This window comes from Pseudorasbora parva, chromosome 24 (genome assembly GCF_024679245.1).
Source record: "Pseudorasbora parva isolate DD20220531a chromosome 24, ASM2467924v1, whole genome shotgun sequence".
Lineage (NCBI taxonomy): Eukaryota > Metazoa > Chordata > Actinopteri > Cypriniformes > Gobionidae > Pseudorasbora > Pseudorasbora parva.
The window spans coordinates 15981520-16048950 of record NC_090195.1 but is presented as its reverse complement, the minus strand read 5'-3'; the positions used below and the strand labels follow the sequence as shown (position 1 = coordinate 16048950).

The following is a 67431-nucleotide window of genomic DNA, read 5'->3' as shown; positions in this document are numbered from 1 at the left end:
CCACTCGGATTGAGCCCTGTCTATGGTGAGTTTCCAGACCAAACATCTTGATGTGGGTCTGGCTTGTCATGCTATATATCAGTAAGTCTCAAGCGATGTCAGTAATTATGTCAATGGTTCTGAAGTATACTTTCATTATCGGGTGAAAATGATGGTGGCATTCAGAGGTAAACTAATTCTAAAAGATTACTATATTTTGTTAAACATAGCATCAAAATTGAATAAAAACTTAACAAAAACGAACATGTATGCTTTATCACAGCTTAATCAATCTGGGTCTGCTCTGATTTTAATCTCTTATTTGAGTCTTCTGGCACAATTTTACAATATAGTTACAGCCAAAACAGTTCATTTGTATGGATATAATAGTGTGTTGTGTCTGCGCGTGTGGGAGTGCGTGTTTAAGTGGGTGTTGTATTCTTGTGTAACCCCTTCCTAGCTGTTCGTTTTTTTCATTGAGGCTGAATTATTGATTATTTCACATTGAATGTCACATCTATGTTTCACATTTCACATTGTGCTTTGTGCACCTTCTTTTTTTGCACAGTGGCTGATTTGTAGTTTGTACCACCAAAAGATTCTCAGAGTTTTTGTATTTCTCCATGATTTTTTTGTGTTCACATATAGCTAATGTGACAAAAGTCATTAAGTGTCATCCGATTTAAAAAAAAAAAAAAAAAAACATTTTTTTTGACCGAAGAGGCCGAAAGTGTTAAAAAAAACTTGGGAAAAACACAAATCGGTTTTGAATCAGTAGAGCAGCATCCTTACTGTGAAAAGATGACTTGCGATAAATCTGTAAGAAGTCAATGCGAGCGGGCAGGTGGTCCCATTCCTGTTTATGACCTCATAGGTCAGTGTCCATCTGCTTGAGTTTCATCTATTTAACCTATGAGAAGTGACATTGGTACATTTTGAAAAGTTCACTTACTGTACACCCAGGTATGGTTATGCACAGTGTGACAAATGATCACTAGAGGCTATCATAAAAACATTAATAAAATATAATTAATGTACAGCTACAAGAAAATCTCGTCACAAATGGAAGCAGTGTGAACACACAAGGCCAAAAGAAACACATTATTGCTCACACATACACACCCTTGATGTACCTGTACGGATTAAGTGGACACGTGAGAGAGTTCAGAAAACACCTGTTCAACTCCTTGAATCAAAGCCGTGCTCTCTTCATACCCAGGTGGCCACAAACAGACACCCAAAGTGGGGAGTGTCCTAAAAATAACAGCATGTCCCTCTCACTAGCTATTCAAGTCAGATTTCAAGGAAGGGGTTCGGATGAAAGATAAAGTCATTCATAGAGAGCACAAAACTGGGTGTTAACTACAGTAATTGCTGACAAAAACGCAATCAGGCTGAGAAGAGTGTGTATGTATTTATTTATGTGCATCTGTTACTAAGTAAACAACTCCCCTAACCAGTTACGTAATGAGAACTGATGAGGCAAAGTTCGGCTAACTGCCCGAGTCAGCAAGCACGTCTGAAAAGAACCTGCAACAGATTAATCATGTATCGTTTTCAACTCAGAGACTGCCCCTCTCTCAACGAATCATTTATTAGGTATCACATTTTAAATAATAGCTATAATTCATTTTAAGATTAACTTTTTTTTAAAGTTCATTAATTTATAGCTGCCATTATTGAAAATAAAGTAGGTAAAGCCTACATTATTTATGAACCATTAATTGAAACTGATTATATGATAGATAATTAATACATGAGAATATTTGCCGATTTCCTACATTACTATGCTAGTTTTTTAGCAGACCACTTTAAGCTACATACAGTTTGTTTTTGTTTTTTTTGCAATAATAAATTAACTGACTGTACATTGTTAGTACATAAAGAATATGCTCTATTAAAAATGTATTGAATTAATCATCTTGTGAACATTCATTATCACTAGAAATTAAATAACCTGTTAAACATGAAAGTACTATGCAATTATTTAAGACATTCTCCTTATATAGAACCTTATTTGGCACAAAAAGTCTTTAAAATACACTAAGGTTCCTTTTTTTCTTAGAGTGTACTTTTCAACTCTGAGACTGTTCCCTTTCATGCACACACACGGACTCGTATAACACAATCATATATACACACACTCTTCATTTGAATGTGACCGGAGCTGACAGCTGTGTGTACTCTCTACTCTGACTTGTGTGGCTCTCAGTGCAGAGCGATCTTTGACCTTAAACACACGTCACACTTTACGGCACTCTAATGCTCTCATACAACCTGCATATGACCCCACTTACAACAATGTTGTCCACTTAACCCACTGAACTGTTTTAAAGTACTGGAGAGAGTGACATGGCCAGGTCTGGTCAAATCTATTCTTGGCTTTACTAAAAATGTTATAGTGGACACTTTTTATACTTTAGTTTTAAGCACAATCTCTCTTTCTCTCTCTCTCTCTCTCTCTCTCTCTCTCTGTCTCTCTCTGGGTGGGTGGGGTATATTAGGCAGCAAGTGAACATTTTGTCCTCAAAGTTGATGTGTTAGAAGCAGGAAAATGGGCAAAAGTAAGGATTTAAGCGAGTTTAACAAGGGCCAAATTCTGATGGCTAGATGACTGGGTCACCCATCTCTAAAACTGCAGCTCTTGTGGGGTGTTCCTGGTCTGCAGTGGTCAGTATCTATCAAAAGTGGTACAAGGAAGGAACAGTGGTGAACCGGTGACAGGGTCAAGGGCAGCCAAGGCTCATTGATGCACATCGGGAGCGAAAGCTGGCCTGTGTAGTCCGATCAAACAGACAAGCTACTAAATTGCTCAAGAAGTTAATTCTGTTGGTTCTGATAGAAAAGTGTCAGAATACACAGTGCATCGCAATTTGTTGTGTATGGGGCTGCATAGCCGTAGACTTGTCAGGGCACTCATGCTGACCCCTGTCCTTCACCGAAATCGGCAACAGTGAGCACCAGAACTGGACCACGGAGCAATGGAAGAAGGTGGCCTGGTCTGATGAATCGCATTTTCTTTTACAACATGTGGATGATCGGGTGCGTGTGTGTAGCGTACCTGGAGAAAACATGGCACCAGGATACACAGGAAGAGGGCAAGCCGGCAGAGGCAGTGTGATCCTTTGGGCAATGACTTCTGGGAAACCCAAAGTCCGTGGATGTTACTTTGACATTAACCACCCTATGCATTGTTTCAGACCATGTACACCCTTTCATGGAAACGGTATTCCCTGGTGGCTGTGGTCTCTTTCAGCAGGAAAATTTGCACTGCCACAATGCAAAAATTGTTCAGGAATGGTTTGAGGAGCAGAGCAACGAGTTTGAGGTGTTGACTTGGCCTTCAAATTCCCAAATCATACAAACACGTCAGATGGAGGCCCCACCTCACAACTTACAGTACTTAAAGGATCTTCTGCTAATATATTATATATAAATTACAACTAACTTATAAGGTAGATCCTTTTTCAATGATAATCTGATACTTTAAAGAATATATGATAGAGAATGAATATACAAGAATACATGAAAGAATATATGCTAATTTATTAGTGGAATCTTTAAGATTACTACAAATAATCTATTAAAATAAAGTTTTAAATTTAAAATATTTATTAAAATATATTTTAGGATTTATTTAGCAATAACAACATTACTGTACATTGTCCATTACTTAATTACTATAAAGAAATATAGTCTGCTAAGGTAGCTTGGATGCCAGCCGATCTCAGCCCCGCCCACAACATTTGAGCTCGAGTGGTTTGGTCTGGACTCGATCCATAGAGGAGTAATTATCCCCGAACAGAAACTGTTCGGACCAATGAAATCATCAGGGCGGGCTTTAGACGATGAAGGACAGATGATAAACAGTAACATAATCATCTATGTCATCAAAAGCGCTTGGATTATATTTATTCAAATCCTAAACGGAGAGCTTGTTCGTGTATGCATTCACCTTCACAATTTCTCTCTGAAATGATGATCTTGTTGGTAAGTACTCTGTGTATCCTTAAATTCTTTTTTTACAACACCGGCAGAGATCGTTTATTCCAGCGCGCATGCAGACAGGGTTGCCAAGTTTTTACAACAAAACATGCCAACTACTAGCCCTAAACTATAGCTTCTCTGGGGGGGTTCTCCGGGAAAAAAAATGGCGTTTGGTGGGTAAAATGTGTTATTTTGGCAAGAATGCCTGCTAAAATTCGCACTCATGGGTCAATATATCACATAATAGTCGCTTCAACAAGCGGACGTGGAAAACAACTCAAGGAAAAAACATGTGGACTTGGCAACACACTGCAGTTGAGCTCTGTTGACATTTGACAACTAACGTAATGCGTCGCTTCATTGCTCTGATTGGTTGTAGGTCTATCCAATTGATCTCTTTCCTGCTCTGGTTGAAACACGCCCCATAATCACAGCCCAATGGAGGAGTCTCAGACTCATATTCTGACTAGAATTGAGTATGACCACATCAGGCTACTGCTAATGTGCTGTAAGCAAATATAAATATTAGATGAAAAACTAGTGTTAGTTTAAAAATGAATAACAAATACAGCAAACGAAAAATACATGGAAAAAAATGAATAAAAATGATATTTACTGTAAAAATACATACAATTACTACGAGTTAAACTCAAATTAAAATGAAAATGAAAACTGAAAACAAACCAAAATTAAGCCAATTCAAAATTGGAAAACTATATTAAACAATACTCAAATATAGAATATAAACAATACTCACTGCCATAAAGTCATATATTTGTATACTGCATAAACTAACAACAAACTTTCATGGAGCACTTGCAGCCTAAATTAGCATAAATATGCCAAACCCACAAACAATCTTCTGTTATTGTTTCAAAACAATCTCTATTGTTTAATTACTATCAAATATGCTCCCACCAAACAGCTCAGTTGCTATGACATCACCTTAAACAATTACAACGCCACGATTCCAGTCCAGTCTATAAATGTGGAAAAAATGGAAAATCTATTGCTCCCACTGCTAGCCCAGGATGACTCAGGATCTTACACGCCAACTTTTACAGAACTGATTGATAATTGATGAATGGCACGATTCATAAAATCCCACTCTAATGACATCAATGCAGGTGAAAAAAGGGGGCGGGGCTTGCAGGCTGGCTGGGTCATGTAACAGCTGAGTCATTCTCCAGCAGCGCACTGTGAGTGAACACACAATGCTGAGGTGGGTGTACAGATGACTCACTGTGAGAGCAGGAGACGAGTGATACATGAAAGACTGTTTAACTTTACCACTGAGTTACAGTAAAAAAAACTAAACGATGAGTTCATATACAGTAACACAAATCGACATGGTGTATTAAGCGCAGAAAGTTATGAGAGACTGTCTGAAAAGAAAGGCTGTAAAGTGTACATGCCTGGAAAGTAATATCCAGTAATACACAGCCTCTTAAATCAGCTCAGGTCAGTGTGGTCTAATGAAGAGTAATAATCTGAGAGTGGCTGCCCAGAGGCTAGATGAAACATCTTGATATTGTGATTTCCCATCAGTCTACTGTAAAACTGGGAGGAGTTTCAAGCATTTCAGTTCAGTACCACCCATGTATTTCTTTTTTTTTCTTTTTTTGCCGGATTACTGGAACTGGATAAAATAACCCACAGCGGAACAAAACAACAGCTTTACCTTAACTACGTGAACTTTTAGAACAAGTTGAATCACACACGTGTGCCAAAACACACTTTGAGTGATTATTCCGCTGCTGTTTTGACACACGGTCAGGAGAGAGATGTGATGAAGTCATGTGTGTTTACGTAAAGTCACATTAAACAGATCCACGCCTATACATCACAGCATTGTAGATCTTCAACTTAACCATTGCAGAGTTTAATCATGGCTTAGAATATTAAAAAAATGTTGTGTGATATAATAGGTTTATATTGTCAACTTGCTAGTTAACAAAGTAGATTTCTATACTTGATGGGATTGAAGACTAATAAGGGCCTTAAAAAATAATCAGGCTTTAAAAAAAAACCTTGTGTTAGCATGGAGGATTGTCCATTCTGAGACAAATATTTAAGCCTACTGAAAAAGAAAAAATAAGAAATTTGATTTGGCATCATGACAAATAATGGCTGTTTTTGTACACTATTTAACTTTATTTAGTTTTGTTTGTTCAAAATGTAAATAATGATACATCAATCCTTCCAAAATGTGTTTTTATCTTACTCTGATTTACTATGGTAAGCCTATTATGTGCTTATATTTTGGACCTGACTGGATGGATTTAGCTGGAAATTTCATGCACATCCCTTGCCCGTGTGTGTATCTTCATATCCATAAATAGAGAAAAGTTGCTACGGCTATTTTGGCGCATCACAACGAGTGAGAAATGTTGACAAATCTAAATCTTAATCTCCAAACTCTGGGGAAACACACACAAACAAAGTGAGTATGGCGAGGTGAACGAGCGAGGGACATGGGAGGAGCGAGCGAGACCGGGGATGTGATTGCAAAAGAGCGTCACCAGCGGCACCTTGAGTTTTGTTTATGCTTTGTTATGTGTGTGTGGACAGTCGTCCGTGAGGGGCTGCCCGCGTTCGTTTTGTTTATTATTTCATTAAAGTCTTTGTTGAATGTTTGCCGGTTCCCACCTCCTTCCATCCCATTTCAACAAACTTTATTACATTGGTGCCGAAACCCGGGAGGAAGGAGATACACGCTGTCGAAGAGCCCTCGCTGCTGAGGGGGATCGCGGTGCTGAGGAGTTCAGGCAGTGCGAATGAGGAAAGACTGCGAGTGGCTGCCCGAGACGGTGGTGCTGGAGCGAGTGAAGACCGGTGGGACGGAGAGCTCGCTGCCGTGCCCCTGGGTCGAGGTGGGGTGGTGGCCGTCCTGGAGGGAGCGGAGGAGTTGCCGGCGTTAGCCGTGGGACGGAGCCTGCTGCCGTCCGCCGTAATGGGGAGGAGCAGGGAATGCGGAGCTCGCTGCCGGCTCCCTCAAGCAGAGGAGCCACCGCCGGACGCCAGGGGGGCAGAGAAGGATCGGGCCGTCCACCGGGTGTCCTGCACCATCGCATAGCACTGCGAGGAAGAGCCTCTCGGCTGGTGAGGACCGAGCAGCAGTGTGACCAGGAACCGGAACAGAATTTTTTTTTTTTTTTTCATCTCTCCACTCTCTCGTCCTGTCGTTCAGTCTCCCGCTTCTTTTGTCTCATCTGCCCATACCCCAGACGCGTTAGACACGGAGATGGGAGTATGTGGCGAGGTGAACGAGCGAAAGACATGGGAGGAGCGAGCGAGACCGGGGACGTGATTGCGAAAGAGCGTCACCTGTGAGCCACACTGGTCTCGAGTCCTCTTATGAGGGAGCTTGGAGGCATTTAAGAACGAGCGACACCAGTCAAGGACGAGAGAGGACCAGGCCTGGACTTTACGTTGAGTTTAGTTTATGTTTTGTTGTGTGTGTGTGCGGACAGTCGTCCGTGAGGGGCTGCCTGCGTTACTTTTGTTTTGTTTATTATTTGATTAAAGTCTTTTTTGAACATTCGCCGGTTCCTGCCTCCTTCCTTCCCATTTCTATGAAATTTATTACAGTCTGCTTGCAAAAAGAGAACCCCACAGAGCTCGTAATAAAACGAGAATCAACATTGGCTTGGCTTTTTGGAGATGCCAAGCACAGAGTAATTTGAAATCTTTTAAAAGTAATGCGGAGATGCCATTTTTATTATATGAGTAAGGTAATTTTTGAACCAATATGTAGCTCTCTAACAGAGTTCAATGCAAAGCATTATCTATTGTGATGGTTCATTTCATATTATTCAGCATATTCTGAAAGAGTAAAGAATCTCTGTATCAAAACAGGAAAAAAATAAGTAGAAACAAGCGATAAAAGCATTGCTTATGCACATTGTATTCTTTGACAAAAACAAGATTTTTTTGACTTTTTGTTTGAAATTTTGCTTTTTTTATGAAACACACCCACATTCAAGTTTTGATTAAAAATTTGTATATGTTTATATGTAAAAACTTAGAGGGTATGACCATTGCAAGTCTTGTTTCTTTACACTGCGCTTTAAAAACATGGTGAATAGTCTACTATAGTGACTACTTAAAGGGGTACTTCAGCGCTGGTAAGATGAATATGTATTTAAACTTGGTCATTAATCTAGTAGAAATGTGCAATTATTTTTGAATTTGGTGCTTTCTAGACTGAGAAAATACAGAAAATGTATTTTTGTCTCATGGGGATGAAAGACAACAATTCCTAGAATGCTTCGCTGCCCTACGAGGCCACTCCCAAAGCCCCAGCTACTGAATCACTGATCACTTTCCCACCGCGTTCATCTTAATAAAATCTGTTCAGTTAGAGAACAGCCGCTACAATTAAAAACTGAACATGTCTGTTCAATATAATGTGATTTAGCCACTGAGGGAATGTCACAGCATAAACGCAGCAGTAGTCAGATTACATTTAGCCGTGATGAATGAGCTGACTGAGCTCTCGCGATGAGAGCTGAGGTAAACACGACTGCGCTCGCGGCATATACATTCACAGCCCATGTTCAGTCTGGCATGTTTTCAGTTCATGCCTTTGGAAGCTTAACGTTTAATAGGAATTAATTTGAGAAGTTAAAACACTTAAATTGCTCAGCATAGCTCCATTTACATGAATGCCAGCTGCGAGCTGAGCTGTGAGTGCGATCTTCCACCCCTCCATCTGCGGGTTGAAAACGTGTGGAAATAGCTCCCTCTGACAGCTGTAGTCTATTACTGGAGCTAAGTCTTGTCCCCTTAGTTCAAATAAGAGGAAATCTAAATCATTCAGCATACCAAAACATTTTGGACAATTTCATGCTCCCAACTTTATGGGAAACAGTACACAAAGCAAGATCCATAAAGACATGGATGAGTGAGTTTGGTGTGGATAAACTTGACTGGTTTCAGTCCTGACCTCAACCCGATAGAACACCTTTGGGATGAATTAGAGTGGAGAATGCAAGCCAGGCCTTCTCGTCCAACATCAAGTCTTTTATGATGTATATGATTTATGATACATTCTGGTAACAAGAATATTAGGGGATATATGGTGTTAAAAAATAAAACAATAAAACAAAATATTGTCATGAAAATAATGTTGCAATGGCAAATACAGAAGCAGGTTTCATTTTCTTGATCTATTTTACAATCATTTGGGGTGAACTACAATTTTGACATGATCCTAAGATTAACACAAATTTCCCCAGATCACATATTGTGGTTTAAACACTGCACAAAGGTAACTGAATGAATCAACAGCAGCCACTGATTACACAAAGATATGTTTCTCTATACCCTATTGGTGGTAAAAGTGTAAGCACTGCTTATTCTGCATATCTAAATCAAAGATCTACAAACATCATCAGGGGTGTTCACTCACACACACACACACACGCACGCACAGAGATATCAATCTCATCAGTGCTTTTTTTCCCCCTCTATTCTCATTTCTGTTTAAACTGAGTCACGACTGAAATTTATCCCCTACTGTTCAAACCTCTCTAGATTTTCACAGAATTAAATGGAAAATCTTATAAGCCTAGTGCCTTTTTTTTTCTCTGGGAGAGATAAAATTTGAACGTGATTACCAGTCTTGTGCTGGTGGTTCTCTCTGTTCTGTCTCCCTGCATGTGATTTCATTCTGCTTTGGCAGGTGGTAGGTGTAGAGTGTGTCACGATCCTGCAGCGAGTGGTAATCGCTCTCTATATACAGCACCGATGAAACAGACGGTGAGGCACTGTTCATTCACAACTCCGCTGCCAGATCTGAGTCATGAGAGAGAGAGAGAGAGAGAGAGAGAGAGAGAGAGAGAGAGAGAGAGAGAGAGAGAGAGAGAGAGAGAGAGAACAGTGTCCCACTCAGCAGTGGGAGAGATGCAGTGACCTCATTCTGAGTCATGGAGCCCGTACCCTGACACAGGCCTCCGTCACCGTGTGTACGCGTGCATCATCAATAACCTACATACGGATAATACTTGTAAAATGTGATTTTGCAGGTCAGATCATTTCAGTTTAGTGTGTAGCGCAGAAACCACAGTCTCAGCATGGCTGGGATTTTGTCTTTACACTTTTAAAAGCTGATTATTTGCTTAAATCATTTAATGTGCTGAAAATTGGAGGCTGAAATGAATTGCTGACATTAAAGACCTCATGGAATCAAAATGGGCGTTTTGTGGCTTATGTCTATTTGCTTTAATGTCACTAACAGTATTTGCTAGCATACTAACATATTGTTGCCAAAAGTTATTGAAAAATCAAAAAATCATTAAAGTTATCCAAAGTTCAAAACAGCACTCGATGCTGTCAGGAGTGAGATGGCCAATCAAATCAAAGTAGGCGGGGCTTGCTGTTAGCATGAATTCCAACGCAAAGGTTTAGTTATAGCAGTAAAAGTGTGCGTCGTAAGATGTAAGTAGCTAAACGTATAATATCTGACAACTGTTCTGCAACAAAAACATTCAGAGACTGACAGTAATATTCAGTGATGCAAACTACTATGTACATCACTATTTTTATGAAATTTGCATAATTCATGCATTTGTGTAAATCATAACAGAATTTTACATGACGAGAAACGTTTAGATTTTTTTCATATTTAGGCATACAAATAAAAGTGAATGTGTGCCTATTAAAAAAAAAAAAAACTAATAGCTTACTTTATAACTAGCCTGACAAGCCAGACCCACATCAAGATGTTTGGTCTGGAAACTCACCATAGACAGGGCTCAATCCGGGGGGCGGGATAAACGGTTGTCTTTCAAACTCCCTCTGCACGCGATAGGATTGCGCTATCACCAACCAGAGCAACGAAGGTGAAACAGAGCTTGTTGATAGATTAAACATTCACCGTATCCGGTTGGCTAAACTCCGAACACATCTTCCCTTTTTAAGAATGACTTCAGTGCCATTCTTTGTTCTTTTCTCAGAGAAAAGCTTAACTCCAAGTCTTCCAGAATCGCGGTCAAAGCTGATTCTAAAGACCGCCGCCGTTCGCCAGTTTCTGTGTTTACTAGAAGCACGCAAACGCAACTCGGCCGTCGTCATTATGGCCCCGCCCGCCGACTCTATTCACGATGTGATTGGCCCATCCAGAGTTAGGGGAATACAGCTCAGAAGGATATTGAGAGTTCCTAGACGACACTCGCGGGCAGATTAAATTTGCTGCCGCTAGGGTGCGTCTAGATTTCTAGGCTACTTTATAACTACAATAGAACTGGAACTGTTCTTGTTTATTTTTCTTTATTTCCTTAAATCTATTTTAATCCTTTATTTAATTCCTTTAAATAAACCATTAATTCCAGTACTATACAGGTTTTCTAGTATAAGAACAACCTGTGTCCTTTCCTACTGCAATCCATTTAAAAAAATTAAAAAATAAAAATCTCTTTTATATGTGCCATCCAAATTTCCTTCTCCAACTGGAAATATGTCGACACAGAAAAGAAATCTGAACTTGTCAAGGGATTTTACGGGGCTTTAACGGCAGCTGTGATCAGAAAATATGTTTATTTTCTCAATTCAGGTTTACAAATGCACAATAAGCTTTTTTTTCCCACCCGCAGAGATAAGTCAAGTCTTATAGACCCACGGCGTGCCACTCAAGTACACTGTGTTCACAACACCAGTATCAGTTTGGCTGCTGCCCCATGACTTCTTCGAGTTCAGGTCACCTAGCAACCGCTCCCCTGCTATTTGAATTTTCATGCATCACTATGTCAGCAGTGATGTCACAGTTGCCCTGGCAACCATATGCCCGACTTATTGTGACACTAACACTGTAAACTGTCTATGGGCTAATGATATTTCCAGAGGTTTAGGAGCAAAGCATTTGTAGTGCTTTCTAATGTTAAGCTATAATAAAGCTCAATTTTTGCCGTTCATCTAATTAGCCATTTCTTTAAGGTTTTAAGCAGCTTCTCGGCATCCCCTATTCTTTTGTCTTCAACAAAAGCTGTTTCTCTCCAAATAAATCGCACAAAATTGGCTCCATTATAATTCCTTGTTTATTCATGCTGCCAAAAAGTGAGGCATTGTTATAATCACGCAAATGACCAGTGCTGCCCAGTCAGTCAGAAAGCCACGGGATTGAGCTAAATATAGAGCAGGTCAAAGAGAATGAAGCACAAACCCACAGGCCTTTTTTTAGCTCTAAAGACACTAAGTCTCTCCGCTTGAGTTCCTCTTTTTATTTTCTTCTCTTGATTTAAAAGGATGTTTCTGCGTTTCGTTGACCTCCGTCTTCCTTAATCATAGTCATTTCCTTAATCCTTATAAAGACATATGTAGGTCTCTGCCACAATACTTGCAAAACTAAACACACAACATTAACAGCACCTACTACTAATGTCAAAACCTGGGAACGAGAGACAAGGCTTATGTAGTTTCCGACAAGATCAAGACCTTTGAACTCTTAATCTCGATGGGGGAGATCGATTTAGGGGCCTTTTGCTCTAAACAAGAGCACAGACTTGTCCTTATCCTTCCAGCCCAAACTATAATGATCACTGACCTGAATGTACAAAAGCTGAACATCTCGCTTTTGTACAAACCAGAGCCAATGCTTTTGTTCACCTCCCTCGAGAGAGTAAATATTGATGACCGGGACAGTCAGGAGTCACCGTGGCCAGCGGTAGGGAAAAAAAGTGATAATCTGTCTAGATCACTGCCTTGCCAGAGATAATCTGTCTAGTTCAGAGTGTACAGTAAAATGAGGCAGTGCTGCAACAGAGAAAAGGCATGGATGTACAGTTTTCCAGCTCCCACAAGACAGCAATGCCTTCTGGGGAAATTACAGTCGCAGAATACATGAGAAATGGGGCTGGAAAAAACAGAAAGAACGACATGAAAGTGAACATGTAATCAGATTGGGAGGCGATCTATATAAGTGTAGTCAGAAATGTATACAAAGATCACTTCTTAGCAGAAATACACATTTATAATGTACAGAAATCCTCCTCAATGAGGGACATCAATTATTATACCATCAATTATCAGACTCTAAACTAAAGTGTTAAATAAATAAATGCAAAATTATTGTTTCTTAAATTCTTTTCTTATAATAAAAAAAAGTTCACCCAAAAATGACAATGCAGTCATTAATTACTTTAAAATTATCATTAAGTACTGTTATTTAAAAAAATAGTATTTTTAGTAAAAAATAGTATTCTCCAACCCGTCATGAGAGCGCCACGACACATGTTGAACCCGAATAAGTTGGCAAAACTAAAAAAAAAAAAGATAATTAGTTACATCAATTTTACGAAATAGAAATTTTAAGTTTAAGTTTATCTTTATTTTGTACATATACTTTTAATTGCTCTTAACTTCAAATATTTGAGCCAATTATATATATTTAAATTAAAGATTGATGAATACATCAATATAGAAAAATATATAATACTAATAAACCTCTACCTTAACATTAATCTTGTACACACAAAAAACATTATATAACACTTAATTTTATCATGTACTCTCTCTTTTGAGTGTCATGAAAAAGCATGCTGGAAAATAGAAATCCCAGCCCAGTTTCACTTAAATGTAAGTGTCTAAATTAAAAGTTCATTAAACTCAAAACACAAACAATTCATATTAATTCAAATGTGTCAGTTTTGTGAACTTAAAAGAAAAATAAAGTTCTAAATACTCAAAGTTCATTTGATGGAACTAATTTAATTTTAGTTGGCTCTACTCAAACCAATTAATTATTTTGAGCGGTTTACAGTGGCGTTGACGCGCGAGCAGATGTTGTTGCGTGAATGGGCATTGGATATTCATCTTTTTCAAATAAAGAGTTCAATTATGTTTTTCTGAGGCTTGAAAATGGTAGTTGTATATAGGCTGTCAATGGAGGGATGGAAAGCTCTCAGATTTCATCAAAAAAAAAGAAAGAAAAAATGATGTGTTCCGAAGATGAACGAAAGACTTAAAGGTTTGGAACAACATGAGGGTGAACAATTTTTGGGTGAACTAACCCTTTCATTGCAGAAGAAAGTTTTTAATTTTTTACAAAAGTAATTTTAGTTTATTTGATGTCAATACTCAGTTTATATATATATACACAGAAAAATTCAAAACACGAATCTTTATCATGATTTCAGTAGAAATACCGGAAATAACCTACAGTATATCAGGGATCCTTTGAATATTGTGTTTGACAATCACCTTCTCTTCTTGAGAAAGCCCGGTCTCTAATTATAAGCTGTGATGCATCTGAATGCAATTTTAAAAAAGTCCTTTGATACGTTACATCCAAAACTTTCCAACAATAAATACATCCAACACAGTAAAGAAAATTCTGGGGGTTTTCCAGTGTCAAGAAGAATACAATGAAATGAGACATCCTAGATAGCGTCCCGTCTGTCCTGTCTTGCAATCTTGCGAGTACTGCATGGGTTTATCACGGTTCAAGAGCACTCGTGTGGAATCTAGAGCTGTGCGTAATGTGACAGGTGATTTGTATGGGGTCTGGAAATTGCTGACAAGAGAACAAACTCATTCGTTGTCTTCTCGTATGCTGCCGTACAACTCAGTGGCATGCTGCCAAGCTCAGGCGCTGCCAATGTCATACAACAACAAATGAAATGTGCAAAAAACATGTTTACTACAAGGCCCACAGATATCACAACAAACTAAAGTGCAACATGTGTTAGATGGCTGTTTCATGGAAATATGCTTTTAAATGGGCCACTGGAGATGCACAACTAATGATAATTACGGTTTAGCACTGTAATCATGCAAATGGATCTTAAAGGACCTGACAACATAGAAAACAGCCTTTTTAGCTGTTTTCACATCTCTCTAAAGTTTAATGTGAAGAGATGAATATAAGACATTTGGTTGATTACCTATGTTGCTTCTCTAAAACTTCTGACCAGCAATATTGGCTCAGCCAATTGTATGATTTTGGGGCCGGACTATCTGCTTGTCTGAGCAATGGAAAAATAAAGAATATGCAAGAAACCTGTTTGAAAATTATTCCTATTGGGGATGGCAGAAAGTTAACCTTTATGACACCTTTAGGAGCATTACTATGACTTGCTAACGGCCCTTTCTTCCTTTCAACTTTTATGTAAAAAAACATATAAATAATTCGTTTTTCCCCTTAAAGAAACATCAGAATACGAATGGTCCATAAAAGATGTTGCATAGAGGGTTGTCCATGTTCAAAAACTTTTTTAAAGGTTTTGAAAAAAGTCTCTTAAGCCCTATTCGGACGGGACTAGTATTATCTGGGGACCTCTGGTGATTTGTAATAGTTGCAGAGAATATCTGTGAACTTAATCCTGTGCGAATCAGCCATGTCTGTAATTTGTAAAGTAAAAATTCTCCTGCAAATTACCTAGCATTTCGCAGAACACCAAGGTCCTGTGATAATATTAGTCCAGTGCGAATCGGCATCTCTGTGATTTGTCCAGGATTAGGTGGATCGTAATTTTTGCAAGGTTTTTATTTCCTGTGCGCATTTCTATCTTTATCTTTCACGAATAATGGAGGCTGCATTCATAATGTGCACCGTTTTGAATTCCCGTGCGGCCTAACGGATTACTTTCACTTTAGAATAAGTACCAATTTTGGAGCAAACTGATTGAATGGTTCGTCTAATATTAATATCAATACAATTCTTAATGAAAAACATGACAGAACAGTACAATGACAAGCTCACTTAAATGGGGGCTTTTACATTTAGCTTTAAAACTGAATCTTCCGCCGTATTGTCACCTTTTCACTCGCGTTAAATGAAATCTGACTCCTGCCGCGGTGCTCAGTTCAGTTTTTAACTGTAGCGTCTGTTCTCTAACTGAATTAAATAATTTGTATTATTATAAAACAATATGACTGTTTATGATTTCATATAGCTATATCTATAATGAAAAAACATTTACAAGTCTTGACATCATATCTGGGAGAAAAGTCAGTAAATTTGAGTAAAATCACGGCTTTGCTTACGTTGTGCGAAAGGTGGGAGAATAATTTCTAAATTACAGAGCTCCCTAGTTAATACTAATCCTGTGCGAATAGTGCTTATTGCTCACCAAGGCTGGAATTATTTGATCAAAAATACAGTAAAAACAGTACTTTTGTGGAATATGATTACATTTTAAGCAAGACAGTCAAAAACTTTTTCCAATTTTGAGATTTTGGCTTTTTATAACATGCCTCAGAAAAAGCCAAAATGCACTTTAAGTGTTTATTACAATTCATCTTTTTGTCTCTACATTTTAATTTCAATACATATAAAGGCCATTTTTCTAAAATTAGTTGTTTTTCATGCAAAATCTCCCCTCCAGTAGAACTTTCATACACCAGACTTTATAGTTTATTCATATCTATAATTCTAAATATTTTTCAGAGGGTTTTATTCTTATATAATTTGAAAAGAATTATATATAATAATCTGATTTTATTCCTAAAACCATTGTGTTTTTTATGATTTATGGAGTGATTAAATCCCAAGCTCCCTCAGTATAAACCCTTTAACTAATGTTAACTAAACGAGAAAAAAAAGGGGGCGGAGGGGACTTTGAACCTGGCTTCATCGAATGTTCCGGTTTCTGTTCCATATTAAATTAGATAATGGCTCATTTGCATATTTAAACATAGCATAAAAAAAGTTGTGATACAAAAAATATTTGTCATTCCTAATGTAATCAAAGTTTATTTTATAAACAAATTTGTAACAAAATGTCTATACTGCACTTTTGATCAATTTAATGTATTCATTTCTTTTAAAGAGCTGTTGGCCTCATGATGATTCATCTCGTAAATTTAGGCAAAATACCCCAGAAAGAAATATTAAATAATATTCCCACTTAGGTCCACTATAGTTTTGTTTTTGATACACTGGCAACAGTTATTGGGAATTCCTGCACAAGAGAACTGGGAAATCCATCCTTCCTCCTTATTTGGCATTTACCGTGATGTCATGGACTTACCCTTATAAAACAAAGCACACAAGCTTTAGGCCTGTTTAAATGTCATTTTGGATTACATAAAATGAGATATTCATCTGTGGGTCATAACAATTGACAGGTTCTTGACAATGCAATCAATTCTTCATAACTTTCAATATCAGGAAAATGGTTTACTATAAGAAGAGATGAAATGCAAGAAATGGGGCTTTCCATTACAAGGCTGACAGAGTAACACAGGCAGAACAACTACGGAGGCCCTAAAGGGACATGGTGATGGAAAATAGGAGATAGGAGGAAAATTATCAATGATTTTGGGTTCTCTCGCAAATGTTTTTCGCTTAACCAAGAAACTTTGTATTCGCTCACAAAATGTTTGCGTTCCCTTGAGATATTTTTTAGTTCTCTGCGAGCGGACACAAAGTTTCCCGGAGGAACGCAAATTTTTTGCGAGGAAACGCAAAGGATTTGTGAACAAACGCAAAGTTTCTCGGGGGAAAGCAAACATTCTGCGAACACGCAACATTTCTCAGGTGAATGCAAATCATTTGCGAGAGAATGCAAAAGCGTTGAAATATAATTTTCCCTCCCATCTCCTTTTTTCCTCATTACCATTTCCCTTTAGAGGCTTCATAACAGGCCTATCCTCACAGCGATCTAGCCTGAATAGAGATGCTCAGGGGAACAGTTTGCAAATCTTGGGCCCTGCAGCTCAAACAGAAAAGTCCAAATCACACCTGGATTGCAAAAACCTGCAGATACTTCAGTCAATTAAAACTGTTCAGTTTAGTTTAGTGCAAGAAAGTTTCAAGAACTACTTTTGAACTAAGGCATGCATTTTTGTGGACAAGTGCTAAATGTGATTAGCATACAATATGACCAGTGTTATTTTTTAACTAAAAGTAAACCTAAAACTGTTCAAAAAGTTCCACTAAAAGTGAAATAGAAGTAAAGTAAAAGTTAAATAGAAAAATAAAAATAAAATAATAATCACAAAAGTACATGTCAAACTTATAGAACATATAGAAATAAAGCTTACTTCCAAATATGTACATATACACACACACAGACACATACACACGTGGGGCAAAAACAGTATTTAGTCAGCCACCAATTGTGCAAGTTCTCCCACATAAAAAAATTAGAGAGGCCTGTAATTTTCATCTTAGGTACACTACACAATGAGACAGAATGAGAAAGAAAGAAAAATCACAAAATTTATGTGAACATTATGGTGGAAAAGTTTTTGGTCAATAACAAAAGTTAATCTCAATACTTTGTTATAAATCCCTTTTTGGCAATAACAGAGGTCAAACGTTTTTTATAAGTCTCCACAAGGAGACTTTTTACATACTGTTGCTGGTAGTTTGGCCCATTCCTCCATTCAGATCTCCTCAAGAGAAGTAATGTTTTGGGGCTGTTGCTGTGCAGCACGGATTTTCAACTCCTTCCAAAGATTTTCTATGGGGTTGAGATCTGGAGACTGGCTAGGCCACACCAGGACCTTGAAATGCTTCTTATGAAGCCACCACTTCGTTGCCCGGGCGGTGTGTTTGGGATCATTGTCATGCTGAAAGACCCAGCCATGTTTCATCTTCAATGACTTTGCTGATGGAAAGAGGTTTTTACTCCCAATTCATTATTTCCTTTACACGGATCAGAGATCTGAGATCTTCTGTGGAGCCCCAGATCGAGGGAGATGATCAGTGGCCTTGTATGTCTTCCATTTTCTAATAATTGGTCCCACAGTTGATTTCTTCACACCAAGCTGCTAACCTACTGGAGATTCAGTCTTCCCAGCCTGGTGCAGGTCTACAATTTTGTTTCTAGTGTCCTTTGACAGCTCTTTGGTCTTGACCATAGTGAAGTTTGGAGTTCAACTGTTTGAGGTTGTGGACAGGTGTCTTTTATAATGATAATGAGTTCAAACAGGTGCCATTAATACAGCTGAGTGAAGCACGGGGAAGCCTCTTAAAGTAGTTGTTACAGGTCTGTGAGAGCCAGAAATCTTGCTTTTTTGTAGGTGACCAAATATTTATTTTCCACCATAATTTGACACATTAAAAATGTGATTTTCTGGATTTTTCCCCCTCATTCATTCTCTCATAGTTGAAGTGTACAAATGATACAATTACAGGCCTCTCTCATCTTTTTAAGTGGGAGAACTTGCACAATTGGTGGCTGACTAAATACTTTTTTGCCCCACTGTATATATGTCCCAAAAAAAATTTGTACCATATTTTACCAAATTTAAATGCATTTCACAGATTTTCTGCAGTTTACACTCTTATTGGTAGTTGAAATAAAGTGTATTCAAATCAGCAGAAACGTGTATCAGGCAAACACTCAAGTGTTAGCGAAAGTGTAGAACTATCTGAATGGCAGCCAACTCTGCAGATTCTTCTACTAATTTCCTCTATAATCAGGTTATGAAAGGCCATTTTAAGGTCAGGGTGGGTGACGGGAAAAGTGTACAGTTGTTCTGGAAGGTTGAACCTTTAGATCAGCTGACACAAATAGAGATGGCAGAGACCATGCCTTGATTCTATTGAAGAGAGAGGGAAAACGGCGAGCTCTCACATGTGACACCATGTGAGTCTGGCTCCAGCACAGGCAGCGAGGGAGCATGAGACAGCCGGGCTGAGACAGTGAAAGAGAGATATCTGCTTTATGTAAGTGTCTGCTGTGAGAGGCTGAATGTTTGGAGGACTCACATGCTAATGTTGTGGTCTCTTCTTACCAGGCTGACTGTGGGATGGCCCTCTCTCTCCTCCCCCGTCCCCTCCTCTTCCTGCCTCTGCTCCCTGCTTCACCCCTGGCACTCGAAAATGCAGCTGGGACAGGGTGTGTGTGTGCGGGCGTGCATATTTGTATGTGTACATCACTGTTGGGAAAGCTACAAAACTGTACCCATTCGAAAATCTAGTTAGTTAGTGCTATAGGTTACTAAAAAAAAGAGACTTAAGGCAACAATACATTTTAAATATAAATTTAAAGATAGATGTATACCCTAAATATAACTAATAAAACCAGAAAACAACCAAATTTCAACACTGAGTAGACAATATAGGGAAAAACAGCACCATTTGTTAAGTAATAAGCATGTAATTCAGTTAGTAATTTGAACTGCAACTTCAACTTCTTTTAGTCAGAGATCAACGGTACGAACAAATTTATTAGACAAGTATGCATTTGTTTGCTCGGATGTAAAGCTCGGTACACAAAATATGATATTGATATAAAAATAGCAAATTAGCAGAACTACTGTCAAACTGTTGAAACTAAGTCATGTTAGCATTAGCAATGCCTCAAAGTTATTTACTTTCCAACAATGATATATTTGTGTGAGTGTGAGTGTGTGGCGGAAAGATCTGAGACTCTGACTTTGCGTTAAGAATTGAAAAAGAATAGGCCTGTGTCCAGTCGGCCTCCTCCCTCCGCACTCGTACATACACACACTCTGACACACTCCCTTTCTGAACCCCAGTCTTCCCCCTCACCAGTGCAGGCAGCTGGCAAAACACAAAGAGAAGAAGTGTGCAACTGGTGCGATAAAGCCGGGAACATCTTGTCATGCCGTCGTCAGCAGAACACATTCTCCACACAATAAATCCTCACGCGCCGAGTTCTGCCCCTCCACCCTCACTAAAAGATCACTACTGGAGACCCTCCTGACTCTTTCACATTCACGAGACGGTCTGACACAGCCTTTTAGAGTCACAAAGAGACAAAAAAGCTCCATTCACTACCCCCCTCTGCATCTTTCATGGTATCTCACACAAGGACCCTATAGGGAAGGAAGTCAATCATGTGGAATCATGTGGTGTTTTTTCATTGTCATTTTTTGAAAAATTGATAATGTTCAAAAGAACTTAGTTTTCGGTTCATCTTTTCTGGCAAGTTCAGAAAAAAACTGTCTATTTCAGTGGATCTAACTTTCTGCCCCACCTGCCAATGGCTGGTGAATTAGGAAAATTCTAAATTCTCTATTCCAATTCCGATACCTCCATCTTAACTAATATATATCGTATTTAATAGCCTACATTTTTCAAGACAAGTACACAGTCAGTAATAAACTACAAACAATCAAATTACAAGCAATTGCACCAATAAATACAATACAACAGATACTAATAAAATAAACAGCACTCTTTAGGCAGTACCAACATTTTATAAAGTAAGCTAATTAAATAAATAACACAGATTTATTTTCTTTGTCCTTTGTAGTTTGATTAACATAAAAAATATGGACAGTAGCAGGATTATTAGGATTATTACTTTAAGACTGAATGCATGAACGGATCATGCATTTGGTGTTTGCGGTCGTATTCACTTAAGACATAACCGACCACGTTTACTAGGATACTCGTTGAGATGGGCATTTATAATCTTGAGTGGATTTGTTTATTCAAGAGCAGATAGACATGAATAAGAGCTCAACTTCGCCTGCTGTCAAACGTGGCTTTCAAAAGTGCAGGCTTCAGATGTTTAATCTTCCCACACAGCGCGAGTAACGAATTCCCTTTCGCGTGTTCCAGCGCTTGAATATTTACATTGGAAAGGCTGAAATTTGCTTGATGAAACAGCGCTTGTCAACTGTACAGAGCCTCATTCACGTTTGTTCACGTTCATGTTGTCACAACATTGTATTGTTAGGATTACATTTTTTTTTTAAACGATTTTCTCACATTTGGTGCTTGGCGAGTGTTCAATTTAGGCCATGATCTTAACCTTTTTGACTTCAAAGGCCACCCGTTGTCCACAGCAAAACATGAAAATGTTTGTTTCACAATAAAATGTTGCACAGTAAAAATGTGTAATAATGCAGACTGATCTCATGAAATGGCATATATATGACACGCCAATTCGTATGACATTTTGCCGTGCTATCAAGACGCATAATCGCTTGATTTTATTCCCCTACACTGCCCCTGCCCCTAACCATCACACACACACACAGCCCCTAAACCTACCCATTACAAGAAACATTGTGTTTTTTCACACAAAAAAATATCAAAAAAACAATTTAGTATGTTTATAAATCCATTTACATTGTGGATACACACACACACATAATGGTTAGTTTCGGCATAGACATTCACGCGGCGTAGATATACATGCTGAGATGATGGTTCGTTTCGGCGTAGACACATTCGCGGAAAGCTCAAAATGCATACAGATAACACGCCACTTGGCTTTAGAAAGTGCCATGTATGTTCACACAAAGTCAGGATGTCATGTTGAATAATTGTACTTTTAGGGGTCTAGCTTGTCCCTGGGGCAATACACTAAAAAGGACATATTTGTACCTTTTTACCACTAAAAGGTTCATAATGCTCTATGTATAATCTAGGGTACTAATTATGCACTTAGGGGTAAAAAGAAAAGGTACAAAGTTGTCTGTTTAACAGTAAAGCCCTTAGCCCAGTGATAAGCTCTTGTGCACAATTTTTATAATTTTTTACTCCGTTTGAAAATAAGTAACTAACTGTAAATAAAGTAAATAACTAAATAAGTCGATAACTGTATTTTTGCGCAACTGGTAGTGGTCTCTTTGTGAAGGCCCCCCACTCGCAATGTCTACCCAATAAAACTTGTTTTAACTACAAAAGGGTCTCTTCCAGGTTTGTTTTCAATCCTCAAATAAAGATTAGAACGGTTATGAATCAGCTTATTGATTCATGATTCTGATCGTCAATGTCACGTGATTTCAGCAGTTTGAGAGTTTGACACGCGATCTGAATCATGAATCAATCCGCTGATTCATAACCTTTTGAATCTTTATTTGAGGATTGAAAACAAACAGGGAAGAGAAGACAATGCTGAATAAAGTCGTTGTTTTTGTTATTTTTGGACCAAAATGTATTTTTGATGCTTCAAGAGATTCTAACTAACCAACTGAGGTCACATATGGACTACTTTGATGATGTTTTTATTATCTTTCTGGACATGGACAGTATAGTGTGCATACACTTGCATACGCTCTCGGACTAAATATAAAATATCTTAAACTGTGTTCCAAAGATGAACGGAGGTCTTACGGGTGTGGAACGACATTAGGGTGAGTCAATAATGATATAAATTAAATTTTGGGGTGAAATAACCCTTTAACAAATCTTATTAAATATCAAACTTATACCGTATACTATAATGTTGTGATGCCTAAATTGAGGTAATTGAGTTTTAATATCAGGCATAACATGCAAATAATTATCAGCTTATCAGAAGATTGACCAGAATAAATCAGTGCACCCCTTCTGCTTTAAATAAAGCATTATTAACAAAAGTTACAGAACTGAATCTATTCTAGAACAGGTTCCCAGGCCTATCAGAGACAGCGAGACGACAGGACAGAGAGTGTGCGCTCTGTGCCAGAGGGTTGCGGCGTGTTCCGGAGCGTCTGGCGCTCAGAGACCTGCTCTATGAATCCTCTGAGGACATTGGTGCAAAGTCTGCCGCTGTCTGACTGTTCCCATGGCAACGGCCAGGTGAGCAGACAGGCTAGAGAACACGGCGGGAACATGTGACTCTCCCCACATGCTCAGACACACAGACAGACATGCATGCATACAGATCTGTCTCTCAAAAGTGTGTGTCAGTTACACACACTCTAAATCTCCGAACAAAAAACACCAAGCTGCCTCACAAAAGAAAAGCACACTCAGTCTAGATAACATAGTAAGCACAGACTACTACTGGCGCATGCATGTGCAAATGTCTTGTAATTTGAAATGTGCACACACAGCGTTTCTTTGACTGCTAACTAACAAAGGCGAGACGGCATTTCCTACATTAGCTTGGATGGAAAGACAGAGAGAGAGAGGGAAAGAGGAGAGGCGGGGACATCTGCCTGGGGACTGGAACTCAAGAGGTGTCATGAAGTCTGAACATCACGTTACGAACAGAACTCTGACGGCAAAGAGAGAGTGGGAGAAAGAGAAAGAGAGAGAGAGAACGAGGATAATTAGCTACTGTAAAAAAAAAAAGCAGTCCTTGGCTACTGTAATGAGTTCTTCCTCGCCTAGTGCTTCATTTAACAAAGGAGCCAAAGAATAGATATTTCTCCGGCTTGTCTCACGGCTTAGCAATATTACATTTACTAAACTATTATAAAGACAAAAACTAGATTTTCTGTTCAAGTCACCTTTATTTATTAAGCTCTTTATATTTACTTGTTTCCAAGCAGCTTTACAGTGATAACAGGCAAAAAATTATGCATTTCGGCTGTTGTTTAGCTTCAGTGTTAATGGAGTTCAGTTGTAAAGATCATCAATTATTAAATTAGTTAATTTTATCTATTAAGTAGTTCTGCAAAAAATGTCATCGTCCAGCTCTGTTCAGTTCTTATACAACAGTCAGAGCAATAATAATGTTGAATATTAACCATTAAAGGGGGGGTGAAATGCTGTTTCATGCATACTGATCTTTTTACACTGTTAAAGACTTGGAATCCCATACTAAACATAGACAAAGTTTCAAAAGTTAAGGTGGACGTTTGATGGGAGTATTTCTTTGTCAAAAATACTACTTCCGGTTAGTCATAAGTTTCGGCAAGTTTTTTGAGATCATGCGTCCCCTTTGACGTTAATGGGGGCGGAATTTCCTTGTATGGGCCTTACGGACAATTCTACCGGAAGCGCGTGAGAGAGAGGGAGAGAGCGAAAGTAACAGGCTACGCCCATCAAAGCGCTGGCTTGTAGGATGCGCTGAACAGGTGATGTGCACATAACAATGTCACCAAAAAAGTGCGTTTTTGGTTGCCAGACCAAGACAGTCCTGCACAGATTCCCCAAAAACCCCGCGTTAAGGCAACAGTGGATGTAATTTGCTTTTCCGGATCAGCAACTGAGTTGCGCGAATGTTTATATCTGTTCGCTGCATTTCGGTGCCGACTGTTTCATAAACAAGGCCCAGCTCGACACAGGATTTTCCGATCGCCTAATGCTGAAGGATGGAGCAGTCCCAACGTTAGAACCGCAGGCGGTGAGCGAAACTGCTTCAAATGTCTGTGTTTTTGCCTATGCTCATCAAGTAGCCCAAACATGATCACGTATAGTTAATTGATCAATGGAGCATGCGATGTGTAGTGCGTGTACATTTGTTTAGCTGGCCACTATATGTGTAACTTTATGTTTGTGTATTGTAAAAGCACTCCAAACAACAATACACAAAGAGGGGGGAAATATGTTGAACTAAATAAGCGCGCTTCTTCATTCAAATGCGCTACTATTCCGTGTCTTTCTATGTAAACACTAACGTTAACTAGCCTGCCGTGCAAAACCAGTCCGCTTACTGTCTACACAAACCATGCGTAAACACACACACACACGTGCACAACTGCACTTCCCACATGTACACCTTCAAAGACAAAAATACGACGATATAATTCAAGTATAAATATGTAAATAACACAAGCCGCGAAGCATATTATATAGTTAGTGTATAACTTGTACCACATAGAGACGTCCTGCTCTAGTCGTTTTTGCTGCTGCTCCTGTTCAACTGCAGCCTCTGGGTCTGATTCCGGATCATAGATGTATGGCTGTATCTGATTAAAAGCCATATTTTTATTTTGAATAAAGTTTTTTTCCCGCTGTTAGGGATGACACAGCTTTACGACGCACTCGACTCAACACAATAGCAGCAGCGAGCACACGTCATTATTTAGCTCCGCTCACACGACACGCCCCCACCCGCTCGGCTTTTTTCGGAAAGACTCGGAACAGCGCATCTTTCTTATATAATTATAAAAAAAATAAAGACTTTTCGGAGATATGCAGGATGCAATGCTACTCTATAGGTACTCAAGATTGACATGACACTGACTGAAACTGAGTGTTTCACCCCCCCTTTAACAGAAATCAGCTTCAAAACAAAAAGCTTTTCATATTATTAATCCATATTTAGTTTTTCATATTTTTCATATTTTTAATCCATATAGGAAGATATAGTAGCACACCTGTATATAACGTATAAGTATGTAACTGTTTCAAAAGGTGAAAACATTCACTGATACTCAAGAAGGCAACATGATGCATTAAGGTGTATATGAATATGGTGTACTCTTTACAGTATGTGGAAAAAAAATTTTTATTAACTTATAACTTTATTATTATTATTATTATGATTTAGTGCTGCCCTACAGTATTTACTGGTTTCCCAGAAAAACAAAATAAGTACACTTTTACCTGATTATCCAATTTAAAAAGCACCCCCGAATCCTAATGCATCACATTGCCTTCTTGAGCATCAGTGAATGTTTTCACCTTTTGTAATAGCTGTGTATTACAAAGTCCCTCAATTTTCTGTTGGTGTGAAAAGATGGCTCTTAAAATCATACAGTAACGGTTGGAAAGGGTTTAAATATAGAGAAGCAGCAAGAAAACCTAAGACTGTGGAAGAATCCTGCAAAGAATTACTTATGAACAATTATCACAAAACATAAAAACAGTCCACAATAGTATTGTTAACTAGGTAACAACACACAGTTCAAAGGTATGTAAACTTTTAAACTGGTTCATTTGTGTAAAATCGGCTATTATCTTGTCTTGTGTAAATATGTCATTTTAATGATCCCTTATTTTGTTAAAACTAACATCTTGCAAATTCTGCAAAGGTGTGTGTAAATGCTTTGTTTTCATAGTGTTTTTTTTCCCTGTTTTGCCTAGCTGAGTTCCTAGTTGGTTTCTCTGGCTGTTAATTAGTTTGCACACACCTGTTCAGTTTTATACTTGATTACACTCCCCAAGTATTTAAGCCCTGTGTTTTGTTCAGTTCTTGGTCCGGTATCGTCAATGTTAAAGCCTCAGTGAAGTTGAAAAGCACAGCATTATTGAAACGCACAGCCTTGAAATGCACAGCATTATTGAAACATTATTTAATGTGTTGACGTAATTTCCACTGAAACAGGAAGACAGACTGGGACATGTCGAATAGCTCCTCCCCTTTTTTTAAATAGCCAATAGCGTAAAGTTTATATCACAGCTCTGCCAGAGCCATTGAGCTTGGTAAAGCCTTGTTTTTTTCCTAATCTCCTCTATATCGGATTATAGCATATACAAAATATAGCATTCTGCAGAATTCAAATGGGTCCTATATGTTTTTTGGAAGTGGAGCATGATGTCATCAAAATCATTGATCCATGTTGGCGGAAGTGAGAGACTGTAAGTTTTGAATGCTTATGACTTCTAAATCTGTGACAAATATATACATTTACATTTATATAGGTAATTTATTTAGTATATATTCTGTATATTTATATAAATTGAATTAAAAACATTATATATTATAAAATGTTTTTTAAGCATAATTTCACAAGTTAAATATATTCTGAAGTACAATATATACAACTTAAGACAATGGAAAAATAATGCTGGTCAAATTTAGAGAACACTTTCAATACCTTCAAGCTTTGGTTGTTAATCTGGAACTTGGTGCTAATTTCCGTAATAATCTAGCAAAACATAATTTAATTTGAAGCAAACTTTCCAATTTTCACTGACTTTGCAAGATGGCAAGCCACTCTAAGGTTACTGAAACCAGGTTGTCCAGATGAAGGCCAAAGGGATGACCCTTTCAGCTATTGCAAAAGAAGTTGGTCATTCCAAAAATGTAATTTCTAGAATATTGAAGCTTTACAAAGACACTAATTCATTCAAGTACCCAAAAAGGTACACAAGACCAATGCACGAGAGGACAGGACAATGCGGAGACTTTCAATGTGGAATCGGTTCAACACTGCGGCTGGAATTACTCGCCAGTTCAGAGCTGAACACAGTAAGGATCTGTCTCGCCACACAATGTCTTGTCATTTAAGAGAATTCAGACTGAATGCTCACTCTGCAGTGACCAAGCCTCTCATCAGCAGAAAGAATCAAAAGGCTAGACTAACCTTTGCTGAGGAGCATGGTGTGTGTGAACAGAGGAGAACTGGTCCAAAGTTCATTTTAGTGATAAATGCAAGTTTAATTTATTTGTGTCTGATTGGAACCATTATATTTGGCATCAAACTGGGGAAAGATTGAACCCAAAGTGCCCAAAGAAGTCAGTGAAAGATGGAGGAGGAAGTGGCATGGTTTTGGGGATGTTTCTGCAGCAGGAGTTGGGCGTATTATACAGCTACATGGCAGGACCTCAGAACCGGTTTATGAGAACCTCCTTCAGCAACCTGTGGTTCCTTCACTGCGAGCATCTCCCAATCAGCCCGCAATTTGTATGCAAGACAATGCCCCCTATCACACTGCAAAACGGGTAAAGCAGTTCCTTGAAAGTGAGAACATTGAAATAATGAAATGGCCAGCCCAGAGTCTGATCTAAACCCCATTGAAATCTATGGCTCTATATATCTATGTAAAATCATTGTCGACAAAGTTATGGCTAAGAAACCCCCTACAGTTACCGAACTGTGGAAGAGACTGTAAGAAGAGGGAATCACGATCACACCGGAGCAATGAGTATCTAGTAATGTCCTGTGGCCGCAGATGTGCTGAGCTCATTCAAAGCAAGGGCCTCTATAATTTCTACTAATATATATATAATAATAATACACATAAGACACACATACAAGATCTGCATCCAGTCCATGATGAATCATAAATACAGATGAGATTGCAGTTACAGTTTATCGCTAAATGCACATTTATATTACATTTCATCGTCATCAAGTACTGCAGTAGACTTTTTTTTTCAGATTTGACAATTAAGATTCACACTAACCCCTCCGTACAGAATATGCATGTCAAATGTGCAAATAAATGCAAAGGCTCAATTCTGCTTGTAAGGTTTCATTAAACATAAAAGCGAGACAAACACTATGCAATGGAGTTCAGAATCATCCATCACTATATGAGCCCGTCAGCAAGTGTCATATTTTCGTAAGCTAGTGGCTCATGCGTGGCTATTTAATTCATAATGAATGATGTGCTGAATGTGTATCTCCACTCCCCATTATTTATTGATAGAATTCTCTTAGCGTCTGCTACCATAACTGGTATGAGAGGACGCCAGAGCACCAACCGAGGGGAAATGCACTTGCAGTAGCTCTAGGGTCAGAGAACATCACAACTCTCACTCTCGGCTTAGGTTTCAAAGACACATGTGGCTCAGGAAATCCCATCGGATCTGCTGTACAGCCACTTGAGAGCTCCTGCAGCTCGGCAGGGTGACTGTGGCTATTTCAAAGCCCAGGGCCAATTATTGGGCCGTGATGTAGAGACAAATTTCACCGAAGGCCACTGGAAGAAGGGGGCCGTCCACTTTTAGAGCTGCAGGCCGTGGTATATAAGGACATGTTTGCAAATACAGTCACCAGGGTACATTGGAAGGCTATTTTTAGAAGAACTTTAATAAGAGTCCCAAATTAGCATGGGGCAAAATATAACCCATAATATGATTCCCTCCAGATATGAGCATGAGCCCTAGTTATGACATCATGCAGGGCTCTAATAAAGACCCTGCCTTATAGAGAAAAGGGCATGATTTTGATGAATCTGCCATGATCATGAACAAATTTTTGTTCTGGATGATAAAAGTTCAGTTAGTAGTTCAATCAAAAATGAAAATTCTCTCATTTACTAATCCTCATGTCATTCCTACATGGCTTTCTATTTTTCTGTGGACCACAAAAGGAAGAAAAAATCTTAATTACATAGTGATCACTTTCAAGCTTTCAAGTTTGATAAAGTGGAAAAAAGTTAGAGAGTTTAATTCTCATGCTAAATATGGCCAAAGTTTTAAAAAACAAGTTGGATGTGTGTTCTTTGCCAAATACACTCCTTCAGGATTCGTGTAAGCTTCTAAAAGTTTTTTTCGAGTATGACGTCATAAAGGGCAGGATTCCTTGTATGGGCACTTCTCCCGGAATAGTGTGTGTACACATCAACCAGAGCAAGAGCACGGCCATCAGTGTGCTTCGTTCGGGATATGGAAGTCGTCGGCAGCGATACACGGCATGCCTCCAGGAGTTTTCGGAAAGAAGTTTTTTATAAATATGATAAAACTAAAGACTCTTCAGGGATATGAAGGATGCAATACTACTCTATAGGTACTCAAAATTAACATGAGATTGGCAGAAACTGCATGTGTCCCTTTTAATGTCTTTTAAACCCATTCACTTGCTTTGTGTGAGATGGAACAGACTGATTCGCTGATAGTCTTCTACTGAAGTGAAGTTGTAAACCGCTACAACCAAATTGTTGAACTAAGCTGACTTTGAGTCAGAGGTATAATCATTGAGTCAGTGAGTGGAAATTATCAATGAGACCAAATCATTAAGTCAGTGGGTTGAACTCAAATCAATGGGACTGAGTCAATGTGATCGAATCATTGAGTCAGTCGCTCATAAAATGTCACCGGACTCATTTTCTGGCCTAATCTTCACAGTACTTTAGACCAATCTGTGAGACTGAATCACTGAGTTACTAATATGAAATCAAGAATTGGATCACTGTGACTTGTGAAAAAATAATTAAGACTTATTTTGTAAACTGGATCAACCAATTCATTGAAGAAAAAAATGTACACTCTAAAAAATGCTGGGTTAAAAACAACCCAAGTTGGGTTGAAAATGGACAAATCCAGAAATTGTGTTGTTTGAATGGGTCCATTTTCAACCCAAGTTTGTCCACGAGTTTGTCCATTTTCAACCCAACTTGGGTTGTTTTTAACCCAGCATTTTTTTAGAGAGCATTCATAATGTGTACAACACTACTCATGAACGCACCAAAGTTTGATGGGGGTAAAAAATTAAGACAAATTTTAATTTGGGGGTAAATGTTTGGATGCAAGTTAGTCGGATGCAACCAGTCCAGGTTCACCCTGCTCACCTTCAGTCTACCCCAGTCATGTCTCATAAACTCAAAGGACAAATGTGACTCATCTGCCTCGCTGTCAGACTGATCTTCCCGTGTTGTTTAGATGCTGGAGGACATGCGCTCCTTTCGCTTCTGATTCCAGTGGACAGGAGTGACTGACCTTGTCTGTGGACACAGAACTGCTGTGTTTGTCAGTATTGAGGAACCTGTCACATCCATCTTCAGCTAATTGTCGCATTAGATTATTGATGGCAGGTATGAATGTGCCTTAACGACACAGGGTCTGCCAAAACAGCTCTCCATAAAGAAATCTATAGGCTCTGTCAATTCTGCATGCTGAGCGATTAAGCTAGCCTCACTCCCAGTCTAACTCCCCTCTGCTGTCCTGGAGCACATGAAGGGGAAAATTGCTTTCACAAGGTAGCAGTGAGTTTGGATCCCATCACATGGACCTCTTATTGGAATGTCAGCTTTGATGAATGGATCCAAATGAACATTCCCCACAATAGAGGCCATTCGTTGAGGAAGAGGATCGCTGCTGCTCTTGCTCTTGAGCAGCTGCTATCTGCTGATCCCTCTCACGGCGAGAAGTGGGGGAGGTGATGTGGGTCGGCATAAAAAAGCTCAGCTTGAGGTAATTTATACCACTCTGAATCATTAGAAACACTGGGACAAAGTGGGCTTCTAAAACCAAGCTCAAGGACGACCTTTACACTTCCTGCTTCCTGTTCGCTTGCTGATGCGTTTCAGATTCAGATGACTCCAAAGAGATCTCAAAATGGACACGATTAGAGAGGCCCACTTGGTTATTTAACAAGTTATTTTGAAACTATTTAGCATTCAAGGTCCACATGCAGGTATATTAGCTTGTGGTCAATAAAACGTTTTTAAAGTTTTTAAAATCTCAAAAGTCAGTTGCAAAAAAACTTGCAAAAAGTATTAAAAATTATATTGGCAATATTTTGTTCTCATGACCTTTATCAGGCATATTCCTGATGTGTAAAATAAATGTATTAATTTCTTTTAAAAACCTTTTAATTGACAATTACCATTAAACACCTGCAGGGAATAGATATGTGGTAGATGCCTGATAAAGGTCTTGAGACCAAAACTTCGGCAATCATTTTTAAATATTATTTGCAAGTATTGATAGTGTGTGGAATTTCTTTTGACTTTTTTTTTTTGTGACTTTTTTGGCCTTCTTTCCTACGCACATATCTGTTTCCTGCAGGTGTGCGATGGTAATTCAAAAAATGTATACATTTATTCAGCAAGTATGTAATGTTACAAAAGATTTCTACTTCAAAGAAGTAGAAGGCTGATAAATGTCATTTTAAAATATATTAAAATAGGAAGACAGTTATTTTAAACTGAATAAATATTTGACTATTACTTTTATTTACTGTATTTTTGATCAAATAAATTCAGAATTTGTGAGCATAAGAGAACCAGTACAATTTCTAAATTCTTCTGCCAATACAAAAAGTAATCTGTTATTTCCTTACCCTCATGTTGGTCCAAATCTGTACGACTTTATTCTGTGAAATACAAAAAGACACATTATTAATAATGTACTGTACTCTTTTACATGCAGTCACAGTAAATGGGGACTGAACTTAAAAAGTGCTGTTAGATAAATGGTCGGAACTGGCTTAATCAGGGTGGGAGTGAGTTGAACTTGAAAACTGGATCCTTGTTTGGTAAACTAATTCTTCAGACTGTTTTTGTGAACTGGATGAATCAAATCATAGACAATTTTGGTCTGTTTCTCACACAAAGCTATCAAAACACTTCAGAAGACTGACAACAGCGTACAACTTATGTGGACTACTTTTATGGTGCATTTTAGAGCTTGACAGCCCCACTCCTCATTAACTTTCATTATATTGAAGAGTTTAGCTAGGGATTTCTTTTGAAATTCTCTTTTTGAATTCCACAGAAGAAACAGTTGCATGGGTGTGGTATAGCCTGAGCATGAGTAAATGACAGAATTTTCATTTTTTGGTGAACCAGGACCCTTTTGGACCATGGTTGAGATTGAGAGTATAAGAGCTGGGAGCTGGAGCTTATAAAACGATCTAGATGAAGTTCTTTGTCTTATGCTTTTTTTAGACAAAGGCTGATGAAGACACAGCCGATCCAAATCAGATACCGCAGGCAGACCGTGTCGTACGCCAGAGTAGGATAAACATAAGCGCCTGAGTGTCTGCAGTATTTGTGGTGTGTACTCCCATGTTCTCTGCAGCGTTAATTGCTGCTGTTGTGCTATAAATAGAGCGCGCACATCCATGGCCAGGTTTCTTTGTCCCTCTCCTCTGGATTCAATATGCCGCAGCTATTTCTGTGAGTGCTGCACTCCAAAATAGCCGCTATTGAGCTCTAGTGGATCCCAGTGTGCTTGCCTGTAGTACTAAAAATAGCACCTGTCAGATATTTTCTCCTACATGCCGACTGCATTCAGATGAGCTAAAGGGTATTAATATCCACCAGCAGCATTGTCATATCCTGCAAATGATCACACATAATGTGGGTGGAGTGTTTTTTGGGAGTGTGCGTGACTTTTATGAATGTATGTGTGTGATGATGAGTGTAAGCTGACATCATCTGGCTCAGATGTCTCCTCTAGTTCGTTCTCAGTGACCTCCTGTTTGTAGCCCAGGAAACCATACTGAAATGATTGAAGTATCGCAAATGTACATATCGCAATATGCATATCGCAACGGCACGCAATATCTGAATGATTTTAATAGGCTACTTCAACACTGTGAAAAGTGTTAGTTTAGGTCGATGCATAGAGCAGAGAATAGACTGGGCACAAGACTATGGGACTTGCTTGACGTTAAAAATAATTATTAAAAGGCAATGATTTGTAGTCTCGCGCTGTCTGACACACACACACACACACACACACACACACACACACACACACACACACACACACACACACACACACACACACACACACACACACACACACACACACACACACACACACACAGAGAAAGTTTGCTAAAACACTGCTGGTCACTTTCAGAAGTTGTAGCGATGCTTTCTTTTCCCAGAAAGATTGTGAAACAAAAAATGGTTTAATTCTCAGTTTTTTAATATTTGTAAAAAATATATAATTTAAATAATTTTACACACTAATTGCAATATTGTATCGAACAGCGCATTATTTAACAAGATATTGCATATCACATTTTTGTTCAATATCGCACAGCCATATATACACACACACATATACACAGGGCCATTTCTAGCCTTTTCATGTCTTTCATTTCAAGATATATATATAGGTAATTTTTACATATTAAAAAACTACACTATTCCTCTTAAAGTCAACATGAAATGGTGTTTGCAACCCATTTTATATCTATAATGTGACATTTCTGATTGAAACAGGACATTTAAAAACATACAGAATGCCTGGGTGAATTGTTCATGATAAGATCTACAATATGGATTTAGAAAATATAGTGAACAGGCCACATTTTTATTTAATTGTTCATATGAATGAGTTTTATATACAAAATATCTGAATTACTGTAACACAGGTATAATGATAAGATGTGTGGTTGGAAAGTTTGTAAATACATGTGACAACTGCTCTCTCTGGCTCAGCGGGAGCGCCAACACAGATTTGAATGTTCCCCTGTGATCGTACTTTTCAAAGGTCTTATAGAGAGGTAAATAATTGACATTTAGGAATAAGATCTCGTAGGTGTTTGAATCGAGATTTGCAATCTTTTAACAATACAATATTTTGTTATTCATCCAACAGCTGCAAGTATCTCTTCTGTTCCTGTGCATAAATAAAATAGGGCTGAAAAATGGCGTGCTAATGGATAAACCCACTTACATCTAGTTGTTGTATTGGCGGAGCTGCATGTTGTGTGCAACTCCCCCTGAGCTCCTGTGTCTGTCCCCTCTGACTCTAGCCATTAATCAAACTCCCTGCAGTCAGACCTGCATAATGCAAACCAGAGCTGACGACATGTGCAGCCCCCCGGCTCCTACCCACAGGAGAGAAGAAGAAGAGAGGAGAAAAGAAAAAGGGAGACAAATGTAAAAACAAACAACACATCAATAATTTTAATTTCAATGACATGAATCTGTCACAGTGGGATTTAATCAGTTATTTGTTGTATGGCATTATGCACAAATTATTTTCCAGGAAAAATGTCCCATTTAACTACACTATCCCTCTTAAAGTCAACATGAAATGGTGTTCGCAACCCATTTTTGGTGACATTTCTGATTAAAAAGGGTGATTTTAAAAAAATATACAGAATGCCCAGATGAATTGTTGATAAGATCTACAACATACATTTATAAAATATAGTGAATAGGGTAAATTTTTATTTCATGCTGACTTTAAAATATTTACTGTGTGGTTGACTCAACCTGATCATGATTAATTTAAGGGGTTTAAAACTATTTGATTCATCTAAAAGGTCTAAAATACTTTTTTATACTGTCACTGTGTGAGAAAAAAAATTATATTTAATTTTTACTAATGTATGCATCTATAATGTAATGACAGAGTGATATATAAATAATTAATTGTGATTAACCTCTGGATTTTCAAATAGCATTTAGAAAGCAGAATAAAACTTTTTAACAGCATTCTACATTTTTACACTTTTTTTCTCTGCTGACCCCCAATATGTCCCCAGACCCTTGTCAATCAATCAATCAATCTTCATTTTTATAGCGCTTTTACAATGATGATTGTTTCATAGCATCTTCACGGTGTTAAAGAGGACAATATTGCAACAAAATTTTATTTGGCTGTACAGGCGTTCTGAGAAAACAGTGATATTATCAGCTTATTTTAATTTAACATATAGCGACAATATTGCAGATCAGTATTATAGTTTATAGAATTAAATAATAGGTTAATAACCTAATTAATTAATTTTATTTAGTTTAATAAATTAGATCATAATTTGTGTCATTTTTTGTAATTTTAGTGTAACTTGTAATTCAATGTTACTCATAATAGAAGTGTGAATGTTTCCATGACTGATAATGATATCTGTTTGCATGCACAAGCACAAAAATAACCATAAAACTTTCAAATGACTATTTAGGAGTTAGGACTTGATTGTAGGTTAGTATAACACCTCATCCTGACCGCAGCTATCATTTGGCCAACTGACTCTCTGTCTTAAACCTAATATAGACTCTACTGTATTGGTGCCTGCCAATCTGTCCCATAAACTATCCTTCCCCATTAATAGAACCACCTTGCAAATACAGCCTGCATGGCATATTTGCTAGCTATATATGGCACAAAATGGACAAAAGAACAACTAAGATAGATCTAATACCCACGGGCAAAATTTAGCAATTTATATTGTGACACATCAATCCCTCTTTACTTTCAAACCAGTCTGGAAACACACTGCATTACTGACACATGATTATGGAATATAGGAAGATGTTGGTATGTTTTTAGTATGGTAAATTGGTGATAGATGCCCTTAGAAGGGGCAGGGGGAGATACTGCCCCCTACAGGAAGTCATTGGGAACAGGATCTGTTTATGAAGCACATGCCACAGAGGAAAGGTAATCTCACCACTACATCGAGCACACACACAAACACCTGATAACATCATGAAAACCTTCTGTCTGTCTCCGAAAGAAGTGCATGCTTAAGATGAAGTGAAGATAAGCTATCAGCTCTGAAACAAATTTAAGAACAATTACACAGACAGAATAAAGACACCAGAGTAATACCACATTGGCAAATATTATGAACTGATCCGTGAAATTGTATAACAAGCTGTTTAAAGGAAAAGTACAACAAGCAGCCGTTCATGTAATAGAAATACAGTAAATACCACCACATGGGATCTTGGGTTGGTAATACATGTTAAGCTCAACAGCATTTGTGCCGAGTGTTATTTTAGTATTAATTCATATTTTTAATTAGCTTTCATTTCTATATTTTTTCATACTTATTTTTGCCTTCAATTTATTATGTTTTAGTTTTAGTAATCTAAGTACTTCAACTTATTTTATTTCCATTTTAGTTTTACTTAAACTTACTTTATTTCAGTTAGTTGCCAACACAACATTTCTCATCGTTTTCATCTAAAATCTATATTTAATGTCAGCTTAATTTCAAATCAACAAAAAATATTTTTAATAGTTTTATGGCATAATACGGATGACCACAAAAAGTTATTTTGACTCATTTTCACATGTGATACTTATTATATTATTATGATATTATTTTGTTCAAACTTGTGTATTATATACATCCTTAATTTTCTTTTGGTATCGTGGCAAAAAAAATTGTCAAATTGGACATTTTCATACAGATAAAATTACCAAGACATTTTCACATTCTTGTTGCTTTACTTTTAAAATTATGAGTATATTAATTTACTGACAATGTCACTTCCAAGTACCTCACTGTCTTTTTGGGTCTTTGCAAGGTACTACATTAAAATTAATTTTCATGGTTAATATAATATACTCCTATAGACACGAAGACATAAATGTTTATTATTATTATTATTAGAGCTCTTTTAATTCTGTTTGCATAATTGATAATTACTTTCCTGTTTATTACAAGCTGCTTTGAAACAATAAGCATTATATAAAGAAATATCAAAATAAATATCAAAGATAACAGCTATAGGGTTATTATATGGTCATAGATTCAACAGTATAGCTTTGAGCTATAACGCCATATTGACATTCCTGTTGTGGGTCACGCACACATAGATCTGAAGTTATAATCTAGAAAATCTAGAATAGATGCTGTGTAATATCATCACCCATCTATAAGACTGCTGCTCAGTGGCTTTCCTTTCATACAATCACAAACCATGAAGAACTGACAAACATGCAGAACACACCAAGTATGCACACACTTACACATACATACACACAAGCCCAGCAGGGAAGCAATAGGCTCTTCTTGTAGCCGATACTGTATCAGTGCTCAAAGCCTGTGAGTAGCTCCCTCTCGTCTGGGCTATTCTGCCTAATCCCATCACAAGACAAATCCCCTTTAGCCAAACACACACACAAATGCACCAAAGTCCATTAACACAGATAACAGGTTTGCACAACTGAAACCAACTCAGTCAGACAGTTGTGGCTGCACCAAAATATTGTAGGCTATATCACATATGATTCTTGTTTTATTTGGCGTCTGTTAGAGAAGCGGAGAAGATGGATTGGACGATGGTGAATGGGGGAGGAGGATGAACAGAGTAGCCGGTGAAGCTGAATGGTTTTGCTCTCCAGGATCAGAGGCTAGTGGGGCCTCTTCGTCTCCTCCTCCTCTGCTCCAGCACTGACATGACGCCGCAGGGGTCACCAGGGCTTTTCTGGGAGCGGAATGTACCACAAAAACAATCCCTGTTACACCCTCACCAACCAGAGAGGACATGGATGATACTAATCCAAAATCACAAACCAACTAATGCGATTTATGGCAGAACTGACCATCGACCCAATCCTCTTAAATGTATGCCAAGGATGCTACCAAATATCGAAACTGAAGGAGGACAAGTGTTTAAAGTGCCCGTATTATTACCCTTCAATATAATAAAAAGTATGCAAAGTTTTAAAGGTCAAAGTGCACAACAAATATTGTCTCCCAAAAGAAAGAACCAATTCTGAACTAGGGTTGGGCCGATAGACGATGCCATCACCGATTATTTATAAGTCATTATTTAGCTTTTTTGTGCACAAAAACTATTCCCGTCGCTTCATACAATTATTGTAGAACCACTGTAGTGAGATGGACTTTGTAACAATGTCTTTAGTGCCTTTTATGGGGGTCTTAAGAGAGGAAATGTCATTGCTGCCTATGGACATTTCTGAACCATTGGATTTCAACAAAAATATCTTAACTTGTTTTCCGAAGATGAATGGAGGTAGCCTGGATGCCAGCCGAACTCAGCCCTGCCCACAACATTTTAACTCGGGCAGTTCGGTCTGGACTCGATCCATAGAGGAGTTATGCCCGAACAGAAACTGTTCGGACCAATGAAATCATCAGGGTGGGCTTTAGACGATGACGGACAGATGATAACATAATCATCCACGTCATCAAAGGCACTTGGTTTATATTTGTTCAAATCCTAAACGGAGAGCTTGTTTGTATATGCATTCGCCTTCACTATTTCTCTCTGAAATGATGATCATGTTGCTAAGTACTCTGTGTATCCTTAAATTCTTTTTTTTACAACACCGGCAAAGATTGCAGTTGAGCTCTGTTGACATTTGACAACTTACGTAATGCGTCGCTCCGTTGCTTTGATTGGTTGTAGGCCTATCCAATTGACTATTTACCTTGTTTCGGTTGAAAGGCCCCATAATCACAGCCCGATGGAGGAGTATTACAGACCTGCAAACTCCTCAGAGTAAAAAAGGTGACAGTGAATAAGTGTCATTTATTTCTGTGATCAAAGCTGAATTTATCATCATCACTCCAGTCTTCAGTGTCACTAATCATTCTCATATTAGGATTTAATGCTCAACAAACATTTATGATTATCATCAGTGTTGAAAACAGTTTTGCTGCTCATAGTGCTGCTTCATTTTTGCAGAAACCACCATACCATTCAAACATTTGTGGTAAAATTAAAAAGAGAGAAATTAATACTTTTGTTGATCCGACACAGGCTACATTACATTGATCACAAGTGATATTTTTAATATTACAAAAGATAATTTATTTAAAAAATGCTGTGCATTGAACTCTCTCATCAAAGAATCCTGAAAAATAAAATGTATCATGGTTTCCACAACATTTTTAAGCAGCACAACTGTTTTCAACACAGATAATAATCAAAATTGTTTCTTGATTATGAAATCCTCATATGAGAATGATTAGTGAAGGATCATGTGACACTGAAGACTGGAGTAATGATGCTGAAAATACAGCTTTGATCACAGGAATAAATTATACTTTACTATATTCACATAGAAAAGGCTGTTTTCATTTGTAATGGTATTTCACAATATTACTGTTTTAACTATTTTTGAATAAATAAATGCAGCTTTGTAGAGCAGAAGATAAACATTTAAAAAGCTGTCAGTTAGCACTGCATTATTCATATATGATAAGCCTATAGGCCTACTTTATTTTCAATAAATAGCCTACATTGAGATGGATTGAAAAACACACAAAGCATATATTGTCGCAATCGTCTGATCGTTGTCGTCACGTTTCATCACTCATAACGATTGTTTTCCTTCAGCTGCAGCTCCAGCGTGACAAAGTTTCTACGAATCCGCTTTTGGACTTTCTGTGAGAGCGCCCTCCTCATATTTAGATACGAATAAAATGACAGGTCATGCATAGATTATTTTTTGTCTCAATTAAAATCTTGATGTTTTCACATTGGTTTCTATGTATAAATCATGGTATAAATACACTTGCCCGTGACCTCAAGAAGCGCGCAATCAACCGAGGTAGAGAAAGCTGTCTTTAGCGTCCCTGTTAACTTGCCCGCCCTCGAACAGGTAACGCCGGTTCGAATCCCGCTCTGAGCAGGTCGACTAAGATCGGGGAGACCCAGTTAAAGTGCGGGGGATGAAAATACACTTTATTAAAAGTGCGGGGGATACGGCCGTATAATCTACAGCCATGCTTGAATTGAACACTAAGCTTGCTTCCTTCCATCCGTCAGACTCGCGTGGTAGCCAGGCCCATGGCCAGGCCTCTCATTCAATGGCGAGCTCAGTTGACGCTGTGTGTTTCAAGATTCTGACGCAAGTGAGCTAAGATTCCGTTTGGCCCAAACAAATGTCAGTTATAAGAATTATCCAATAATGTTTTACATGTCTAGTCTAGTAGTTGTTCAGATATGGTAATGGGTGTTTCGTTTCTGACACACATTGTAAGCGGTAGACCAATCACAACAGACGAGGCCATCTGACCAATCTGAGATGAGAAGGCTATCGAACGGTTTCAGACACTTTTTTTAATGATAGCCCTAAAATAGCATTTTAAGAATTTGCATACATTTAATAATTGTTAAACCCATACTGACTGACTATTCTGAGTATGAGGATGTGTATCTTAGGAGACAACTGTGAACTTGAAAAACATATTCCTATGATGATAAAGCTGAATTTTCAACATTCTGCTTTCAATGTTACATGATTCTTCAGAAATCATTGAATATGCTGATTTGGTTCTCATGAAACATTTCTTACAACTGTTGTGCTGCTTAATATTTTGTGGAAATCGTGATACTTTTTTCTTCAGGATTTGTTGATGAATAGAAAGTTCAAAAGAACAGCTTTTACTTGAAACAGAAATCTGTTGTAACATTAGACAATGTTTGTCACCTTTGATCAATTCAATGCATCATTGTTGAATAAAAAGTAGAAAAAAAGGGAAAAAAATATTTCAATATTAAAATAAAAGTTAACTTTTAAATTTCAGAAGGGTTTTAGATCAAAAGGGGTTTGGGTTGAAAAAATTGGGAATCCCTTGTCTAGGAGAAATAAGAGAGATATTGAAGAGGGTTCATCTTTGAGTATTTGTTCTCCGATTCAGTTTCTTCCCCACTGCTGTTCTGAGTCTCAAATCCTGACAGTTTAACAGTTCAATCCGTTTGCATATTCCTGAGGTGTTAATGTATTACCAGAGAGAATTAACAGATGCCCAGCAGTCAAATAAAAACATGTCCAATAAAATCTGCACACTGTGCGGCTGCTAACGCTCACACGCACACACTTGAACGGAAGGAGCAGTGAGGCATGTTGATTTGACGTAGCACTGCTTTGTGCTGACAGCAGGAGAACACAGAGGAAACACTGAGTACACATTGTGCACACAGAGGAAACCTGATATTCCTGTTCCCAGCAGAGGACAGGCACCACAGCCACACATAGAACACTGTGAACACTCGCAAATTCACTCACCGCTCACACAAATAAACACAACATACACCTTTCTTACCTGGTGTTACTTGGGTGTTTCTCAAATCAAATATGTAAAGCATACAGGATGTACCCTAATGATATTATGACTATTATGGATTATATCAATATATGGATATCAATGTTCCATTTATTCTTTTTATATATTATATATTTTAACATATTAATTTATTGATTGATTTATTATAAGTTTTGTAACAATTTCTCTCAAAATGTTCAAAAAAGGTAATTTTAACGTGATCATGTGATCAAGTTGTCTCATCTTAAAGGTAGTTTTCTCTTGGTCTAAAGGTAACAGTCATTAGCCCTCATTTATCAATCTTGTGTAGAAACGGGCGTATATGTTGGCGTATGATTATGCTTACACTCCTCTCACCGCCTGATTTATGAACCTGTGCGCACCTCTGCAATCCAGGTGTACGCAATACTTGCCCTTGACAAATGCCACGGCTGAGAACGATCGTCATTAGAATAAAACGCCCCTATATATTCAAGTCTCCGCCTCCCCCACGCCCTCATTTTACGCCATGGACACGGAAGACGGCAAAGAAGCGAAACTTCTCCAATGTGGAGATCAGGCGCGTCTCAATCATCTCACTAGTCCACTAGTCAGGGCACTGATTAGGACATAAGTCAATGGGCTGACTCCCTGATCAGTGCCCTGACTAGTGGACTAGTGAGATGATTTAATAGTGTGCCCATCAAGACGCAAAATTGTTTTATTTGAGAGTTTAAAGAGTGGGAATAAAGGCACCCACAAAAACTAAATGTGGACCTAAATTAAGAATAGGCTACTGTTAATAGTGTGGGGGTTGAGAAGCGCACTCCAGCGGTTTAAATAGCTGTTTGGAGGAGAAATTATCACAATGCATTATTTTACAGAACATGTTTTGAAACAATTAGCATTTAATTTCGTATCACGGCACATGTAGGCTATCGGGGGTACGATAGTGATGATGATGTGATATCGAGTATATTCATTCACATTAATAATTGCATGACAATTTGTAAGATTCTTATACTTATTTTTATGATTTTTATTATTAATAACGCTTATTGTTATTTAGAAGAAGAATGTCGTTATTATTTATTTTATTATTATTATTATTATTATTATTATTTAAAAGAAGAAGAATGTCATTTTTATTATTTTGTCAGTCTGAATTATTTTCAGTCCCAGTCCGTGCGCAGCTGCCGGGCCAGGTGGGCATGAACCGTCAGGTAAAGCGCACAGGCTCGCGACTGGAGGAATACATGCCAACAAATCAAATGCTTGGTATCACACAAATTAAACATTGAAGTCAGAAGTTTATAATTACTATGTTGTTGTTGTTGTTTTTACAGTGGGTCATAATATAGCATATCTTGTCAGTGCGTTTTGTGGTGTTAGGAATTGTTTTTCTGTGCATTTTCACACTAACTCAAAACATGCGTACACCACCTCCTGAGCTGGCGTAGGATTTGAGCGTGCCGTACGCCAACGTCCATACTGATAAATCTCAAAGTCACCTTAGGGTTGGGTGTACGCAAGGTGTACGCTGGAAATTTGGTGTACGCACTTTTGATAAATGAGGGCCATTGAGTGCAATACATATATTGCTGCATCCAGGATGACTACATTTATTTAGACTTTAATTAGGCACTAATGCTGCCTTAATGTGCTATCGTAACTATCGTAATTATCATAAATACAAATTTCCTAGGTAAAAATTGCACATGAACGCCCTCCCATTTCAACATTTTAATGGGATGAGCTCATAAACACGACTTCAGAAATGGGAATTATCAAATTTCCGATAGCATATGAAGGCGGCATAACTCAGGGGTGGGCACATCCAGTCCTGGGAGGGGCCACTTTCCTGCAGAGTTAAGCTCCAACCCTAATCAAACACCTGAACCAGCAAATCAATGTCTTCAGGATTTCTAGAAGTGCTACAGGCAGATGAGTTTTACCAGGCTTGGAGCTAAACTCTGCAGGACAGTGGCTCTCCAGGACTTGAAGTGCCCGCCCCTGCACTAACTAAAGCAGAAATAGCTCTGTCACTCAACGCTGGACCAATTGCACATCAGCGTCTGATATTTAAGAAGGAGGCAACAACTTTATTACCATAAACACTATAGAGACATGTGGTTAATTTCATTACCAGCCATCTCAAGGGACCATGACATTTAAATGCTCATAGAATACTGTTTTTGTTTTCTTTCTCATGACCAAAGTCACGATTACAATAATAAATAAATAAAATAAAGTTGAGAAACTTAAGTTGTGATAAGAAAACGAATGCACAGCCTCTTATATAATATCCGTAGAACATTATACTCAGGCATACATCAATAACAGCATGTTTGCAAGAAAAAGTGTGATAGAGCAGTTTAATATGAAATGCTTCTATTACTCATAAGCATGCAGGTTTGAAACCCATTCACTTTGAGTTCAGACTGAGCATTTGACAGTCATGCAGCACAATGTGCAAACAGCTCTCATCGGCAACAACAATCCCAGAGTGTTTCTAGGAAACGGTCACTCTATTGAGCCTTTGCAAAGCAGCTTACAGCCACAGTCCGGTCCACGGCCGGCACACGTGTGAAACGTGCACTCTCACGCAAACTCATGCATGCACACTCGTAGGCCTGGCCTAGACTAACTCTCTCAGAGCCACAGAGGCAGGAGGAGGAGCGTCAGCCGGAGTGGATTGGTTCCCATGCACGGAGGGGGGAGTGTGTGTGTGTGTGCGTGAGTGCGAGTGTGTGTGTACGCAGCGCCCTCCCAGTCAGATGAACTTCAGCACGTTTACTGGAGCAGGACACCTGCGTCCTAACAGCTGAGAAGCACATTGTTCTACCGGTTTTGTCAGGATCGTCATTGCACTAATGTACACCGTATACTGTCTGTCCTAGTCATTATTATAAAATGACTTTCAAAACAGCATATATTATATAAAATTCAAGCAACAGGCAAACATCCTCCTGTAAGATCTTCCATCTTGGAAAACTGCAATTATAACCAATAATTGGTCGATATTTTGAGTTACCTGCCAGCTTGTAGCCAATTTTCTATTTGGAAAGAAAATAAAATATTTTAGTGAATAAAAAAATTGTGTAAAAAAAAAAAAAAAATCTAAATAATGTTGTTGTTTTTTTGTTTTGTTTTTATTGTGTGTGTGTGTGTGTTTGTGTTTGTGTTTGTGTTTGTGTTTGTGTGTGTGTGTGTGTGTGTGTGTGTGTGTGTGTGTGTGTGTGTGTGTGTTTTCCTCCCCCAATGTAATATAAACCTGAGATCACCTACATTGTGGGGACCAGCCAGCAGTCCCAACAATGTAAATGGTTTTATAAATTATATTAAATTATTTTTTTTTAAATGTAAAAATGCAGAATGTTTCCTGTGATGGGTAGGTTTAGGGGCAGGGGCAGTGTAGGGGGATAGAAAATACGGTTTGTACAGTATAAAAACCATTAGGCCTATGGAATGTCCCCACATTTCACAAAAACAAACGTGTGTGTGGTGTAAATGCATGATTTAATAAATGCGGATGATGAATCTACCTGGTGTTACACACTTTCTTCAGCATCAGTTCTCAATGTTCAACAAGTGATCTGAGCTTCACACTACAATTATCATCAGCAGCAGCAGCAGCAGCACTGCCAGGTGAATCAGTGTTATGTCTCATCTGAGGAATATTTTTTGTGGCATGAACGCATCATTTAATGATGTAATGCTTAAGTCGTATCTATTGTAGTTACAGCCATCATCACCCACATGATCTATGACCCACCTGAATACGAAAATAAATATCATATTTTATTATAGCACTAAGCCCACACTGCTTGACCTCATCCAAATATAGAAATGATTGCAGCCTGTGTCATTATCTTAATCATCTTCATGATTATCACCGTCACCAGAATAAAAGCACACAGCATGTACTCGGTCATTCTGTTAGCATCACTGGGAGAAATTCAAAGCTGTCATCATCAAGCTCTGCGTTTTCTTAGTATATCTGACTATCGCAGGGGCCAAACAACACAGTGTAATGTCCCTACACTGATCCGGACTTGGTAGCAAGTAATTTACTTTCATCAGGCGCTCAACTTGTTCTGTGCCAGGACTTGTGCGAGTCCGTCCCGGGCACAGCTGAGGGCAAAAGCTCCGAGATCAGTTGAGAAATGAACCCACAGGAGCGGTGAGTCAGATCTGAGTCAAGCCCTGCTCCCCACACAGTCACGATGCTGCTGATAATATCAGACTTGCCAGCTGACCTTCTGAGGGTGGGATACAAGGTCTGCTATGACAGGTCCTACTAGGGTGTTTCATCAACTATGGGCACTTTTGGTCCTTAGAATTTAGAATTTAAGGGATTCTTAAACTGTAGAAATTAAACTCACTAATTATTTCAGTTTGGCCCCTAACAAGTAGATATGTGTCACAGGAAAATTCAATAATTGTATTGTTTGTTTTTCCCCAATCTGAACCATCATGAACATATTTATTTCCACAACATTTCATTCAGTGGGGTGGAAATTACATTTTCAGTATAAAAATGCAATCTTTTTATGCATTTTATAAATATACACAAAAGGAAAATAGTATTTAAGCTTTTTGCATAATTTGACAAAATAATCCATGCACAATAAAAAAATACAGCATATTTTACATAAAAAAGTGTATTTTTTATGTATCGTTAATATTTTTTTTGTAATTTCCTATAAATTTTATTTTTTTACAGATTACAAACATATGCATGTAATTTTAATCATATATCTTATAAAATACATAGTACATTAAAGGTGCACTATGTAGTATTTTTGCAGTAAAATATTCAAAAACCACTAGGCCAGTGTTATATATTTTGTTTAGTTGAGTACTTACAATATCCCAAATATTTCAAATGTTTCGAGAGAGAGAGAGAGAGAGAGAGAGAGAGAGAGAGAGAGAGAGAGAGAGAGAGAGAGAGAGAGAGAGAGAGAGAGAGAGAGAGAGAGAGAGAGAGAGAGTGAGAGAGTGTAAGGGAAAATGAGAGTAATACAGGAATTTTAAGAATCTGACTTGTTTGTGTCGTAAATACGCTTTTGCGCCAAGAATTCAGGGAATCAGGCAAAAGGCAACCGGAGTGGAGACTGAGATCTGCCCACAAAGCTGAGATCAGTTGTGTTTTGAGCAGCTGCCCTGTGCTTGACCCCAGAGGTTCACATGCTGTAAACTGGACAGGACAATGGGAGGACTTCATTAAAGCAATTCACATTGTTGTCCTTGAGTTGAGGCAAACTGAGAAGCACAACTGTAATAGCAAGACCTTGCGTGTGTGAAGAAAGTGATATACAATGAAATATGAAGTAATGCTGCCTTCACATACTATCGGAAATTTGATTATTCTGACTTCTGAAGTCATTATTATGAGATCATTGCATTCAAGTTTAGAAATTTCAGAGCGTTCATGTGCAATTTTTACCTAGTAGCCTCCTATTTACGATAAGTCTGAGACTACGTGAAGCAGCATAACAGTTGACTAAGAGTGCAAGTTTAGGTCAGTAAAAATGTGTGTGTATGCGAGTATAAAGATGCACTGTAAGCACAGGATTACTCACTGTGCTCTGGGCTGCAGCTGGGACTGCTCCACTTCACTGCTTTGGTTGTCGCGGCAACTCAGTGCACGGCACGGGCACGCAGAGGGCACAATGCCAGGTAAAAGGGGGATGTTGGCATCGGCCTGTGGTTCTTCCAGCTGGCGCTGCCAGGAACTCCGATACCCTGCACGGCAGAGCCAACTTTATTCAAACACCATCTTACACTTGCGCTAAATCTGCATAGATGTCATTACAGTACTTGTTTGATAATTATATTTCGTACTGCAATTCTTTGAACTTTGTTTTAAACTCTACGTATTAACTAACTTGCCACTGTTTAAATGTGAACACCTCCGATTTATTTACATGCAGTATTTCATAAGGGGTTTTTTGGTATTAGAGGTGGTTTGATATCAGCTGGTCAGACTGGTCAATTGGAGGGCTTTAGCTCATTTCAACCAGTCAGGCTGACCAGTTAAACTAACCAGGATGGGAGACCAGCTTAAACAAGCCATAGACCAGCAAACTATATTGGTATGGTTTAAACTGCTAGCTCAGGGTAAGTTAGCAACAGTATTCCCTAAAGAAAGCTCAAGTCTAGCTTATTTTGCCACAAATAATGTTTCGCTGCTAGATGTTGCTTATTCAAAACAAAGATATAGCTTGATGACACCTTGATTTCGTGAAGCTTTTATTATACCGCAGACGACCGCTTCCATTTTTTCCAGGTCATGCGTGTGTATAATGCAGCACTTTTTAATCATATTTGATACATTAGTTGAGTATGTTGATAGTTGTTATAATTCTACTCTGTTTGTTTTCTCGGCGGCTACTATGAGACACTTGTTGCACACTGCCGTGAGCTAGATCTATATTAGGCATGGTAAAACATGGTACTCGCTGTAAATCAAGACGACGAGATTTAAACAATAAGACTAACTGTGTTGAGCTATATAACAATGATTCATTTTCTGTCGATGAATTTATCCAAACAGTTGCTTACCTGTCTAATAAAACACATATTAAAGCATATTTGGTGTTTCCATGGTTTCTACAAAAAAAAACCAGAAATCGAGGGTAATGAGGTATGATGTCATTGATAGGTGACGCACAGACACAGTCCATGTCCTGGTTAAAATAGCTATTTCTCTGGATTTAAACATTTGTGGAAACATTTGAGATAATGTAAGTACACAAGTCAACAAAATATATAACATCATTCTAGTAGTGGTTTTTGGATATTTTAATAAAACAAATCTTACATATTGTGCCTTTAAAATATGCTTTACTTTACGCATTTTGGTAACATATTTAGCTATTAGAGTATGTAGCAAATTAACAAAACATTCCATAGAAAAGCAAGCAAAAACCAGCCACGATTCAATAAAGAAGAAAGTCTGCTTATCGTGTTACCACAGTGGTCTTGATTTATGGAGCAATCTGCATGACTGAACAACAGCTCTTTGTCCCTGCGCTGAGTTTCTAATGTTCAACCTGATTTATCCTGACAACGACTCTCTCCTGCCCTCTATTGCTCGTTTCGAAATATTACAACGATAAAACAGATCCGTGGCCCAGTTTTCATGACCTTGTATTAAAAAATATTGTTTTCCAAAATGTTGACTGTTGACAATGCGCGGAAAAATGTGTCACATTATTTTCCCCAGATGAAAAAATTAATAATAAAGATAGACATGAACAAAAAGATAAAATTAGCATCTAGTTAGGCTATCTAATTAATTTGTGTTGCTAACTTTGCGTATCAAGTACTTCAAGCACATTAACTGTTTAATTTGAAAGCCCTACTTGCTTATTAAACCTGTGGAGAAGAATGCTAATGGTTAGATTTGAACTTGTCGACCTTAAACGTCTGTTTAAATGGTTCACCTTGCCGTCCAAAATGGGATAAGAAATCCAGTTACATGAAAGCTGCACATAACAGTTTATGAAACCTCAGTCTCACGAAGGAAGCACGCGGTTTGACCTCGCCGAACAGGTGACTAGTTAGCTGCCTGCGGTCCACAAGGGGGCCTCAGTTAACTTCCTGTGAATCAACACATTTTATTGTATTTTTTATGTTATTGTATAATAAAACACCGTTATTATTCTCCTGAGTGCCACTGTCCTCCATTATATTTTAGTGAATTTATTCTTACACACTAGGCTGCATGTCACAGTTTTAATGTCTAATCTTTTCAGGGATACTACCATTTGTTTTTCGGTTTCACCACAAGTCGTTGGTCTTTAAAAATTACTGAAGTATCAAATTTAGCACTCTTATGGAAATATGATAATATTTTGTACTTCACCAGGACAACTCCTTGGTCTTTAAAAATTATTGAATGATCAAATTTAGCACTCTTATGGAAATATAATAATATTTTCTAATCATCATTTAAATCTGTCTAAATTTAGCCAAATTGTTGTTTGAAAATGGTATGGGGTTTGTAATCAAAATATGACTTTCTCTTACAAAATTGGGCATTGATTTCACATGTCAGGCATTTTGGGAGAGAGTGAATAGGGAAATAAAAATACATAGCCTATCAATGTTCCAATAAAGTATGAGATATTATTATGAAAATGTTGCCAACTATTAGCCTACTCCTATTATTACACTTCTTTTTTCATTACATGTTGCTCCAAGAACACATGCATATGCAAATTAGATAGTGTACAGCTACATTGCACTGAATGGGAAAACCCATGTCTGCCTATGTATATTGCATAAAGTAAAATGTTATATAAATTCATTCTGTTATATCTTTCATAACATAGCTGAGAAACATCTTTAAACAAACTTTGGTTAAAAATTGATTGGTGAATAAAAAATAAGAATCCCATTGTTTTTGCCTATACATGTCATCATTTCATGACTTTTTTTTTTTTTAAACAACTGAGTCCCGATGTCCACATACGAGGACATAGCATAAGATACGAATAAAATATAATAAAAAAAATAATAATAATAATAATAATAATAATAATAATAGTATGCTCTATGTAATGACATGAAAAAACACTAAATTCAAAAGACTTTGTTTTCCTGGGTCTTAAAAGGTTAAAATAAACACAAAACATACACTGAAGGAGAAAAAAAATCTTAAATGCACATAAATATATAAATAGTTACTTATATAACCAGATAACAGAATACATTGCAGTATTGAAAATGGCATTTTCTATAAAGCTGATTGAAAAAATATGTTTTGTGAAAAGCACTAAATAAACAAATGAATGAATTAAATATTGAAGATTGAATGTTTACATATTCATAAAATTGCAAGAATGATCTTATGCTACAAAAAACAATGCATTTCTTAATGAAATATGTTTTTGTAATTAAATGGAACAAACCATATGGAAATAGCATCCATTAGACTACCATGATCACATTTAGCTGTTGCATTATGGCGACCCAACATAATAGGTTCTTTGTAGTAGATCTTCAGGCAGATCAGAAGAGGTCAAAACAACACAAATATCCTGAAGCTACCGAAATCATACTGCACCAAAAGCATATCAAGGGTTAGTGTAGTAACAAGGTGGACTGCAGCCAAGCAGCATGTGAGAGGGAGAACAAACAGCTCAGGGGACTGATCTGATGAAGAATTGGCTAATCTCGCAGTTTTATGAAAATAAATCATGCTGCATATTCGGATTCGGAAACATCTTGGCTTGGTGTGTAGTATGACAACTGTGGTGTTCAGATGAATCAAGAATGGTGCTACAGTATGGGTCATGGGTTCGATTCCCTGGAAATGTATATCTAATAAAGTGCACTGCTGCATATAATAATATTTTTTTTTAAATGTTTTATAGTAAGCTAAAATATACGTCATGCACATTTATAATGAAGAAGTTAAAATTGAGTGCACCTATATTAACATTGAATGTAACATCAAATAACACAACAGTTTGTTATAATCAAAAAATATATATATATATAAATTCTACAATTATAATTAGATACTGTACTTGCTTGTTAGTCAACAAATTAAAATAAGTGTAATGTACTTACCTAAAGCACAACAAAAAATATTAAAACATAATTATTTCAAATGTACTTTTAACATAAAACCTTTAATATGACTATTGAAAAGTTCACTTTTTAAAAGTGTGCTTAAAGGGGTAGTTCACCCCCAAAAAATGGAAATTCTGTCATCAATTACTCACCCTCAAATCGTTCCTTAATGAATTTCTTTTTTCTGCTGAACACAAAAGAAGATATTTTGAACAATATGGGGTCCAAACAGTTGATAGGACCCATTGATTTTCATAGTATAGGGATATAAAAATAGTATGAAAGTTAATGTGGCCCATCAACTGCTTGGTTACTGACATTTTTCTAAATTATTTTTTTGTTTTCAGCAGAAGAGAGCAATTCATACAGGGCTGGAACAACAAATTATGACAGAATTTTCATTTTTAAATGAACCATCCCTTTAAGTGCGTTAAGAACCATGGTCACAAAGGACTCTTTTATACATTTTAAAATTAGAAGTACGAAATATGGCACTTCTTTTTAACAAAGGAATGAGCACAGGTTATTTTGTGAACCTTTCTCACAATGAGAGACTTGATGAACCATGAAAATCACCCATGCCTGTCCTGAGGCCTGGGTGTTAAAGATGTCCTATAAGACTTTAAAATCTGTCAAAGGAAGACAAACATCATAAATCCAGTATATGCCTGGGGGAACCTCAGCACATACTCATAAAGCTGCTGAAGAAGTTAAGCTTGGCCATCTTTTCCTTCCTCTCAACCACTCGCCATTTTTTAAATAAAATATTAAAATAACAAGTGCATTAACCCTGAATGCTATGATCTCATATTGCTATTCTGCAGACTTGTGACAGGGTCTCCCCTCAATCGGCCCTCCATGGAGAACTTTAAAACCTAAAGAGTCCAGCTATTTTTATTTTATAGATATGCATTCTGTTTTAAAAGTGTAAAGTGTAAAACATTACTGACAGTTATCACAATAGCCCTGACTCAACACCAACACCGACACTCGACAACGACCAGATGAGAAATGAAATGTAAAGGTGCCAGCTGTTTCACAGTGTGATGTCACCCTGGGGCTTCACAGATTTTACTGCATGAAAGGACTGCAAGTCGCTTAAAACGGTTGTTATACAGGTTGAGATAAAACACTTTTACTAGCCTGTGGTCATGTGAATATTAGCAAGCAGATGAACATGAGAAAAAAAACAGCCACCCAGAAACACACAGCATGTGAAACTCACCACTAGAGAGTGATGCTATGAAGGCCACTGTCTTGCCGAGTTCAGCTCTCCAACCTTAAAGGGGTGATGAATTGAGAAATCAACTTTCCCTTGAGCTTTTGATATAAAAGGTCATGATAATGTAAGAATATCCTGTAAGTTTCAGAGCTGAAAACGTCCTTGTTAGTCAAAGAAAAGCTTTTATAGACACCAGGCCCAGAAAACGATCCTGTTCGCAGCTTGACGTCATCGACTGATGAAACGCCGCCTCTACAGAATAATAAGCATGTCTAATTCAGTAGCCCCGCCCACCGATTTATGGGGCCGTTCAGATTGTGCTAGCCAGCAGCAATAAACATGCCGAAGAAGATAGCAAGATATTGTGCTATTCCTGGTTGTGGAAGAACACAGTTGCTGCATAAGCTTCATTAAGATCCTAATATTAGTAATGTGTGGTTGAACTTTATTTTTAATGAAGTTCCAGCTGACATGGGGAAGACAGTGGAGTTCACTTCATTTCACTGCGGAACCGTGTGTTAACAAGTCTCAGGTGGCGCTGCGGATTTGTAGACATATTGATATTAAAACACAATGCTATTTCTTCTATATTGGATCCGACAGGAGAAATGGTGAAACACACTTATGGGAGTATAACGTGTTTTTTTGTGAGTATAACATGTATGGGTCAGCGCTCACAAAGCCCAACTTCCAGGGCTGTGTTTTCCAGACAGGCTACTAAAACGTAATCTCATAATATTCCATTTTTGTTCCTTCTCTCTCTCTTGACTTGACATTTGAAGGGCGTGCTCGCGCACGTGTGTGTGCGTGCAGTTTGCGCTTATATTGAACAAACGTGCAAGCTATGTAATCCAAAAATAATAGTCCAATCAATCGTGGGTGAATGAGAAATAAATCATTATCTTTGTTTGATAAAGACGTACTTGAATCATTCCGGTTGCCGCTTTCAAAACAATCCCTCCCTCATGAGAATTGTGACACAATTCACTATATATCACTGCCATATGGACATTACACTCATTTCTGACTGATAACAGAATACTTTGCAATATTAAAAAAGGCATTTTCTATAAAGCTGATTGAAAAAATATGTTTTGCAAAAAAAAAGCACTAAATAAACAAATGAATGAATTAAATATTGAAGATTTAACATCTTCATAAAATAGCAAGAATGATCTTATGCTACAAAAAACAATGCATTTCTTAGTTAAATGTCTATGGAACAAACCATATGGAAAGCTTTTGAGCAGTAAACAGATATACACCTAGTCCTTTCAATCAACACTTCACTTAAACACACAGCTGATCTTAAGTCAGAGCTACAAGGGTAAATTATACACCGGGTACCTATAGGAGAGACGAAACAAATTCCTCTCTTTGCCACATTGACTATTGAAGAGTCTTAGATGGAGACTGACTGTCAGATCAAGGCAAATCCAGTCATTTCCTGGGCTGTCAGGGGTCATTGAAGTTTGTTCAAGTAAGTCTTTCATGTACTAAACACACATGACAGCACGCACAAACATGAGCGTTACAGTCAGAACACCTAAAGTTCCCCTGTTTAGGCGCTTTCGTGAGGGGGAAAAAGATGTGCTACTGTAGCTTTATCAACAACAACCATTTCCAATAAGAACATGTATATTAATATTTATTTAGAATTTTGACCTGCATGAACAATACTGTTTTAAATGATTGTACAGTTCTTTTAAAATATAACAATATCTGAATGGTTGCAATTACATATATTCTTTACTCCCTGGTGGAAACAAACTTCCATATTAATGTGAAGAGATAATAAAGTTATAATAAAGTCAAATAAAAAGCTTTGCTTTCTGTGCTAAAAGTCTGTCTTTTCTACAAAGTGATCATTTATCAGTACCTCTCTGGGCATCACAGATGACTTAAGGGATTTGGAGAGTTCTTCAGTGTCTCTTACTGGTTGTAAAAAATAGCTTGCACCTGCAATCCAGCGAGACCTTCAGCTTAAAATAGGCGACAGAACTAAAGGAAATAATTTGACAGCAAAGTGCTAGCACAGGGAGCAGAAAGACTAGTATTAGTACAAAGCTATATGGCTTTAAACAAGGTAGTTTGTCAAACAGAGACAGCAAATTAGCTCAGGATTAATGATGAGCAATTCCTCTAGTGATACTTTAAAACTATTTTACAGTAATTAGAGGGTGTCAAATCTGGCCAAGGAAGATGTTAATGCAAAGCAAACTGCAAAATGAAAATAATTAAAACTTTGTCTCTAATTAAAAGCAAGACCTTATATTCCCCCTTCATTCATATTCCTTTCTGGACATTTTTTTCTCAATTAAAAGCTTTTGAGGCTTTCAAAAACCTATAAAAAATAAATAAATAAATAAATAAATAAATAAATAAAATAAAGTACACTCTTAGAAGAAAAGGTTCTTTATTCTTTCAGGCACTTTTCATTTTGCTTTGTTACAGCCTTATTCCAAAATGGATTAAATTCATTATTTTCCTCAGAATTCTACAAACAATATCTCATATTGACAAGGTGAAAGAAGTTTGTTAGAAAAAAAAAAAAAAAAATATATATATATATATATATATATATATATATATATATATATATATATATATATATATATATATATATATATATATATATTATTTATAAAATTATGTATTTATAATAATAAACAAACCACATGTACAGTATATAAGTATGCACAGCCTTTGCCATGACACTCAAAATTGAGCTCAGATGCATCCTGTTTCCACTGATCATCCATGAGATGTTTCTATAACTTGATTGGAGTCCACCTGTGGTAAACTGAGTTAATTTGATATGATTGGGAAAGGCACAAACACCTATATAAGGTCCCACAGTTAACAGTGCACGTCAGAACACAAACTTAGCCATGAAGTCCAAAGAATTGTCTGTAGACCTCCAAGACAGGGTTGTATCGAGTAAAGATCTGGGGAAGGGAACACGAACATTTCGGCAGCATTGAAGGTCCCAATGAGCACAGTGGCCTCCATCATCCGTTAATAGAAGAAGTTTGGAAACACCAGGCCTTTTCCTAGAGCTGGCCGCCCGGCCAAACTTAGCGATCAGGGGGGAGAAGAGCCTTAGTCAGGGAGGTGACCAAGAACCCGATGTTCACTCTGACAGAGCATTTCTCTGTGGAGAGAGGAGAACCTTCCAGAAGAACAACCATCTCTGTAGCACTCCATCAATCATGCCTTTATGGTAGAGTGGCCAGATTGCACATGACAGCCCGCCTGGAGATTGCCAAAAGGCACCTGAAGGATTATCAGACTATGAGAAATTCTCTGGTCTGATGAAACAAAGATTAAACTCTTTAGCCTGAATGGCAAGCATCATGTCTGGGGGAAACCAGGCAGCACTCATCCCCTGGCCAATTACCATCCCTACAGTGAAGCATGGTGGTGGCAGCATCATGCTGTGGGGATGTTTTTTCAGCAGGAGGAACTGGGAGATTAGTCAGGAACAAAGGAAAGATGAATGCAGCAATGCACTGGAAAACCTGTTCCAGAGCGCTCTGGACATCAGACTGGGGCGAAAATTTGTCGTCCTACAGGACAACAACCCTAAGGACACAGTCAAGATAACAAAGGAGTGGCTATGGTACAACTCTGTGAATGTCCTTGAGTGGCCCAACAAAAGCCCAGACTTGAACCTGATTGAACATCTCTGGAGAGATCTGAAAATGGCTGTGCACTGACGCTCCCCATCCAACCTGATGGAACTTGAGAGGTCCTGCGAAGAAGAATGGGAGAAACTGCCCAAAAATAGGTGTGCCAAGCTCCAAGCTTTTAGCATCTTATTCAAAACGACTTGAGGCTGAGGGTATAAAAAAGATTTTAAAAAATACTTTATCACTTGATTTTTTTTAAACCTGTTAAACAAAAGTAGTATGCAATTAAGTCATTTCTACACTGTAAAAAATATTTAGAAAAAAAGTTACCTGGTTACCTTAAAATTGAGTTCATTGACATTAAAATTTTGAGTTAAAACAATGAACATTTTTTGAGATTCCACAACCTTTATTAAAATATTATTAAAAGATTTTGTAAGCATATTGGATAATTGTGTGTGTTTTATTTCTGATGATGCAGTGAAACATGCCAAATAGTGGTATTTTCATGATTTATCAAATTTTTCATGTGGTTCAGATACAAAAATATTTTGAGTTTCTATTTATTAAACAAATGTCCTTCATTGTATCAACTCAAATTTGTCAATTATTTTTTATTTCAATTAACTCAAAATTTTAAGGCAACCAGGTTACTTACTTTTTTTTAAAGTTATACCAACAAAAATCAACCAAAAATGTTTACAGTGTATATATACAATAGAACCTTTTTGGCATAAAGTGTTCTTTAAAATGGAGTAAAGCACCCTATATGGTTATAAAACCACATTGAACCTTTTTTAGTGTATGAACAACTCCAATAAATAAATAATAAATTCCATTGTGGTTATGATGCAAAGCACGTTACTTTACTTATTAAAACAGTGCAATCATTCATTGGTTAACACGTCTTTGCAATATCCATTCTTAAGACTGCCTGAAACCAGAAATGGTTTCAAAGCACTGAATCACAAAAAACAACAGGACAACAAAGTGATTATATTAAACACCATGCAACAGTCCGTCACATTCATTAACAGAACAAAGTGTGTAGATTTGTGTCCAGCATGTAACTTTGGACTCGCAGGTTAATCCATGCAATTTATAATTGGTTTCCTGATTCCTAGAGAACACCATGTAAAATTATAACACAACAAAATGCCTTTAAGTCTCATAGCTGTTTTTAGCGGCTCTTTTTAAAACAGAATGAGACGTTACGCCGGCTCTGCAGCTCAGGACTGACCCCTGAACATAAGTGTTTAGAGCAGGCTCTTGTACCGCAACCCTACAGGGGCAAAAGTCAAATGGAAGCTTGACCCTAATAAGAGAAGACATCAGGGGTCCCACAGACGTGACCTGGTTTGTGGTTTAGTACTAAAGTTTAACCATCTGTCTAACACCTATCACATCATATTATGTATTGCAAAGAAAATATGTTTATTTTCTTTAATATGTTCATAGATTAAGATAAGATTAAACATTTAAATAATTAACTCTCTATACCCATTACAGCATGCAGAAATAATAATAAAAAAAACATTCACATCCTCGTAGAACTCATTTTCTGAGTGCTCTGATTTGTACCACGTGACCGCTGTACAGTGTGGCCGCTGCAGATTCATAGGGCTTAATAGTGTTGCCATAGAAACACAAATTAATAGTGTTAGTTAACTGCAATAGTGCGAATGTAGCACAATATTATTGACTTAGAAGATTATATGTGCTAAATAAATTGGCCCCACCTGTCCCTAACCTTACCCGTATGGCCGTATCCTACCTCAATAGCAGCATAAACATATAAGTACATAGTATCAAAACAATTATTTTTGTTGTAAGCACATATTATTAAAATGTGACAAATAAATGTAACCACGTCTAAGAACAAACAAAAAAACATATACTGTTTCCAAGGAAAAAATATGCATGTTCTATTATTATTAAAACATATTATATTATTTTAATTAGGTCAGAATTTAGTTCATGAAATTAAGAAATAAATTGAATGGATATTTGAATGTCAGGGATGGGCTCACCCATGGTCTGAGAAAACCCTACCTTCTCATTGCACATATGTGGGCATAGATGATATGCAACATTATGCAACTTTCAATATTTGAAGCCATGTGTTTTATTGATGGCAATCAAATTTTTTTCTAACCAGCCCTTTTTACTGGGTACAAACCTTCAGGAGGCAGTTTTCCCAGAGTCAGGTGTAATAAACCAGCCGGACTTTGCCCACAGATTCTGCCCAGTGAGCTCCCCGCGTGATGCACAGAGAACTGTCTCTAGACATCTGTGCATCGAGTGAGCAACACACTTTCAGAGGTAAAGATATTCCTTTATTTGATTTATTTCATGCCCTTATATATATAAAAATTGTGTGTGATTAAAAAGAAAACTGCATTATATCATGCAGCTTTAAAACGTACCATGGTTAGGCCTATTTAAAATATCTATTTTTTTAAGAGCATAACAATGGATTACTATTCTGTAAACAAGAGATGGTTAATTATCAGTTAGCAGATGTATTATCAACATTGGTAATGATTAATATGAGTAATGTGTCATGGTTCAGTTAATGACTGAGATGGTATATTCTGTATAATTTAAAAATATATATACACATTTCTTTTTACTATGTAGGCCTATGTAAACAATAAAAAATAAATAAAAATAAAAATATAAAAATCCACATTTTAAACATGCAGTTTAACCTCTCACCCACCTTTTTAAGCATAGGTCTGAACTGAAATGGTTGTAATTCATGAATGCTTTAGAATACAGACCTAAGGTTGGTCTCTTTTTAAAGAAACTTCGATGATTATTGCAGAAGTGAAAGCAGCTTCAAAAGTGTAAAGGCACCCACCCACATACTATAATATAATATAAAATAATCCGGCAGATTTTGGGCACAATTCTTCCTTTTCGACAATCCTAGGTCAAATACAGATTATCTTGATGGTTCTACAGATTTTCTCATCAGATTTTTCTGTGGTGTGGAGTGTGTTAAGAGAAGAACATGGGAACAACACCAAATTTAAATCAGAAAATCCTGTTGTGTGAGGGGGAACCCGAGGTCAAACGCGCACGCACTCTGTCAAGTATAGGTTAAAGGGGGGGTGAAATGCTGTTTCATGCATACTGAGCTTTTTACACCGTTAAAGACTTGGATTCCCATCCTAAACATAGACAAAGTTTCAAAAACTAATGTTGGACGTTTGATAGAGTATTTCTGTGTTAAAAATACTCCTTCCGGTTTCTCACAAGTTTCGTAGAGTTTTTTTCGAGTATGGGTCTACTTGACGTTAATAGAACGGAAGGTCCTTGTATGGGCCGTACGAGCTCTTTTCCCGGTAGGGTGCGCGCGCGTGACTAGAGCGAGAGAGAGGAAATGCACACCGAAAACACTGCTCTCAGGTGCAAGATCCAGTCCTCCGTGAAGATTTATGTCGTGTGCCTATGGGTGACGTCGAGCGACTTCAACGCTTCAACACAGCATTCCGGGAAGGCAGCGCTGCATTTGAACCGATTTGAACGCAGAAATGACGGGAAGCTTCACAACATCGTTTCAGTCGGATCGCAAAAGTGGATCTCCACAGTCACTGCTGTCAGGACTTTACCAAATCATACCAAAGAAGTGTGTTTTTGACGGAGCGGTCCCAGCGATAAAGGTTCGGTCCAGCTTTGGAAGCAGCTGGTGAGTAAAACTGCTTCAGATGTCTCTGCTATTGGCTATCGTCGCATGAGTAAACATCAGTAAACGACATGATCACGTGCTTCGTCATTCAAATGCGCTAACGGTTACTCCATTGCTGTTCTCTGTTGTATAACGTTACACAAGACTGACGTGCAAAACCGTTTTGCTTGCTACTGCTAAGGTCTAGTCGCATACAATAGTCCATAAACCGAATCATGTCCTCATAAAATGCGAGTAAAGACACACAAAGGCCACTAATTACAGTACATACCACAGAGACGGACGTCCTGATGCTGCCATTTCTCCTGTTCAATTTATTTCAGCCTCAGATTTGATTGTGGATCATTATCTGTATTAGCTGAGATAGCGATGGGTTTCTCCACGCTTGAGGACGTCACCGCTTTGTTCGCGATCGTCATTCTTTAGCTCCGCCCACACGATACGCCTCCAGGCTCTCGTTTTTTTTCCCGGAAAGACTCGGTACAGCCCATATTTCTTTTATAAATATAATAAAACGAAAGACTTTTCGGAGATATGAAGGATGCAATACTACTCAATAGGTACTCAAGATTGACATGAGATTGACTGAAACTGAGTGTTTAACCCCCCTTTAAGTGGATATCATCATGTTGTGGCCTCTCTCATTTTGAAAATCTGGTAAGATTTGTAAAATCTTTTAGTGTGGGCCAACCTTAAGTTCACTATAAAGCAAATGTACTGAACAACACATTTATTACCGTACAAAATGCAGGTTAAAATTTCTTATAAGTTACTGTAGGAATATCTAAGTTGTATTCTGAATTTGAAGTTGTTAACACAAAAATCGCACCTTCTAAATGGTTTTAAAGTACTGTTTCAATGATAACGCAATGTCCAATTTCAAAACGGATTGATGATTACTAAAATGTAAAAGGAATGACAGTTAACAGACTAAATGCTTTTCCTATTACTGATATTAAAAAGTAAGATCACACTATGTGACTGAATGCCAAAAACGTGGTCCATGTCAAGACGCATGTGATGTGTGTTCAGAGTGTGTAGGTTGGGGTGTGGACGAAGGAAAGAGTACTACGTGGAGAAGAAGAAATGGAAGTGAAGAGCTTGCGGAGGGCCCAGTCTCTCAGAAGTGTTTCCACCGATCATGTCGTGTCCTGGACAGAAGCTGGACTCAGAGACAAGAGGACATCTGTCTCCCAGCTTGTAGCACAGTGAGGGAGACGTTTCTCTTACTTTAAATGCATCGTTCACCAATTCTGTCATCATTTACTAACCCCTATGATGGTCCAGACCTTTACAACTTGCTTTCTCTGTGGGATGTTTAGCAAAAATGTCTGAGATGCTTGAGGGGACCAAGCTTCATTCACTACATACATTCCAAGTGTTCTAAAGCATACAACAACTTGACTGACTTTGAAATGTTATTTAACAAAACTCTTGCTTGACAGACATGGTCACCTTCACTTCCATTGTATTAGGTGGTTTGGACCCTTATCTAGATCTCCTATTTTGTTCCACCGAAAATAAGAGATGAAATGTCTTTTGAAAAACATGAAGGTGAATAAATGATGACAGAATATTAAATCTGGGTGAACCAAATTGAGAGTTTATACTTGATTGTGTATTAATTATATATAATAATAATATCAATAATCCATTGGATTTGATGTTGATGTGCAAACAAACAGAATACAGTTCTATTTTCGGAAATCATTTTGAATTACAAACCCGATTCCAAAAAAGTTGGGACACTGTAAAAATGTTGAATAAAACAGAATGCAATGATGTGGATGTTTCAAATTTCTATATTTTATTCAGAATACAACATAGATGGCATGTCAAATGTTTAAACTGAAAAAAATTATAATTTCGAGGGAAACAATTTGTTGATTTTAAATTTCATGGAATCAAAAAAAAAGTTGGGACAAGGCCATGTTTACCCCCTCTTCTTTTTATACCAGTCTGCAAATGTCTGGGGACTGAGGAGACAAGTTGCTCAAGCTTAGGAATAGGAATGTTGTCCCATTCTTGTCTAATACAGGCTTCTAGCTGCTCAACTGTCTTAGGTCTTCTTTGTCGCATCTTCCTCTTTATGCACCAAATGTTTTCTATGGGTGAAAGATGACCATTTAATTACCCGGATCCTTCATCTATGCAGCCATGATGTTGTAATTGATGCATTATGTGGTCTGGTTTTGTCATGTTGGAAAATGCAAGGTCTTCTCTGAAAGAGACGATGTCTGGATGAGAGCATATGTTGTTCTAGAACTTGGACAAACCTTTCAGCATTGATGGTGCCTTTCCAGATGTGTAAGCTGCCCATGCCACATGCACTCATTCAACCCCATACCATCAGTGTGCTGAAAACAACTTGGGTTGTCCTTGTCCTCTTTAGTCCGGATGACTAGTTTTCTAAAAAGAACTTCAAATTTTGATTTGTCAGACCACAGCACAGTTTTCCACTATGCCACAGTCCATTTTAAATGAGTCTTGGCCCAGGGAAAATGCTGGCGTTTCTGGATCGTGGCTTTTTATTTGTCCTATAGAGTTTTAGCTGGTGACAGTGAATGGCATGGTGGATTGTGTTCACCAACAATGTTTTCTGGAAGTATTCCTGAGCCCATGTTATGATTTCCAATACAGTAGCATTCCTGTATGTGATGCCTCTAATGGCCTTAAGATCACAGGTATCGAGTATGGTTTTCCGGCTTTGACCCTTACGCACAGAGAATGTTCCAGATTCTCTGAATCTTTGGATGATATTATGTACTGTATGTGATTATAACTTCTTATTTTTCTCTCAAAAACTCCTTTCTGATATTGCTCCATTTTTCACCGCAGTATTGGGTGAATTGGTGATCCTTTGTCCATCTTGACTTCTGAGAGACACTGCGACTATGAGAGGCTCTTTTTATACCCAATCATGTTGCCAATTGACCTAATACGTTGGAAATTGGTCCTCCAGCTGTTCCTTATATGTACATTTAACTTTTCCGGCCTCTTATTGCTTCCTGTCCAACCTTTTTCGGAATGTGTAGCTCTCATGAAATCTAAAATGAGCCAAGATTTGGCATGACATTTCAAAATGTCTCACTTTCAACAACTGATATGTTATCTATATTCTATTGTGAATAAAATATTAGATGATACCATTCCTTTTATATTCACAATTTGTAGAGTCTCCTAACCTTTTTGGAATCAGGTTTGTAAATGATTTTAAATACAGGACTTTATCAGACCTTCTGAACATCATGTCTTCACCAGCTACCAAAACTCTCCTGGAAGAAAAACAAAAGAAGTTGTTTTAGAGGATATCAAGCATGAGGTAAAAAAAAAAAAAACTACAAAAAACAAAACAAAAAAAACAATCTAACCTCACACACTCTATTAGATTATTAAACAATGTCTTTGTTTACCTAAGATTGAAGGACTCCTCCACATTTACCTTCATGGTTTTCTAATTTCTCCTACAGTTGAGCATGCAGATTGCACCAATTCCTGTCAGTGAGAATGTCAGCCGAGTTGAGACACAAGTGAAGAAGACTGATGTCAAAGAGAAGTCCAGCGCCTCTCCTCTCTCCCGCAGTAAGTCTATGGAGAGCCTCCCTCGGCACAGACCTACGGGCACCACAGCACTCAGGGCGCTCTTTGAGTCAAAGGTCACCACTCAGCCCAAGTCCAAGAGCAGCAAGACGGCGCTTCAATCAGTGAGCACTGAGGAAGCCAATAAAGCCACTCTTACAATTACTCTTCCCAATAACAAGGATGCTGAGGACCCAAAGCCACAAGTAGAGGCAGAGGTTAATAACAGCCATGATGAACAAGAGAAAGGGACTCAAGAGGCTCAAGTGATTACAAAGGTAAACAGTTAGACCTTACGGAGATCTGCATGGCCAAGAGTCATTTTTGGTTTACTGATGAAACTATTACTCTTTCAGAGTGCGAGAACAAAAGAGATGATAACCAGATCTGATAGAAGAAAGACCATTTCTGGCATTTATAGTGAAAAAAGATCATCTCGAGAGGGTGAGTCGCCTACATACATAACTTGATTTTTACGATGGATGGATGGATGGATGGATGGATGGATGGATGGATGGATGGATGGATGGATGGATGGATGGATGGATGGATGGATGGATGGATGGATGGATGGATGGATGGATGGATGGATGGATGGATGGATGGATGGATGGATGGATGGATAGATAGATAGATAGATAGATAGATAGATAGATAGATAGATAGATAGATAGATAGATAGATAGATAGATAGATAGATAGATAGATAGATAGATAGATAGATAGATAGATAGATAGATAGATAGATAGATAGATAGATAGATGTACTGCCAAATACTGTCAAATAAAAGCACTGGTGAAATTTGGAAAATATACTTTACTTTGCTTTTGATAACACTTGGGCCACGTGTTGAGGGTTCTCCAAACTGAGGAAACACCAGGTGACATCACAGCAGGAGCAGCAACTGTTCACAATCACATAAGATGAAAATAACACGCTTATTTTAGTCATTTCTGAGTGTCGGTTGGAGCAGACTGGAAAAGTAGCTATGTATCTCAACAAGTGATTGACTCAGCCTGGTGTAGCAATAGCAGAATAGCAAAATAGCTCCTAAAATAGCTGGCTGGCACTTATCCCTCCATGAGAGCTGGACAGGGTCAGCTGTTACCAGAACAGAAGCGGAGCCACAGGCTTGCTGACACACTCAGAGGACACACATGGCCGATAGACCAGTCAGAGGATCATTACTGAAGTAAATAATACAATAATTCAGAGGGACAGAGAGCACTGAATGGTGAGTTTGTGTACACATTTTTAAACCGTTAAATTGGACCAAATAGTGCGTGTGCTAAAGAGGATTGCACGACGACATGTGTATAAAAGACCACTGTTGTGTGACCAAGGACATGGATTTCCAGAATTTCATTATTCATTTTTGTGTTAAGAAAAACAGGCTGAGAAACAAGCTTAACCTTAACATTTTACTGTGCGAATAATGTTAATTTTCAACTCGCTAACATGCTGAAATTAGTTAAAGAGGACTTTTGTTGGACACTTTGCTTCACTTATCTTTATCAAATATTATTTATAGACTTTTAAAAAGAAATTCTGTCTTGTTTAATGAATAACTGTTGGAGAATATGTGTGTGGGGAATTGGAAAGCAAAACATGATCATTTAACCAATAAATATGGAGTCATTGTGATACCTATCAGATGAAGAGTGATTTAATACAGATGCACTCAACAGGTCAATTATTTACTGCAATAAAACTGAATGAGGTAAAGTCAGATAATGAGTTTCAGTTCCTTCATGCTTTTCAGATACTAAAATACAGCCTTTGATTCAGCCTAAGATTGATTGCAATCTTATTTTTATTTTACCATCTTGAAGCAAGACAATATTTTGCTCTTGAAATTGCACCTTCTTCTCATTCAACCAAGCTGTGAGTTGGTTCTTGGTTCTCGAGTGGAAATCCCACTGGTATCTGTGTCACAGAGTCAGATGTTTTCCACTCTAGTTTCTGAGCGCACTACACTGATGACTTGCATTCATAGCAGCTGTTCACATTACTATAATGAGAGCTGAGCAATAACCATCATAACATCACCATTTTAAAATGGTGGACTTTATATTAGCACACTTAATATTCATTTTAAAAAGCATTAATGAATGCATTGTTTGAACTGGTTGATGTCAGTTAAAAACCAATATGTCAAAAAAAACAGTCATAACGGTCATTTTTTTAAATTATTATTCTATTGATGTATGGTGGATGTTATGATGCAAAAAGGGTGCAAAAATCGAAATATTAAGGAAATCACCTTTAAAATTGTCCAAATTAAGTCCTTAGCGAGGCATATTACTAATAATAATATACATTATTTATATATTTAGGGTATGAAATGTTAAAAAAAAATCTTCATGGAACATGATCTTTACCTAATATTCTGATTTTTGGCATAAAAGAAAAATGTATAATTTTGACCCATACAATTTATTGTTGGCTATTGCCACAAATATACCTGTTCGACTTATGACAGGTTTTGTGGTCCAAAAGTTGTAACAAACTAACTGAGAAACAAAAGTGCTACATGAATAATCTTAACAAATAAAAAGGCTATAATGTTATGAAAATTTGAGTCATTATAAACTGTTATTGAGGAAAATGTTATTGTTACAGCATTTGGGAGTCTAGGGGGTCTCTGAGTGTGAATCAGTCAATAAATTATAGTAATTTATCATAATGTACAGTTCAAACTAAAATCCCTGCTAAAAGCTTGTTGGGTCACAGATAAAGTCTCTCACAAAACTAACAAACAATGTGCCTGACCAATCACATGACTTCTCACCTCCCACTGAAAGACAAACTTTTCTGTTTAAATCAATCTCATATCTGACCGTTCAGAATGTCTGTTTTGCCCCCTAATGTGTGCATCTGGTTGTAAAAGCACAGATGTTGAGCTTGATTTCATTCAGGAAATTTGGAGTCACGGTTTGAGTTACAATAACCATATCATGATTGTAATCTTTCTGCTGTGTTACAGAGGATAAAAGAAGGTCAGTCGCAGATTTCAGAGACAACTCGGCTCTCTACGGTCCGGAGAATCCCTCTATTTCCGTCAAAGCATTGTCTGCTCTATATTTGTCAAAAGTGGCAGCTGCAGAACCAGCAGGAAACCTCTTGAAACCAGTTAGTACTTGTAGCTACTTTTGGGGCCAGGGGGAAGAGACAGGGTAAGGCAGCAAGAAAATGCTGCTTTCAGTTGATCAGTGTTTAGCTACAAGTTCAAGGAACATACAGTTCCAAAAATAACTTTTTAATATGCTTTAAGACAAATAATGTACAAATTCAGAAGTCAACACCATTGCTAAGTATTTTCTCCTTAACCCTCATCCTTCCCTTGCACATTGTAAGAAATCCTTCAAAATGACCCAAAGCCGTGAAATTATACTTATTTTTTTCTTTGTCCAGAAACCATTTTATTTCATTTTGATAATATTTCTTTATTTTTATTTTATTTACCTTCAAATTACTAGATTTTATCAATAAATGATAAATAAATAGTTATTTAATACATTCTTCCAACTTCAATTCAAAATAACTCACAATTTCATGCATAGCCCTTTAAATTCAGCTCAAAATATCTTACATTGTGTGTCAGATATGCTAATAATTTCCTTGATTTTTGTTTGTTCTAGGACCAGAATCCCACTTCTCCAACTGGAAAAAGGCCAATAGCAAGCAAGGTAAGGAAAAATTGTTTCAAAGAAACTTTTATTTTTTTATTTTATTTTTTGTGCTCTTTTTATTAGATTTTTAAAGTAAACTAATGCCTGATGTGAACTTTACAATTTAAATTACAATATTGTGTATAAATGTGAGCATCATATCATATTTTGCTAATTCTTGAAGTAAAATTGTTTGCTTGTTTAGTGCTTTTAACATTAGCAATATTTGAAGACTTCAGATGCAAAAACCTCTAAGTCTGCCTGACATTTTTTTCTTTTAATAGAGCAATTTTATGTTTTTATTTGTACTCGTATCAATGAAAAATAACTAATACTAATACTGACTAATAACCTTTTCATTGCCATCATAGTGAAATTACTGAACCTAAACATAGGAGCTT

At 37.6% G+C, this 67431-nt stretch overlaps 1 protein-coding gene and 1 long non-coding RNA gene across 6 annotated transcripts in view; one reads left to right on the top strand and one right to left on the bottom strand.

Annotated features, from left to right (window-relative positions):
* Positions 1-28816: 28816 nt before the first annotated feature.
* LOC137064131 (uncharacterized) lies at positions 28817-49234 on the bottom strand. Of its 3 annotated transcripts, none has more exons than XR_010901502.1 (5): positions 49095-49234; positions 47229-47391; positions 34581-34734; positions 32227-32259; positions 28817-29520 (listed from the first exon to the last, which is right to left on the bottom strand). It is a non-coding gene; the product is annotated as an uncharacterized lncRNA (long non-coding RNA). The 3 variants fall into 3 exon arrangements; XR_010901501.1 differs by lacking the exon at positions 28817-29520 and adding an exon at positions 30654-31493; XR_010901503.1 differs by lacking the exon at positions 28817-29520 and adding an exon at positions 30654-30886.
* Positions 49235-60822: 11588 nt separating this feature from the next.
* LOC137064233 (LIM domain-containing protein) overlaps positions 60823-67431 on the top strand; it is a 13610-nt gene continuing 7001 nt past the window's right edge. Inside the window, exons 1-6 of one of the 3 annotated variants that reach the window (XM_067435602.1) lie at positions 60823-60987; positions 63041-63101; positions 63250-63636; positions 63715-63802; positions 66346-66491; positions 67001-67048. In XM_067435602.1, coding sequence (XP_067291703.1) covers positions 60866-60987; positions 63041-63101; positions 63250-63636; positions 63715-63802; positions 66346-66491; positions 67001-67048 — 852 coding nt within the window. In that variant the 5' untranslated portion in view covers positions 60823-60865. Of the gene's footprint in view, positions 60988-63040; positions 63102-63249; positions 63637-63714; positions 63803-64478; positions 64594-66345; positions 66492-67000; positions 67049-67431 lie in introns of those variants that run through there. The other 2 variants (XM_067435599.1, XM_067435601.1) reach the window with 2 other exon arrangements.